Genomic DNA, 72,089 nt, shown 5'->3' with positions numbered 1-72,089 from the left:
AAAAAACCATAGGTTTCGCACATGTTATAGTTAGCTGGACATTTCACTCGTAAAAAACCATTGAAATTCCCCCGTTATAGTTAGTTCAGCTAACTATAACTCACGTGACCGCAGTCCACTGCTCCACCCATGCAGTCCTGATTCTCATCCAGCATGAACCAGCCAGGTGCTCAGTGCTCTCTTGGGCTGATTTAAGAAGTAATGCTGACTCCTTCCGTCCTGTCACTATTAAGACAGTAGTACATCAGGGTTCTTCCCGGTGCTTTTATGTAGCTCATACAGTCTCAGTCTTCCTTATGTGTAGTATGCATTGCAAAGGGAGACTCACTTGGCACATCAAAGGGGGCAGAGAAGCAAAGATCATTTATTGCAATGCATCAGTAGTTCAAAATGTAATTTTAGCTTTAGGAAACTAGGAATAGGGCAATAGGCTATCTCATCTAGAAAGTACAATGCTGCTGTGTGTGCCTGTCAAAATATTTTTTAGGAGAGTAACTGTATCACTAATCATTTTCTTTCAAATCGTCTTTATTTCTTACTCTTACATCAACACCCAAGGGCAAGAGGGCATCGGAGGATGAAGGGTCTGCCACCACCAACCTTCGTGCTCAATCGATGACTATCTGTGACTCTCTTCCTGCCCCTTGCAAGCACTGTGTATAGAACTCTTTGGACTTTGAAGGTAACTCTTTCAGCAGGACTAACCTGGTCCGTGGAACCAGCCAGCACCCCATCGTGGTCAGCCTGAACATCTGACTTTCACCAAGTCTTGCACGACCAGATAGCAGTGAGTGGTGTTTTGGGCTTAGAGGCACTATTTTCACTGAAATCTTTGAACCTGCATATCTCTGGATCTACTGATTGGATTTCTGTTGTTTGAGTTTTGTTTTATTTATTAACAGTTACTCTATTTGTCTAAAACTGTTTTGGGATCCTTTTGAGGTGTGTTTTCACAGTGTCACTGTTTGAAGTGTTGCACAAATATTTTACACTTTGCAGGACAGGATAACCCCATTGTTGTTTTTTGGTGCTGTACCTACCTCAAATCTTTGAAAGTGCATATATCCAGTTCTGCTGATTGAATTTAGTCGTTTTAGTCACAACTGATTTAATAAATGTTACTCTATTTTTCTAAATTAGTGTGGGATTGTTCTTGTGTTGTGTTTTCACTTTATTGCTGTTTGAAGTGCTGCATAAATACTTTACACATTGCCTCTAAGTTAAGCCTGGCTGCTTTTGTGCCAAGCTACCCGAGGGTTAAGAACAGGTTAATTTGGGGTTTGCTGGTGTTTCACCCTGACAGAAATCGCGGTTGCTGCTTGAGAAGGGTTTCACCACCTTTAACTAGTAACCCAATTTCCAACACCAAAGTTCCCTGAGTGTGCAGAAAGATGTCATACGTGCCCTCTGTGGGCCTGAAACACTTTACATAATATGTCCAGTAGCACTGTTGGCAGTAGGAGTGGGCAAAATATTTGGGCTGATTTGAAACCATATGAAATCTGCTAATCGTTTCATGCCTGCAGAGCAGAATATGCATAGCTTCTATTCTCCACAGGTGGAATAAAAAATCCCCAAAACAGTGCTTTTAGGAGCACTGTGAACGGTTAGCCAATGAACTTAACTTAATGATATCTGCATTAAAGTAAATGCTGTGCCCAGACCACTGACAGTGCTCTTGAAAGCAACTTCCCCAGCAGGGAAGCCTTGTGTAATGCACATGCCTTCAAGACCCTCCTATGCTCAAGCAGGCAGGTGCCATGCTCAAGCTTCCCTGCTGGGAAATTTGCGTTTGTAGATTGAGGGGGCCGGGAAATGTAAGTATCTTAACGCAGTTACCATTAGGGTAATAATATATACTGACCTATAGCACTTCTGGACAACACAAAAACTCCTTCTTCCATGATTCCCTCAGTGATCAGAATAGGGGATTCACGTGCTGCAGGGCACTTTTACCAGTATAATACCAGTGGGCCTCTGCAATATTCACTATTGGGATAAAGCATAAATCCTTCAAATTTTCCAAACAAGATCAACATTTGTCACTGTCACCCTGGAACAGTTTGTATGTTTCAGCACTTTGTGAGAGCACTTACATTAAGAAACAAAACATGCCTTTTGTATTAATTTGATACCACCACTAGGTGGTGATGAAGCATGCGGATGCTCAGGTATACCTTCCAGGGCCATGCTTTGGCTGGACACTTTTTACATTCCCTCAAGACCGCCCAGGGACAAATACAGCTGAGGAAGTGGAGGGGAGAGGCTATTCCTGTTCTCTGTGGGTAGCATCCACGCTCCATCAAGCATTCCCAATTGTAACTAATTAATAAGTGTTTGCAAACAGATATGGCTAACCCTAATACACAAAGCGTTTACCTTGTGCACTTGTACTAGTGATCGCGATTAATATTTAAACCCTTATGCACATAATGCCTACAAGCATATCAAACACTCACAATTCATACAAATGACGAGCCTCCATAAGCCCCCAAGCATCTGGACTTTATTTACAGAGGAGACCATTAGCAACTCCCTGCATGTAATTCCTCCACCCCAAAAAACTGTACTGTGCTTCCACCAGCCAGGGCTAGTGCAGCAGAGCCTAAGGCGGACTAAACCAATACAGAGAGGGTAAGGGAGACCAACAAAAGGTCATTGGTCAATCAATGGTAGAGCAATGAAAGATCATTGGTCTATCAGTGAAAAGTAGACTAATGAAAGGTAATTGGTCTACCAAGGAAAGGTAGACCAATGAAAGGCTATTGGTCTACCAATGAAAAGTAGACCAATGAAAGGTAATTGGTCTATCAATGAAATGCTAATGGTCTACCAATGAAAAGTAGACCAATGAAAGGTTCTTGGTCCAGTGGCGGCTGGCATTTAAGGAGGGTGGGGTGACAGTGGAAAAAAAAAATATGTAGAAAACATTTAAAAAATAATAATACCACTTATCTTCCTGGTGCGACGTCCTCCTTCATGCTCAGGTCTTCCCTCGGCAGGCTCCAGGAAACTGCAGTAACCAATCCTGGCGCTGCTCTCTTGCTGCATGAGAGCAGCATCAGGATTGGAGGGAGCGGCCTCTCTCGCCACTCCTGAGGACACTGGAGCCCTATGCTGTCTCTAACCCAGCTGGGTAGGAGAAGTTTGAAACGTGCATGCATGGCTGGCCTTCACAAGACGGCCGGCCAAAAAGACATGCACACTTTAAGTCTAAGTGCCCTGCCTATCACTGCTTTCTGCTGTTGCCTGACTTGGAAGCAACAGAAATCAGAAAGCCCCACACCCCGTCCTGACGCTCGGCTCAGGATGGGGTTTTTAAAAATAAAATGATATTAAATTTACTTTTATTACCATTTTATTTTTCCATCTCTAGGGGAAATTTTTTAGAGGGGCGACGCTCCTCTGCCTTAACGGAGAAGGTGCCCCTGGCTTGGTCTACTAATAAAAAGTAAACCAATGAAAGTTCACTGGTCTATTAATGAAAGGTAGACCAATGAAAGGTCTCCCAGCCCAGGGTGCCCCAAAGGAAGTCACTGAGGAGAACCAATTGGTTGTTTAATGGGTCCTTTGTGACCAGATGCCCCAAAAACTGTTTCCGAACAGCAAAAACAGAAAGAATAAAGAGCAAGACAGGACTGCTAGACAAGATTTTGGGGACTTGGTCCCATGGTTTTATTTCTTACGTACCTCTATTTTATACTGATTGTTTCAGAAGGAAAGTTTCATCTTAGGTCTAAAATGGGCCTTTGTGGCTTTAAAACATTATTGTTCTGTCGATGCTTGATTCTGGACAAAGTTCTGATTCAAGTACCTTCTACGTGCCTTTCTCGAAAAACTCAATTCTAATGCAACGCACACCTCAATCTTGGTGTGAAAAATCCTCACACCTACTATAGGTTAGAAGGCAGTATTCAAAATTCCTCACCTCATGGCTATTGAATGCAGACGTGATGAATGCACTAGAAGTTTTCATACCAAATTCCTGAGATCTGTAAAATTGGAAAAAACCTAAATATTTATCCGCTGTTGTAATTATTACAAATCTGCTCAGAAGACCCCTGTGTTTCAAGGGTACACTTCAGGAGCAGACAATACAGGAACCCCACAACCACATTCCAGCTTACCATCCATAAATGAGAAGAAAGGGCGGGGAGCAAAGAAAAAGAAAAAACTGCAACTTAAAAAGAAAATGAAGCAGGGAGCTTGGAAGCTGCCCAAGAAAGCTGTTCAATTGAAATGATATAAGAACGAAATTTAATTCCAGCCGCGCGACATAATATCTCTCATTTGGACTTATTATCCGCAGAGCAGCCCTGTAGCCCGGGACATTCCTGGGATAGGCATTTTGTCATTAGTTGAAATTGTCTGAATGTGCCAGAACTGAAGGCCATTATAAGCCTGGCCCAGATGGGAAAGATGGAGCAATTGAGAATAGGTCACACAATCTATTAAGCAATGAAAATGGATTCTCCCTGTCCTCCGTTGAATAAGCAGCCGGGCTCCGCTCCCTGTGATCCATGAAATAAGCTGTCAGGGAAGCAGGGAAGAGCCAGCGCATTGCATTCTGATAGGACTCCAAACTGTGGGATTTAAACTGATTGGGGTATCATGTGCACTGCTGTTAGCTTGGGTGTTTATTGTTCAATGAATCAATGCTTTGCTCTCTCTAAACCAATATCTTGATGGAGCAGTTTCAAAAAGATGACGGAACATATCAAAATTCAGGGGCAATCTGGTAAAAAATGCCTGAGGAGGGAAAGAGTGAGAGAGAAATGGGTGAGAGAGAGTGAGAGAGAGAAATGGGAGGGAGAGAGTGAGAGAGAGAGTGAGAGAGAAATGGGCGAGAGAGAGAGACACTGGCAGTGACAGCTGGTGCCAGGGAAAAGTTGTGGGGCAGCACCGGGGGTTGTGGGGGGGATGATAATAAGAACAGAAAAAAAACAGAAAAAGAACTTACCTGTCTCCCGCCGCATTGCCGCTCTTCTGCTCCTTTGGCTCCACTGCACCACAGGCTGTGCCTCCCTGACTCCCCTACGGCCAATCCAGACGCTGCTCTTATGCTGCTAGCATGACAGAAGCACAACGATTGGCCTCAGCAGGGTGGATTTGCGCTTCCATGGGGCCTGGGAGCCTCTGCCTGCTGTCTCGAGCCTGGCAATGCAGCTCAGGTTGCAGACATCTCAGTGCGCATGTTGGTTTGGCCGTCCAAAGACGGCTGGCCAAACCCACATGCGCACTTTCAGCAGTGCCCAACACTCCCCCTCATACTTGCCATCACGATGACCCCGCCCCCAAGACTTGGCTCTGCAAAGAAAAATAAAATGATAATAAAGCCTGGATGTTACACCGAAACCAGTCCCAGGATGCTTGTTTCCGGTCCAGGGAAGACCTGGCTTGGCAGTTCGGGCTGGACTGTTCCCATGAGGAAAAGGGTCAAGAATGATTTGCATATGGCTGGGTCTGAACTGGGGTGGCAAAGTGAGCTAAAGAATGATGATGGATTCAACCCAGATCTGTGACTGGGGGTGAGTGGCTGAAAAGTTTCAGCGTTCCGGCCATCATCTCCTTGTGTTTGCTTTGCTCGCCTTAATTTGGCAGGGGATGCCCAGACGTGGGTCCCTTGCTCACTTTGCCACTGGATTCAAGCTAGCCTGGCTGATGAGTGGTGTTACCCCAAAACCGGTCCCAGGATGCTTGTTTCCGGTCCAGGGAAGACCTGGCTTGTCAGGTCGGGCTGGACTGTTCCCATTAGGAACAGGGTCAAGGCTGATTTGCCTGTGGCTGGGTCTGAACTGCGGTGAACTAAAGATCGATGATGGATTCAACCCAGATCTGTGACTGGGGGTGAGTGTCTGAAAAGTTTCAGCTCTCCATCCATCATTCATCTCCTTGTGTTTGCTTTGTATGCCAATGTGACCAGGCAAGGCATAGTGGTGTCACTGACCATGTCATGAGTGATGTAATATGTGACGTCATCACCAGTGCATTGCGGGCGCGCGAGTCATAGTTAGCTCAACTAACTATAACGGGGGAATTTCTCTGGTTTTATATGAATCAAATGTCCAACTAACTATAACATCTGTAAAACCTATGGTTTTTTAAGTGAATTTCAAAGGTTTTTTAAATGTTAATTTCATATTTTAATATTTATAAAACCTATATTTTTTCAAATTTTTTTTTGTAATATTTTGCAACTCTATTATCCTTTTTTTTAAGATGTGAAAAATTATGTAATTTTTTGTATCTTCCCAAAAAAGTATGCATATATTTATAGATATTTTTTAGAAAACTAGACTCCCGTACCGGTAGTGTACCAAGCTCCATCACCGCGCGAATCCTAGCCGTGATATTGCGAAACTCGTTAAGGAATGAGCATTTCGTATCCAACGGCTTCTTAGCACCGTGTCCCGCCTAACATCATATACGTATAAGGTCGCGCCAGCTCCTAGTTTGGTATGCGACGGGTGTGCGCTACCAATACGCGTGTTACGTCATCTACGTATAGGGTCGCACTGGCTGCGCGTTCCGTATGAGACAAGTGCACGCTGCCAGGACCTGTGTTATGTCATAGACGTATGGTATCGCGCCAGGTACGCCATTCCCATATTTATTTTTTTATGTCTCAAAACTATATCTAAATAAGTTTAAAGTGTATACGAGAGCAAGCAATAATCTAAAATATTTTCCACATTTATATATTTCTAACTGTAATAAACTTATATTATGGTAAATATATTTTCTCAAAATCGCGTCGGGTGCGGCCTCCTTGCGCGCTCGGTGCGAGCTTGCCATGTGACCTTAAAAAAAAAGCTTTTGATTGGTTCATAACATTTCCCATTGTAACAGTTGGAGGACCCACCCATTATAGTCATTCTCTCTACACCATTTGATGAGAGACACCTCTTCTGCTTACAGAGCTTTTTTGAAACCTTTTTTGCTGTGTACACATATCTTATAGTCCACACAACATGCAACGATCATCTTGATCAATAATCATGCTCTGTACAGTAGCCTTCCACGTGTGATAGCCATGCATCTGAAACGTTACATCAAGAAACAAATGTGTGTTACACGATGCCCCTGGTGTGTGTGTGCGTGCATTATTGTGCTGCCTTTCGGCCTGGGTATTGGTGGCTCGAAGGGGTATCATCAGCCACGGGCAGAGTGCACATCATAGATCACATGTGACAAACAGTAAAGAGTAATGTGTAGATTTGTGTTGCAGTATGCTCTGTTGTCAAGCTTTACCAGTATAGTAGTGTGTCATATGTGAAACTTTCAGATTCACATATGACATGCATTGCTTGACTGTAATGAGCGTTATCACTGTGTATGACGTAGCCTCACTGCTGATCCTCCCTCCATCCGAGCACATTCACATGTGTGCACTTCCCAATAGCAACAATTTCAATAATACCGCACACCATTGATATGCGTGTCTGCGCATATCCACAAGCTTGAGAACGACATGTGTCAATGTTTTCGGACAGCATCTCATTAGCGATAGTTGCCGCCCTCCCGGTACATGCTACATTAATGTAAATTGCGGATTGTGCAATGTCAAAACTGCAACAGTGACACACACATAAGTACACTTCCTGCCCAGGCAGGAACTGAACAACGCGCAGGCCCCCGGAATAATTATTCACACCCCTACGCTGGCCTGGCGTACGCAAGCCCAGCCCACTTTGCGTACGTATAAATAGGATAACGACGACGCCACATGTCCCAGTTCTTCCACACTGCTTCAGGTGATATGGCCGCATCCACCTCGCATATCACAATGCGCAACAAAACAAAGGGATCCATGAGGTGTACATCATCCTGGCAGTCAAAACTACATCTGAATTGTGAACCCTGCTGGTAGTCGTGTTTGGACACAAACCAATGACAGCAGGTGAGCAGTGGGGCCTGCGTGCACAGGGGCTGCAATTGAGTGCGTTGAGGCGTAAGGGATGGGGTGCATCAGCCTGGGTGCACAGGTGCAAACAAGCGATGTTGCCATGCGTAATTATGTTATCTCTGACCTCATTCAGTCACATCTCTCTCTCATTTTAAGGACCTGCTGGACCGTACTGTAGGCCTGAGCCAGCGGGCAGCGCTGCCCTACAGACACGTGGCGGTGGCTTTTGGGGCACTGTAGTCAGCTGATTACTAAGTGTACATGCACACAGACGTGCCCAACTGCATTGCAAGCGTACATTATCCTTCTAGCATGCGCTCTGTTCCTTTGTATGTGAACGTTGGCATAATATATTATTATTTACCCTAGTGTATTCTCGTGCACTCCAACTCCTCTTTGAACCACGATTACCACTAACAGTTGGTAGATCGGATGTACTCAAAAGGTGTTCTCTCTTAAGCTTGAAATAAAACTTCATTTACCTTAAGACGTTTCCACCATTATATTATTTCTCCCTTTTCAGACACTGAGTTAGTTGCACGAAAATGCATGCAGCAGGTGCTCAACCAGTGCCGATGCTCTGGCCTTTCTGATGCCTTCCATTGTGGTATCAAGACACCGTCCCCGACCGGAGACATGCTGTGCCACCATGAGAGGCACCCCGGAGTCGGAGCTCGCACCGGCACACCGTTGGACACACCGGTTGTGGCAGGTGAGCAGTGAAGCCTCGGTGCGCAGGAGCTGCAATTGAGCACAGTGCGGGGGAAGGGGCTGGGGTGCAGCAGCCTGGGTGCACAAGTGCAGACAAGCGATGTTACCATAGATAATAATATAATCTCTGGCCTCATTGATATCTCTGTTTCATTTGTAAGACTTGCTGGACTGCACTCTTTCTCGCGGACCCCAGCGTCCCAGACACACGGGTGACGGAAGGTGAACAGTGAGGGCTGGGTGCAGTAGGCCGACACTCTGTCTCCTCCTCCCTCTGTTCTTTTGACTCTCCCTCCCCTTCTCCCTTCCACCCACTCGCTCTCTGTCCCATTCTCACTTTCTTCCTTTCATTCTGACTACCTTTCTTTTTAGGTCTTGCCTACGCAGTGGGCATGTACTGCATAGGAGACCTTTAGTTGTCGTGCAGCTCTTTTTACAAAGCACATACTCATGCTTGTGGCAGCATTCGGCTTGCGGGAGTGTGCAGCCACGTGCCACAAGCACGAGTATGTGCTTTGAAAAAGAGCAGGATGCGCGATCGCGTACCCGCTCATCACCAGCGCACTCACTCAAGCGCCTCTGAGCACCATTCGCGTGCTTTTTGAAATTATCTTTTAGCGCGCGCGCGCGCACACAACTCCCGGGCTTGTTATTTCATTGTATTTATTTTGACGTTTTTAGAGCGCCTAAGTGGCACCTTACGAGAACTTCAGGGCACATGCTGGTATTGCCTCTTTTCTGATGCCAGCTCATGAGCGCGGCTTAAGGCTGCCTCTGGTCTCATGCGGTGAGCCAATGGTGGTGAGTTTTAGGGATAGGAACATCATACTGTGAGCAGGAGCCAGTGTCACTGGGCAGGGTGTCTTAGGTCAAAGGGCAAGGAGCCTTTAGTCTCATGCAGAGGGCGCTTGCTTGAAACGTACAGTGCGCAGCGCTTTAAGTGGGCCGGGTCCCTCCTGGTCGTTCTTGTTTGTTGTAACGCTTTTCGCCCTAAGTGGGATGGGCATTCCCAGACGTGGGACCCGTGCTCACTACGCCACTGGAGTCAAGCTATCCTGGCTGATGACGGCTGATAGCCAGAAACCGGTCCTAGGATGCTTGATTCCGGTCCAGGGAAGACATGGCTTGGCAGTTCGGGCTGGACTGTTCCCATGAGGCACAGGGTCAAGACTGATTTGCATATGGCCATGTCTAAACTGGGGTGGTGTAGTGGGCAAAAGAACGATGGATTTAACCCAGATCTCTTGACTGGGGGAGAATGTATGCATTGTCAGCATTCCGTCCATCATTTGTTTGTTGTAACGCTTTTCGCCCTAAGTGGGATGGGCATTCCCAGACGTGGGACCCGTGCTCACTACGCCACTGGAGTCAAGCTATCCTGGCTGATGACGGCTGATAGCCAGAAACCGGTCCTAGGATGCTTGATTCCGGTCCAGGGAAGACATGGCTTGGCAGTTCGGGCTGGACTGTTCCCATGAGGCACAGGGTCAAGACTGATTTGCATATGGCCATGTCTAAACTGGGGTGGTGTAGTGGGCAAAAGAACGATGGATTTAACCCAGATCTCTTGACTGGGGGAGAATGTATGCATTGTCAGCATTCCGTCCATCATCTGTTTGTTGTAACGCTTTTCGCCCTAAGTGGGATGGGCATTCCCAGACGTGGGACCCGTGCTCACTACGCCACTGGAGTCAAGCTATCCTGGCTGATGACGGCTGATAGCCAGAAACCGGTCCTAGGATGCTTGATTCCGGTCCAGGGAAGACATGGCTTGGCAGTTCGGGCTGGACTGTTCCCATGAGGCACAGGGTCAAGACTGATTTGCATATGGCCATGTCTAAACTGGGGTGGTGTAGTGGGCAAAAGAACGATGGATTTAACCCAGATCTCTTGACTGGGGGAGAATGTATGCATTGTCAGCATTCTGTCCATCATTTGTTTGTTGTAACGCTTTTCGCCCTAAGTGGGATGGGCATTCCCAGACGTGGGACCCGTGCTCACTACGCCACTGGAGTCAAGCTATCCTGGCTGATGACGGCTGATAGCCAGAAACCGGTCCTAGGATGCTTGATTCCGGTCCAGGGAAGACATGGCTTGGCAGTTCGGGCTGGACTGTTCCCATGAGGCACAGGGTCAAGACTGATTTGCATATGGCCATGTCTAAACTGGGGTGGTGTAGTGGGCAAAAGAACGATGGATTTAACCCAGATCTCTTGACTGGGGGAGAATGTATGCATTGTCAGCATTCCGTCCATCATTTGTTTGTTGTAACGCTTTTCGCCCTAAGTGGGATGGGCATTCCCAGACGTGGGACCCGTGCTCACTACGCCACTGGAGTCAAGCTATCCTGGCTGATGACGGCTGATAGCCAGAAACCGGTCCTAGGATGCTTGATTCCGGTCCAGGGAAGACATGGCTTTGCAGTTCGGGCTGGACTGTTCCCATGAGGTACAGGGTCAAGACTGATTTGCATATGGCCATGTCTAAACTGGGGTGGTGTAGTGGGCAAAAGAACAATGGATTTAACCCAGATCTCTTGACTGGGGGAGAATGTATGCATTGTCAGCATTCCGTCCATCATTTGTTTGTTGTAACGCTTTTCGCCCTAAGTGGGATGGGCATTCCCAGACGTGGGACCCGTGCTCACTACGCCACTGGAGTCAAGCTATCCTGGCTGATGACGGCTGATAGCCAGAAACCGGTCCTAGGATGCTTGATTCCGGTCCAGGGAAGACATGGCTTGGCAGTTCGGGCTGGACTGTTCCTATGAGGCACAGGGTCAAGACTGATTTGCATATGGCCATGTCTAAACTGGGGTGGTGTAGTGGGCAAAAGAATGATGGATTTAACCCAGATCTCTTGATTGGGGGAGAATGTATGCATTGTCAGCATTCCGTCCATCATTTGTTTGTTGTAACGCTTTTCGCCCTAAGTGGGATGGGCATTCCCAGACGTGGGACCCGTGCTCACTACGCCACTGGAGTCAAGCTATCCTGGCTGATGACGGCTGATAGCCAGAAACCGGTCCTAGGATGCTTGATTCCGGTCCAGGGAAGACATGGCTTGGCAGTTCGGGCTGGACTGTTCCCATGAGGCACAGGGTCAAGACTGATTTGAAAATGGCCATGTCTAAACTGGGGTGGTGCAGTGGGCAAAAGAACGATGGATTTAACCCAGATCTCTTGACTGGGGGAGAATGTATGCATTGTCAGCATTCCGTCCATCATTTGTTTGTTGTAACGCTTTTCGCCCTAAGTGGGATGGGCATTCCCAGACGTGGGACCCGTGCTCACTACGCCACTGGAGTCAAGCTATCCTGGCTGATGACGGCTGATAGCCAGAAACCGGTCCTAGGATGCTTGATTCCGGTCCAGGGAAGACATGGCTTGGCAGTTCGGGCTGGACTGTTCCCATGAGGCACAGGGTCAAGACTGATTTGCATATGGCCATGTCTAAACTGGGGTGGTGTAGTGGGCAAAAGAACGATGGATTTAACCCAGATCTCTTGACTGGGGGAGAATGTATGCATTGTCAGCATTCCGTCCATCATTTGTTTGTTGTAACGCTGTTCTCTTGGACATGGCACACATACTTATGTTTTTTTTCTCTCTTGCAGGTTTTGTATGCTGCTTCCGGAGGAGTCCCACCCACTTCTTTCATGTTTTACTGTTGTTCGAATAAAGTTACGTTTCCATTTATTTGTGTTGCTTTAATAAAAGTTTGTTTTTTTACCAATAAATAAGTGAGTGTATGGGTCTTCTTTTTCTGACAACACTTGTCTGTAGTTTATTGTGAAAATCGGCGGTTGATAGTAGGTTATGAGGGAAAATATTTTTAATTTTGCGGTGCACCTACCAAATATAAACCAACAGACTATTACATAAATGAAGCCTGGGTAATTCTACAACGGCAAGGGTTCTATGAGTGTATCACTTTATAACACCATGAGTACTGCCCGTGTGATTTCAGAACCAATAAGGCACTGCCTAGGGCCACCGAGGCTTCAAGGACTGGCGAGGCCCATCCTGCATATTTAAGTAAAGCCCCGGAAGTTGCCGATCCCCGGTCTTGAGTTGGCCTCGAAGCCCCCCAAACAATTCGTGAACAATACCCGGGGAGGTGTCGATCCCCTAGTCTGCGAAACGTCTCTGTGTCCTCCCGTGCCTAATTTACATGTGAGACTAAGGTCCCCAGTGCTGCAGAGACCCTGCAATATAATAAAAGGATTGGCCCCGGAACATTACCCACCAGTGGGCTCATTTAAATGAACGGGTGAGAACCCGCTTAATTTTTTTTCTCCATTTTTACCATCCGGATCCGCTTTATTGAAGCGATACAAGGTTTTCCTCCTCTCGCTTCAACGAGGCAAACGAGAATTTACCATCACAGGGTGGAAGCAATGCTCCCGCCCTGTAATAGCAAACATAAATGTCCCGCGGATGCACACTCCGGGACATTCTATGAAAAGAAGACAGCTCAAACAGCCACCAACAGGACCAGACAGCAAGGCAACTGTCTTCTCCAGCACCGTGTACAAACTCCCCTAGATTCCCCTCATGACAGCCCTACATTCTAACATTACATACTTACATTATAGTAGCATTACATACTAACATTCTACTATGACTTTCATTGGAATACTACACAGAGCACATGACTTTACAGCAATGAGCTCATGGTTTCATCCACAAGTCTTGAGACTGGTAGGAGTGAGTAGTTTGCTTCCCACTCGCTGTATTGTATAAACGCAAACTAACACTACTTTCACAGGTATGCTACAGCGCCCATAGCACATCACTTTACAACAATGAGCTCACGATTTAATCCCCGAGTCTTCAGACCAGTAGGGGTGAGTAGTTCGCTTCCCACTCCCTGTATAGTATAAACGCATACTAACACTACTTACACAGTTATACTACAGCAGCCAGTATGCTACAGCACCCACAGCCCATCACTTTACAACAATCAGCTCGGTTTGATCCCCGAGTCTTCACACCGATAAGCGCGAGTGCTTCGCTTCCCACTTCTGGTATAGTATAAACGCACGGTAGAGGTCAGTAGTTCGCTTCCCACTCCCTGTATAGTATAAACGCCTACTAACACTACTTCCACAGGTATGCTACAAAGACCAGATCACATCAGTTTACAGCAATGACCTCACGGTTTAGGCTCTCGGTTTCGTACCCGAGTGTGGCAGCATCTCATCTCAGCACCATGTCACTCTGAGCAACACCGCACTTTCAGTCCGGTAGGAGTGACTCCTTCACTTCGCACTCCCCCACAGAGGTTACAGTGCTCCTATATTCCTGTTTCCTACTCTTATCGCCCTTTTCCCCCCTTACTCGTTTCAACAGAATCACAAAATGGCTGCCAACTCTTCCTAGTTGCAACCGTTCGCAGCCAATAAGCAGCAAGCTCGTGCTCGTAACACCTCAGCCAATCAGATGGCAGAATTCCCAAATATCGATATCTGTAAATTTCAATATTTCTCCAAAACTAATGAACGGATTTACACCAAATAAACAAAAGCGTGCTTTCTAGACCAAGACCCTTCACCCTGCCAAATTTGGGGTAATTCTGTTCACCCGTTCGACCTGTAGCTTTGTCTAAAGTTTCCTATGGAAATTAACATGGAGAAAACACGTTTTGGGACCCCTCTTTTTTTTCGGCCCCCCCTTGACGAATCACCCTCAAACTTTCAAAATAGGAGCTGTAGGTAATGTATATATATATATATATATGTATATATATATATATATATACATATATATATATATATATATATATATATATATATATATATATATATATATGCGAATATGAATTCTGCAAATCGTGCTGAAAAGACGAGCCACACCAGTTCTTCGTTCCTTAATAATGCGGGTTTATTTAGGCAGACAAAACGACACGTATCGATCTCAGCCGAGATCTTGGTATATATACACACACACACTTAAATTGAAATATGCATTTGTATATCCATATATGTGTACGTTTAAAAACTGAAAATATTTATTAAATAATTAATTAATATAAAGTGTAGTATTACACTATATTTATATTAAAATTTAAATACAACTTTTAAACTGTTAAAAAATGACAATTAAATAAAAAGTATTAAACCCAGAACGAACTTGTAATGAAATCTAATACATATTTAAGAAAAAGAAGAAATGTTGATGTGAGTTTTATTTAAGCATTTTTGTTTAAGAAATATGATCTATAAATTAAATACGTGTATTTTACTAAATGAGTAATTTACAACACTTTTAATATGAGCTGATGTGCTGTAACATTTTATTTTATTTGTTTAAGGTTGTTTATAAATATCTTTAATTAGGTTACATTTATATTTTATATAAACAATATTCTATTTTGTTATAAGATTCATAAACTTTCACATTTTCCATTTGCTTTCCCATAGGTAGATTTCTGCTGCAGTGCGTAGATTGCTACTAAAAATGAAAAGTTACTAGCAGTAATTCCATACTCATAAATCCTGCTATAGGAGACCCTGCCTGAGGTAAGTGACATGTAAGTCTACACATAGGTATAACTCTCCTCTCGGAAATGGTGAATATCAAAAAGTGTAGACTTACATCGAGGTGTAGTAGTAAATATACCCTTGAGTAAATCTGCATTTATATATTTAACTATGTGAATTAGGCCCATTGTTTTTACACCTACCCTTCTATGCTCTTCAAGGACAAGGAGATTACTTATTGAGCAGTGCACCCAGGTGACTGCATGTTTGGGTCAGGTTGAGGAAGGTTAATAGTGGCACAAAACAACTCCCCATACATTTTAGTTTCAATGGTAAGCATTAACTGCTTCATGCACATATGGCAGATACCCATACATTATCACTTCATCTAGCCTTACAACCCTTGGCTTTTTTCCACAACTTTCCTCACCTTGATTGAAATTCCCGGTTGACTGACCTGTCTAACTAGCCAAGCTGTCTTCTGTCACTATGTGGAACTACCTCTCTTGTGAAATGAATGAGCGTGTGGTGCAGTGATAAACTAGTCCTCAGGCAAGAGCAGTTCTTGGCCAGAGATACTGATAGCTACCCGATTTGGGGTATGATTTAGACAGCCGCAGCCTGTTCACATGGGCTGAGGGGCCACGCAGTAATGCCTCTAAACAAAGGGGGGTGGGGTCAGCAGTCTCACAGACCCCATCCCACTTTGTGACATATTATAGACTGCTGCCTTCCCTCATTGGCTGACCTTAGGAGCAGCAGTTCCAACCCTCCAGGGACTTCCAATGTTCCCCTCCCACAGAGCTGCAGTGAAGGTAAACTTTGTTTTTCTGATGTTTGGTGCATGTGTGAGTGTATACTTGAATGTATGTATGTGTTTCCAAGTGAGTGAGTGTTGTGAATGTGTGTGTGCATATGTGACTACAAAAGTGTGAGTGAAGGTGTGAAAATGTGTGGCCCCCTGCCCGCTCCTTGCTAAAATTACTGGCTGCCACTGGATTTAGAGATTAAGGGCCAGGATACTGTGCCACAAATGTGGCGGAGTACCTTATCTGCCAAGCTGATGATCTGTTTGCTCTATTTACAGTTGAGTGGACCTGTCATGTTTCCGCCAGCACTCCCCACTTTGGAAGTTTGTTTTTGTGAAACAAAAAAGTTTGCTGAGCAGCCGCATGAAACATGGCAGTCATTTAGCAAACATTCAGTGCCGTCAGAAGAGCCACTGTGGTGATAGCTCCTCTGAAGGAGAACTCCAATAAGACCCTCCTCCGGGGTATAGCCCTCTTGCTCCTCTCATGCTTAGGGTAGCTATCCAGGTCCAGAGTTTGAGGATGAAGATGGAGGTCATCTCCAGACTCCTTCACCAGACATTTGTAATCTCTCTGCAATTCGTCTTCTTGTCTCTTCTTCTTTCCCAAGCAAATCTCTAACTGAAACATGGCTGACCATCTTTTATCAAGGGACCCCTTAGCTGTGATTGCCAATGACCTCTTATCAAATCTGACTGAAAGTCTCATACTATTGTTCCCTTGGTTTTTCCAGTGACAATTCCTACCACATGATGTCAAAAGGCATTGTGGGGTTCACAGTAGTTCTGCCTGGTTTATTGGTTGTAGTGGTTGATGTTGTGGTTCTCTCTGCACCTCTTTTTCCCACAAAGAACCAAACAAATGTCAATTTGAGCAAAATCTGTCCATTTCTGGGGTTCATCTAAAAAGCAAATATGTGCAGTTCAGGTAGCCCAGTTCTGCTGTGATGGTGAATTAGACAAACAGGATTTTACCTGCTTCAGGGAATATTTTAGCTCTCCCCTAGTCTTCCTTCCAAAGCCATGCCATGTACTTTCTGTTGTTTGCTCTTCTTTCCTGCTTTCGCACAACTTTTAGGACTTGAAAACTGATTGTTTGAGCCTTTCCGTATCCTAATCCTGAGAGTGATATCCATGTTTTGGAGCGCACTGAAAAACCATATTATCTTCTCAATTATGAGACTGAGATTAATATTAATAATGTGGAATTTGTGGCATATTTGGGTTTTCATTTTACAATATTGTCATATGAGTATTTTTTGAATATTAGAAACACAACAAATTATAAAAAATGTTTTTAGGGATTAGGACTATGGCAGAACAAAAATAGAGACGATTGGGGATTTAGGCATTGATAATATCCCACTACTTTCAGGGACTGTAGAATGTGGAATGGCGTAATAACCACACAAACTGGTCATTTGGAAAAGATTCAGGGGCATATTCAGAAACACAGGGCTGCACCACATTTGCAACAATATAGTGCAGATTAGCGTTTCACCCTGCGCTGGCTCTAAATTTAGCAGCCTAGCGCTAAAGGAGGCACCCTTGCACCACAGTGCAAGGGTGTCTGTGTTGAAGGGAAGAATGTTTATTTGCTGGAAGGTGTCCTTTCCTGCACAGAAACAATCTTTAAGTGGCGTTTTGTCACTTCTATGTGTGCAGCTGAATAGTTAGAAGTTACAAAATATCATTGTTTTAAAACACTGTTTATGTGCAGGAAGGGACAACTTCCTGCACATAAACAATCAATGTTTCTATGTGTGCTGCAATACGCAGCACACATAGAAACAGGACAAACGAGGAGAAATAAAGCATTTCTCCTCGTATCGCCTGTTTTTGGCACTGCCTCCTCTATACGCTGCCCTTGCAAATAGGGGCAGTGTCACAATTATTGGGTGTTAGGGTGGAACGTCCAATGCAACACCCATTGCCCTCCCTTTTCACGCTAAGTATAGTGTGAAAGGGTGCCTTATTTACAATGCAGCATTAAGCCACATTAAGTGGCTTAACCCTGCCTTGTAAATAAGGCAAAGCTAAAAGTGACATTCCTGTGGCGATAGGGGCTCGTAAATATGCCCCTCAATTTGATAATATTGTTGCTCCAGACTTTTCTATTATTCCTGGAGAAACATGGCTAAGACGACACAATTGAACATTTGAGGGCATATTTACAAGGGCATTGCGCCACCGAAACGTCACTTTATCTTGACGTTCTGGTGGCGCAATGCCCTGCTCCATATCTACAAAGCAGCGTTAAGCCACTTTGAGTGGCTTAACGCCGCTTTGTAAATATCACCCTCTTTCACTCAGGCATCTATTTGTGAAAGGGGTGTGCAATGGGTGTTGCTGTGAGCGTTCCCCCGCAACACCTGTTGCTTTTTTAATCTGCCGCAGATTTACAAGGATCTGTAAATCTGAGGCAGCACCAAAAAGTAACACCACTGAATATTAGAGGTTAGATGGTGCAATGAGGAGAAATACTTTTATTTCTCCACATTTTTGCCTTTCTTTTGCTGCAGAATGCAAATCACCTTTAAAGAGTGTTTGTGTGCAGGAAGGAGCACATAAACAATAATCTCTGCAACCCAGATACCCTTGGTGCAAGGGTGCCTACGTTGCACGGAATCGTCTCTGCAACGCAGGCACCCTTGCTCTATGGCACAAGGGTGTCTGTGTTGGCACTAGGCAGCTTTTGTTTGTTAGCGCCAGTGCAAGGGAAAACACAGGAGTGTCCATTTTCTTGTAAATACGGTACATCCCTGCATTTTTTAAATGACGCAGAGTAGCTAAATTACTCACAGCGCCGCGCCATTTCCTAGTAAATATATGCCTTAGTTGTGCCTTTCCACCCCTTACATTCAGCTCCACCTACTATATGCCGCTATAGAAATGTATTTGTAAGAGAGCGAGATTAGGTAGAGAGAGTTAAGGGAGTAAGTGGTAGGTACACATAGATGTAGAGAGAGGGACAGAGAGGCGAGGAAGAAGAGGTGTGTTGAAGTAAGAGAGGCATGAGACAGAAAGAATGGTGAGGCAGAGAAAGAGGAGAGGCTGATACAGAGAACTGATAGATAAGTGGTTAGCGGAAGGGATAGGCAGAGAAATAAGGTAGAGAGAAGGGCAGGTGTGTAGTGATGATGGGGTAGATAGAGCTATGGTACAACAAAATCGAGAGGCAGAGAGCAAAGTGGAGTGGATCAAGGTGGGGTAGAAAGGGGAGGAAGAGGCAAGGTAGGCAGAGGGAGGGGATTTGGAGAGTAATTTGAGGGAGATGGATGGAGAAGAAGAGAGAGAAGTAAGGAAGAGAGACTTGATAGAGTAAGAAATAGGTGAGGAGAGAAAGAAGTATGTAGTAATGGAAAGAGTGTTGAGGTAGGGAGAAAGGCACATCAATAGAAGTCGGGAAAGAGAGGGACGAAGTTTGAGAGAAAGATATATATAGCTGTAAGATAGAGAACACACACTTACCAGGGGGCTAGAATTCTGCTGATTCTTACACTAAATGATGATGAGTAAAAAGGTTAAACCATTGTATGGCTTCTCTGTGGAATTATGTTTCAGCTCATCTAATGCTTTTGTGAAGTAATTGTGATCCCTCACACCAATAACTTCCATATTTTGTGTGAACCAAAAGAGTCAGCATCAGTTGCCAGTATGTAATTTAAAAAAACATAAACCATACTGATGGAGCAAGGATTCGTATAAAAGAGACTTGTTCAGAAGCTAAACTCTCAAATAACTTGTAATACTGTAATAATTGTGTTCGTAAATACTAGTAATGCATCATAAATTTCGTACACTTTAGTTTAAGGGAAGCTTGCCTATATGTATTACTGACAAGTAACCCGTGTGTCTTTAAAATGGCTGCTAAACGCGGTATTCTGCATTGCGCATGCGTCTATTGCATCTACGTAGTATGAGGTACTATCACTTGGAGGGAAATCTTTGCAGCTGCGCAGTTGCTCTTAAAATGGCCGCTTGGAACTCACATGATAATGCGCATGTTTTGCTGAAACTAAACCATGTAAGTTTACTAAAATGCTAATGCGAAAGATTTATATAAATAAATGGGAATAGAGTAGAGATAAGTGGTATACAGTGAAATCATTTATTTTTTATTTTAATACTCTCTTTCCTTGACCTCTCTATTAGTTTGTATTTGGGCCTCCGTGCGGTACTGAAGCTTGTGCATCATGTGACCATTTCACATGCGCAGTTGTAACGACCCAGGAGCCGCGATGCAAAGCCTTGAATGTCATCCAAAAGAAAACAGTAACATACCCTGGGAACCAGCATGATGTCTTGAGAACGGAAAGGATTTTAAATAAAATTGCATACATTGTATTGATTAACTTGTGAATACGGGTGGGAAATAAAGCATGGGAAAGTAAATTATGGGGAGGGAACATAGAACAATGAGCTTAAAGAAAAGTATTAAACTTTACATGGTGTGATGATCATCTCCCCTTTCCTTGTCCAATCAGTTAGGAGTTTCGGAAATTCGAAACATTTAGGGGTGGTACATGCCATTGGAAAGGTATAATAGAGGTAGTTTAGTTAGATTATACCCACAGAGAGATGGAGAATGCTGAGAGACCGAGATGCTGTCCGAAAATTAAGAAAATACTGAAGAAGATCCAAATCCAGACTTAGAACTTTTGAGCCAATTAATTAGAAGAACATCGCGGAAGAATCGAGGAGGCACATAATAGAAGAACATTGTGGAAGAATCGAGGAGGCACATAATAGAAGGAGATCGCGGAAGAATCGAGGAGGAAGATAGTGTCAGAGAGGGGTGCGGCGCAGGCGTCGTATCTAGAAGAGGTCATCTATCCTGTCCTGAATCCTGTCCTGAGTCTTTGTCACCTGATCTGTCCTAGGGGACCCTTTCCAATTCCTTGGCCAAGGGGTTGGTTTCCACACCATACTAGGTAAATATAATTCTGTGCAGTATGTCAATGTACTGCCCTCTCTTTTTCCTCCCTACTCAGGTTCTGTCATCGTAATACTTTTGTTTAACGATTATTCTGATTGAATTACTTTCTTTTCCTCCCCTTGTCAAAGACGGTGTTCTAACTGTATTTTGGTTCTTGGCTCACATGAATTTACTAGATAAACATTTTAAACTCTCCAGAGTCTGTGGTTATTTAATAAAGGTTTATTATATGTAATTTGTCATCTATTTAGTTAACTAAAAGGTCCATTGACCAGAGAAAAATACATTGGATCAAGAGGTTTGGTAAGAAATAATTAGATAAAAATCATCATACAGGTATTAGCACAATAAATTGACCCCAGCGGTATCTACTAGCCTATATGAATGAGTGTGTGTTTATGGGCCCAAGTAAACATATAGTGAGTGAGTATCGGAGGATGGTAACCCGCTGGATCAATAGCCACTTTTCACTGTGCACATTAATTGACCAGGTTAAGTCAGAGAGAGTAGTGGTTGATTGCCCCCTGCATGATTCTGCAACAGACATTAGAACATTGGAATGTGGAGCACTCCATTGAATACAATGGGGTGCTCCGAGCTTCTACGGGCCGGTAAAAGCCCGCAAAGCAACATTCCAATGTTGTTTTACAAATGCCTCTCAGAACCCGAGGAGATTTGGCCTTTGTTTTATTTGTTAGAACATTCTGCCCTCTACTTGCAGAATGTTCTAATGGCCGTATAGCCCTATGTAGCTCGGCTATACCAGCTATTAAAGTCCTGCTCCCTTATTAAAGTTTCCTCACCTTCAGCTCGGGCCTTTATTAGCCGGTATAGCCCACTACGGTGGGCTATAAGTCTATATTAGAACATTGGAATGTTCGGAGCTCCATTGAAGACAATTGAGTGCTCTGGGCTTCTAATGGCTGGTAGAAGCCCGGAGAGCAACATTCCAATGTTTGTCGTTCACAGGAGTTGCTGTGAACAAAGGCCTCATGGAGACCAAGTGGATTTAAATCCCCTCGGGCTCATTGAGTACTTTGTTTTATAAGCTGGAACATTTTGCCCTCTAGTGGTGGAATGCTCCTATAGCCTTATAGCCCGCCGTAGCTGTTCCTGGCCTGTGACTCTAGCCTATAACTCGGGTTTCAGGGCCTTTGACAAGTGCTATAGCCCTCAACAGCAGTTTAAAGGCTCTAATATCAAATTGCCAACAATTAAACTTGAGTAGTCTGAGGAGGCAAAAGAATGCAGTAAGGGCTCAAGTGAAAATACATCAGTCCCTCAGTTCAAGTGATATCAAAAATATGACTGTGTATTTGCAACCTGTGATCCTACTAGCTGACAGTTCGGATTGCAAAACAAATGTGTATGCATTAGCGATTTGTGCTGCACCTATGCCAGATGCACTGCACGGGTGTATGAAGGGAAAGAAGAAAAGCGATCGTGGGCTAAACCACTCTGCGATAAGTCACACGGCACCCACTGTGTGGAAACTGTCAGCAAGGAGAGGAAGACAGAGAAGATGGACACCACGCAGACTGCTCACCTGCCCATCTGCACTTGGTGGATGTGGGTGTTTGCAGCAATGACAGAAGCCGCACTGTTGGTTGACAGGATCTTCAAACAAAGAGTCCTGTAGACAAAAACAATGTCCCACCAAGAAATAACAGGCTGGAAGCAGTCTGAATGTGATCAGCGTATCCTCCAATGACAGGCTGGTTGACAGCATAGAGCCAGGGCAAAGCTTGCATGTGCTTCAGCAAACTGTGTCCAACATAGGGCTCAATGAAATGTAGTGAGCAGGGGTGAAGCTTCAATTGGTGAAGCAGGTGCAGTGGCAGCAGGGCCCAGAGACCTGTAGGGCCCACTGAACCCAGAGTATTGGTGTATTTTATAATTCAGAAATCAGTTATGGGGTCCATTTTCCTTGCACTCAGGTCCACAAACATTGACCGCGCTGCTGACAGTGATCGGCATGCAGGCAATCAACCTACCTGTGGAATACATAAACTAAGAATGTAACACAGGAAAATAAGGATGTGGATATTTCTTAACCCCTTCGCCGCGGCAGGAATTACGCCGCGGCGCTGGGGGGGTTTGGGGGCAGTTGCAGTGGCGCTGTGCTCGTGACGGAACCACTCCGTCACGAGTCACGGGTGAGCTGTGCTCATGACGGAGTGGTTCCGTCACGTCTCCGCCCACTGCGCTAATCGCCCGCACAGGCGGGGAATTAGCGCCGCGTGGGCGGAGCGGCCGCCAACAGCCGCAGCATGACGGAACCACTCCGTCATGAGCACACGGCACCCGTGGCTCATGACGGAGTGGTTCCGTCATGAGCACGGAAAAGGTTAAAGATCATATCAGACGTACAACTAAGAATCCCACATATATCTTTTGGTGTATACCTCATTACTACTGGACGCATGCTTCCACTTCCCCCTGAGTTGCCGGCTTGGAGCACATCCTAATGAGATACGCATTGACAGATATCTACCAGCAACAAAAAGGGGAGCTGATGGTGTGTGGGCAGCATGCAAACATGCTTGGGTGAGAAGGTGAGTGACCAGATAGATGGATAAGTGAGCCTGAGTTAGTGGGTTCTTCCAAAGGCTGGACAGAACCTAAAGATGAGCAGGTGGGCTCGAGGCCAACCTTCAGCTACCAGAGGGAGATCCATACTGCTTATCTGGACCCTTCCGGAGAACTATATTGCTATTATTCACTTGCTTACGGGTCAGTGTAGATAAGGAAATGACCTGGACTGGCGTCAGTGTCTTATGATGTGCTCCCACTTGTGTCTGTGGATGACCAGCCTGGGCCACACAGTAGCAGTGTAACACAGCGCCCTGCAGCTCCTGCTGTGCAAGGGTGGGTCCCACAATTACTCTGGGACTGGACTGTTTCGGGGTTGTCCTGAGCCTCATTTCTGCCCACCTTCTGTTGCTGTTGTGAGTGCTTTACTTCCCTGAATCAAAACTTTGTATTTCAGTTTTGTGATCCTTTAGGTTACTGGAAACCTAATACAGATATATGCCTTGTTTCAAAACTGCCCAATGTAATTCTGGCAAACCTTAAGAGCGAGATGTTCTCCTGCTCTTCATCCTTTTCGAAGTGTCTGTTGCTTTTTTGCCTTGAAGGAGACTTTGAATAATGACCTGCTCATCCCCTAGGTACCTAAGTATACTGACGTGGTTTTAGTCCTAGAGTTGGGTGTTGAAAGCAGTCCGTTCCCTGGGCCAATCACCAGGATAGAATATTGCATTTGCCATGGCTCACATATCTACACCCTCTTGTCCATTAAGCTAGTCCTTATTCCTGTAGCTGCTGGGTGCATTCAGAGCATTACAGTGCTGCAGGGTCTAAGTGGGATCTTTGAGCCTGATTATGAGTTTGATGGACTGTAAGTAAATACTTCCTTTTTATGATCACCCCCAAAGTTTTGGACTGATGTGGCTGGTTTTGCTACTCTGAGAGTCCTCTGAGACCTGGTAACCAGACTCAGTGCCATTTTTCTAACCCCTTACAAGATATTTGCTGAATTGGTTACCCTAATAAGCATCAGTTAACTTGTAAGTCTCTAGTATATGGTACTAGGGGTACCCAGGGCATGTAAGTTAAAGTGTTTCCCCAGCGCTGCAGCACTGATTCTGCCTCCCTGTGTGTGACATAGCCCAACATGGCTCCTAGCTTGCCACTGCAAACCGGAAGAGCAGTTTTAAAACTGCTAGTATGACTTTGCCGTTTAAACCTATGGCAAAGCCCAAACCCCCTTAATGATATATCTAAGTCACACCTGAGGAAGGCATATTGAGTGCTAAATTATTAAGTAGGACATGTATTTTCATATGTCCTAATGGTAAAAACTCCCAATATGTCATTTTTACTGTGGAAAGGCTAGTAGCCCCATTAGCAAGTACCGAGTTACAACCTTCCATCTCAGACCTGCTAACTTCTGAATAGGACAAATAAAGTTGGTATTTCAAGGTATCAAATTAATCGTGACATTCAACCTGACTTGATTCCCAAGTCGAATTTATTGTCACTTTTAAGGAAAAGCAAATTTTTGAAAGTTGGCACTCTGATTCCCTATTAATATTAAAGTCACTTTTAAGGAAAAGCAAATTTTTGAAAGTTGTCACTCTGATTCCCTATTAATATTAATGTCACTTTTAAGGAAAAGCAACTTTTTGAAAGTTGGCACTCTGTTGCCCTGTTAATATGGTGGGCATTTGCAGATCCTGGCCACCAGACAGCCTTCTGCTCTCCTGTGAAGTAGTGCAAATGAATTCCCTAGCCCCAGGAACAATAGAGGCATGCCGCAGAGGGAAGTGTGACCTCCCCCTCGCAGGAAGCCACACACGGTATTGGCCCAGAAAGCAAGCTTCAAAGGAAAATCGCTTTTGATGGGCAAATGGCAACTACACTTGAGAGGGGCTACCCCTATTTTCACTTAGACGGGCTGGCAGCAGGAACAGAGAGGGGAAGCTAGTTGCCAAATAGTTTTTTTCCATGGGCATGTAGCCCACAGGTACCCACATATCTAGGGCAGGCTACTAAGCTCCCCACACCAAGAGAAGGGCTCACACATCTTGGGAGTAGGCAGAGTAGTACACTCGTGGATACCTAGATTCCACACAGAGCCGGAAGTCGTCACAAGACTGGAGGGATCCTGGAAGCCCACTAGCTAGTGACTGCATCATCCCCCTGGATACTCTCTGGGCTTAAATATGGCACCTTTGGCACCCTGAACCTCAGATCACATCTGACCAGATAAAAGACCTGGTGGACCTGGTCATCCCCAACATTTTTACCTTCCTCCTACATTTTCTTTATTTTCTGATTTTGTTTTTGTTGGCCTTAAGACTCTGCGCACCTTACCACTGTTAACCAGTGCTGCAGTGATTCTTCTCTCTCCTCTAAGCATGGTAGAATTTGCTTATCCCCCAATTGGCCTATTTAATTTACTTGAAAGTCCTAGTAAAGTGGTACCACATGTACCCAGGGCCTGTAAATTAAATGCTTCTAGTGGACCCGCATCACTGATTGTGCCACCCACTTAGGTAGCCCTTTTAAACATGTCACAGGCCTGGCATTGCAGCCTGCGTGTGCAGTTTTTAAATTGCCATTTCGACCTAGCAAGATAAATCTTTTGCCAGGCCCAAACCTTCCTTTTTAATACATATAAGTAACTCCTATGGTAGGCCATGGACAGTCCAAAGGGCAGGGCGCATTGTACGTAAAAGGTAGGACATGCACATTTAAGTTTTCATGACCTGGTAATGAAAAACTTTTAAATTCGTTTTTCACTACTGCACAGCCTACCTCTCCCATAGACTAACATTGGAGTTACCTTATTACATTTTATAAGCTTTAATTTCCAAATGGGAACAAGAAAGCAGCCCATGTTTAGTGTCTTTGGAATTGCAATGAAAAATCCTAACTTGTGGCAAAGTCCTTTTTTAAATTACAATTTTGAAAGTGCCTGTTTTAGAAAGTTGTAAAAAGGAGGGGGAGTAAGCCTGTACCTCACGTTCCTTTTGAAAAATAAAAGGAATAAATAAAATACCGGTACAAACAAAAAGAGATTGTGAATGATTTAAAAGAACGTGAGGTACAGACTTACTCCCCTTCCTTTTTACAATAATACGGCCCTGCCTAGTCCTCGTCCCTTGGGCCTAACTCCTCTTTTATCTCAATTTTAGAAAGTTGGCATTTCCCTGCTTTAACCATGTAGTGCCTGTAGCCAGTCCTTGGGTCACATGGCTGGGTTTAGCTGACAGTTGGGCTTTGTGTTTTCCTTCTAGACAACCACACACACATAAATAGAGAGCGTAGGTGGGCCTGAATGGACCATCACTGGCAGGATTGGAGGGCGGAGCTGGACCTAGCCCTGCTTACAATTGAGTAGGCGGTATCCCTCCGCTACACAAAGGGCTGCACACCCCCTGTAGTTAGTCGGAAGCAGGACATGAAAGACAGGATGCCTGGGGACTTCAAAGGAAAACCTATAGAAGTTTCTCCCACCTTCCAGAAGGGAGGTACCAGGCATAAATATTGGACCTCAGACACCACCTCTTCAGTACACTCCTGTACCTCTAGATACTCTGCCAAGAAAAAAGAACTGCTGCCCTGCTGGACTACTGCCTTCCTGGACTGCTGCCTTGTTGGATCCCTGCCCTGATGCCCATGCTGCCCGCCTGCCTGAGTCAGGGGGATTAGACCTACACTTGAACCTAGGACTCCCAGAGTGACTCCAAGCAGTAGTTTGCTGGCCTCCTGTTCAGAGCCACAGAAACATAAGAGGCTCACAATCACATGAAACAGAAACCAGATCCACCTGGAGCAAGCTCCTGACACCAAGTGGTGCCCCTTGGGTCCTGGATCTTTGATGTTGCCTCATAGACACTGAATTTAAGTGTTTGGGATCTTTGTGACTGCGAATATGCCTGTTGGTGCTGAAACCTTGTCACTCGCAAAGCCTGCAAATGCGAATTTCTATCAGCCTGACCCTTCGCGCTACAGCATCAGATGCTCGTAGGGAGCGCCATCGTGAAGCACTGGCCCGACCGCTCGTGACGACAACAGGATCTTCACGCTACAGCAATTCCCGGCGGCGAGGCCAGGCCTGCTGTTTGTGCTACATCAGTGACCATCCGCAACACTTCCCTGCATTTCGCTGCTCCCTACTCTGCTAATGGGACTCTTTGCATTGGACTGAGAAGGTAATTTTAAGGGGGATTAACCTGTTCATTGTATCCAACCTGCGCTCCATCATGGTCGGCCTGAACGTGTGACTTTCTTCCATTCTCACATGACCAGATAGCTGCAAGTAGTGCTTTAGGCTTTTAGGCACTATTTTCACTGAAATCTTTAAACCTGCATATCTCTGACTCTACTAATTGGATTTTTGTTGTTTGGGTCTGGTTTTATTTATCACAAATTACTCTATTTTTCTAAATCTGTTGTGGGAACCTTTTGGGGTGTATTTTCACTGTGTTACTGTTTGAAGTGTTGCACAAATACTTTACACATTGCCTCTGAATTAAGCCTGACTGCTTTGTGCCAAGCTACCCAAGGGTTGAGCACAGGTAAATGTAGGGCTTGCTTGGAACTTCACCCTGAGAAGAATTGCAGTTGCTGCTTGAGAAGTGATTCACCCTTTCAACCAGTCACCCAGTTTTTTACACAACTGAAGAACGACTGCCCTGCTGACCCCTGGATGTGGCAAGATAGGCTGCACCAACCACTGGACTGCACCTGCTGCCACTTGGGCGAGGGAAAAAAGGGACTGTGCCTGTGCTGCCGAGCTCCTGGAAAACCCACTTTAGAGCCCCAGACAGAAACAGTGAACTTCAAGAGTCAGTCGACTGAGTCCCTGTTTTAGCACCAGGGCCATAAAAGGTGAATTAGCCCATTCTGGCCAGCCAGTAACCACTTTCAAAAAACGCTGCTGACCGCCGTCATGCACCCAAGAAGACCACCCCTCAGTGCTCAAAAGCTGCAACCATGTCTAACAGATCTAGGAGAGTCATCAGAGCGTTGATTGCCCACCAATGACAGACATTAGCACTCACCAAAGGAAACCACTGGACCTGCTGTGACCGGAGACTGGTAGCCCAGTCACAACTGAGAATCTGCTGGCTTCAAGAGGGACTCCGACTCCTGTGGCCAAAGGCACCCCATCTCAACCATGATCATCGGAATAATCACAGGAAGAACCCCATCGATTGCACAGCACCCAGAGCATCTTCGAACATCCTCATCAAACGGACCACTCCTTTGAAGTCCATGGCAGTTCTGGGATAAAGTATGAAACTGGATGTGAGACTGCTTTGGGGACCAGGTAACTGTCCAAATACTCCTTAGTGGCCCCCACACCCACTCTGGCCTTCACCCTATCAGAACTGATTGCCCCGTCTGGGCTGGAGTAGTTAAACATATCTCCATAAAACTTTTCAAAAGTTCCAAACTTTACAGTTACCAACGCTTAGTTGCACTTTGGACTAAAAAGCTGAGATTTACGTTTTACTTTAACCCTTTCGATGCGCATGACGGAGCGGTTCCGTCATGCGCATCGGTCGCGCTGTGCAGATGACGGAACCGCTCTGTCACGGCCCCGCCCGCGCAACGAACGTTCAGCACGGCGCGGTAATCCGCGCCGCGCTGAAGGGGTTAACATTTATATCTCCGGAACCCTTCAGTGGATTTTGCTCATCTTGGTGTCTAAAAACTCACAGAAATATAATCCATTTTTATAAATTGGTGTTGGATTTATTTCCTATTGTGTGACTATCTTATTCTGTTGTTTGGTGTGTGTAAATGCTTCATTCTAGTTCCTTAGTTTAAGCCTTGCTGCTCGATGCCACAGCTACTCAGGGTTGAGCTAAAGGTTTTACAAACAAGCTTGATTGGACCCAAGAAGGTTTCCTGAGTGCATCGCATGGGGAGGTCACACAGCCACACTATGTAATACATCACAATCCTCACATGGACAGCATTCCATCGGTCACGGTGGTAGAGGATATTACCTCTGCCATCCTGACATATTACTGCCCGTCATATTTAGATATGACTTCCAGCATACTGGGCATCTCTACATTGAGAGGAACTGGAACCATGGCGGTTCCTTTCAATGTAAAAAGATGTTTGTAGACAAATGCGGTCAATTTGATTGCTGTTCAACAAACATTTATTTATTATTTTAGTTTTTCCGAAACAAACTCCCAAAGCAAGAGTTTGTTTCAGAAAAACTAAACAGCAAATGACCCCCCCCCCCCCCCCCCCACCCTAGAAATGTTCTCACAGGGTGTGGAGTCATTATCTTTTATTTCTGCTGCTCAAGTTTCTCCTGTCAGTGACGGACAGGGAAAAATAAGATATTACACATTCCATCCTAAATACATCAAGCGGTGTAACGTCTGTCCTCCGCCCGCCCCTACTCTGTCAAGCCTTTGTTGGAAGTCTTGAGGTACACCCGTCTCTTAGTGAAGCAATCGGACTGAGGGTCTGGTGGGCTGGGCACTCCCTTGCATATGTGACAGAGTACCCTATCCACCAAACTCTAAATCGGGCCTTATTCTAGAGATCCCAATGAGACAAATAAAGTGAGGGATGTGTCTTCCCTCTGTGGGAGTGCCACTTCCTGTGAGTTCTCATTGTAAGGAGTGCTGACAATTACTTGTTGAGTCTGTGTTATGGATGCCACACATTAATTAATAGCTCCTAAACTGCCTAAATGTGAATGCACTTTATACACAGGACTATGCAGATGGAACCATACACTGGCAGCGTTATAATGCAAACATTCATGCTTGGGGTATTAACACGCTGCTCACCACCACAGGTTGAGCCACTCTGCATCCTATCCTAGTGGTGCGAAAGAACTACACCCAGCTTCAGCCTGTCTTTGCACACAGTAGGCCTGGGATGTCCCAGGAGCTATTCAAGGAAAAGAAATACAATTTCATTGGACCTCAAAAGAGTTGTATGTGCCTTTCATGCACTGCCATTAGAGGTGGGCAAGGCAGGGAATGCAAACCAGAGTTTTTATTTCCACTTTCTATCTCTACCTCTTTCTCTTCAACTCTGCCATCTTTTTGATTCTGGCTCTCCTTTCTTTTTGCTCCTTTGCTTTCTCCGTCCTCTTGCTCTCCCTTTTCATTTTTTCTCTTCTGATATGCCTCACTTTCTTTCGCTCTCTATGCTACCACCTCTCTCTTGTCCTCTGCCTTTATCCTCCTCACTCTCTCTTTTTGTCTCTCCTTTTGTCTTTCTTGCTCACTTTCTTCTTCCTTCCTGTTTATCAACTCCCTTTTGTACTAAATCCCTCCCGTTGCGCACTGCACACCTGCCAACTCACATGGTACCACCGGGTGACACACAATATCGGGTGCCATCATACGGTCTCTCGGCGAGGAGCCGATATCACACGGTGACAGGGAAAACGAGCTGAAACCACTGTAAATAGTGGTTTTCCAGATCGTTTTCGGAGGCTTTGAACTGCCGACATCCGTTAAGGAGTACGAAAACACCACAGGACATCAGCAATAGCCTCAGAAAACTTTTATTTTTTAGGAGGAGGGGGCTTGGTGGCTGGGTGGGATTCAAAAGTGCCTTGTAGGCACCTCTGGCACGAAGCCCTGTCTCTTTCAAGGCCCCTCCCCCTCCTCACACGGTGAGATTGTTCTTCAAGTTGGCAGGTATGGCACTGCCAAATCATTCTACAAGCCCCCCTACTCTCTCCCCTATCTCCCCAGGGAGCAGCAGAGGAGGGGCTGGCCAGTGTCACAACCTTTTTGAATTTTGAGTTTGTCAGCGGTGTTGACCAGCCCCTCCTATGCAGCATGCAGTGGGGTCTTGGAGAGTTATGTGCACTGAGGAGTGCACTGGGGCCAAAGGTAAGGCTTCTACGCTTATCCCTTTTGGCTTGAGGTTCCCAGACAGGCCTTAATTTGAGCTGGTGCTTGCCAGTGCTCAGCAGTTATGTAGATCCATACTATGGTGGTGCTGTTTGTCTATTTCTGAGGTGGGCACATCATTGTGTCTGTCATTTCAAAACATAAAACATAATAAAAATCAGTGGCTTTGGTTGGCATGGAATAGTCAAAAGTGGAGGAGTGTGACCAGTGGCTACCAGCATGGCTCGCGGGTGGCGGGATGGGTGCGGGGAGTTACGGGGAGGGGTGTCACAGTGGGGGTTACGCTGAGGGAAATAAAAACATAAACTTACCTTTCCGCCGGGTCCCCTGTCTCTGCTTCTGCTCTTCTGTCTCCGACTCCAGGAACACGAAGCAGGCAGCCAGGCTCCCTCCCCTAAGCCAATCACAACGCTGTAATGTAGCACTGTGATTGGTCTGAGCACCATGACATGGCGCAGCCTGCATGGAGAACTGGGAAAGTGCGCATGACTGGTTTGGGCGGCCCGGTCACTGCGCACTTAGGAGTGGGCAAACCACTCCTGCCCCTACCCTGCTCTGAGAGCAGTGCAGCCCCGATCACCCGTCCGCCGTCCAAGCAGCAGTTCACAAAGCATAAAATGATAATAACTCTAAGTTATTATTATTTTTATGTTTCTACTTGACACTGCTTAAAAGCAGTGGGCGACGCTCCTCCTCCATAGCGGAGGAGCCGCCACTGTTGTGACGATTCGAAGTTGAGTTGATACTGACATTTGGCATTGCTACCTGGGACAATGGGTGGTGCAAACTGTGACTGCCTCCTTAAAAATACCTTCGGCCCTGCGTCTTAAAATTTTTAACACATTAAGCACTGTTCACAGAGGACTCGAGCCGAACCTGAGCCAGAGAGATATCTGTCACAAGCCAGGTCCGATTTTCTCAGTCTCGCGCCCGCCTCTAACTGCCATTATGCAAAATACACGAAACCGGCCAGTGTGCCAGCTGCTGTGACATCACACCCCTGTTCACTGAAGCAACAATCAGCTTGTTTGTACTCCGGTGTGAGGTTGCAACACCTGCTGCCGCTTGCCACCCCTTTCCTTCAAAATTGCAGATCTGAGGGATGTGGGAAGTGGGAAAATGGAGGCTGACGCTGTGGAAACTCCCCCACCTCCCATGACAACATCTATGGCAGGGCACAAGTCCTAAAAAACAGAAGTGGGAAGACTCTCCAAATTAGGTAGTATCACAGGAAGTGACATCACGGCACGTGGCATTACAGGAAGTGACATCACAGGAAGTGACAACACGGCGCGTGACAGATTCCTTTACCCAAGGATTGACAAACAAATTCTGCTGCCAGCCTACCGCACCAGGCGTAATATTCCATGTGCAGCACATTTCCATGTAGATGTGATTGCTTTAGCTACCTGGTGGTTAACACATTTGATGGAAAGATCTGTTTTTGTCTAGTCCTAGTTTTGACTTAAAGTAGCATACAGGGTCAATGCACCTCCTGCAAAGCAGTTGCATTGTAATCCTTCTAGTATAGCACAGTGAGCTATGAAGAACTATATGTGCCTCCTATACCCAGTAACCCTCACTGTCTTATGTAACACATCCTGGTCAATGATTTACAAACTTGTGTGATTTATTGACAATATAATATGTATGTTTTCTGTAAAGTGGTCTAGCACCCTACATTGGGATGAATAGCGCTGTAAAACAAATAAAAAATACTGGTATTTAAATTTTTATTTTGCACTGGGACAGTAACACAACTGACATTCTTACAGTGCATGAATATCTATTATGTATGGGGGTCCGAACAAAGTCAAAATCGCGCCTCTCTTATGCGCCTTTGAAGTGTTAACAAGCTGCTGCTTTTGCCTTCCTCTGCATTTACATCTAGGTGTGAGGCTACAGGCAGACCCCAGCCTGAATACTCCGACAAAGAGGGCCAGATGGGTCCTTAAGTTCGGCCTTTGTTATGGCCCAGCTGGAGTCTCTAATAAGAACCCCCCCCCCCCCTCCCCGCCTGCACGTTGCTTCTCAGAAGGAAAGCAGATAACGACCAATCCCGGTGTCTCACACCTACACTGGGACGAGTTCAGCATGTTTTAGAGTGGGGTTCAACTTCTTGGCAGGGTGGACAGCGTCCACCCTGTGAATAGAGTGGGTGGACACTGTCCACCCGCGTGGACCCCCGACTCGAGACCTGATCTATGGCCTTGTGTTATATTGGATACCCTTGACCCCCTCACCTCTCTTCGTTTCCGTGAGGGGAGAGGGTGTGGACTAACGGCCTGGGTGGTCAACCTCAAATCTGTGGAACCAGGTTCGACTCTCGGCAATGACGCTCAACAGCCTGTGATTCTGGGCAAATCACTTAATCTCCCTGTGCCAAACAAAAATGAATGTTTCCTTGTCTACCGCAACTGGTGCTCACGTAAAGAAAAAAAGAGAGGGGGCTCAGTGAATGAGAACGATGGACGCATGATGCGCTTCTGAGCCAAACAAAAAGTATGAGTTGTCCTCTTTGCCACTCGAATTCTTTCCACCTTGTTGACACTGTGGCATGCACAATTCTAACTTTCTCGCCCCCATTCCCACTGATGAGGTCACTTACCCTGCCCACTGTCCCCTTAAGTGCCTGCAGTCTCTGTATTGCACATCCTAGAATATGTTCCGGGTGTAGGCTTCAGTCCTCTGCGGCCTGGCGCACGAGGCGGGGTCCTCGGGGCACGCGCCTCTGCTCTTTTGGTGTGAAAAGGGAAATAAAGCGCTCGGCGCTTGTGCGGCGCGCTATAATTTTAAAGAGCTTTGTTTAGCCCTCACATAAAACGCGCGCTCCCTGTAAATGGCGGGGAGTAAATCCTGGCCGGAGCACAAAGGCCGCTCGGGGAGCCTCGTAGGCTGCGGCAGTCGGCGGGCTCCTGCAGCGCGCGGCCGCTGGGGCGGGTTTTAATGCGTATAATTGAACAATGCTGAGGTGGTTAATCAGAGGAGGCCCGCTGAGATTAAAAGGCCGAAATAAATTCGATAAAAACCTGAATGCAATTATTATTATTTCAAAACAAAGAGGAGAGGTGGTTTTGCAACAGAAAATGCAGAGAAATTAACCGTGTCTTCGTCGGTATGACGAGCCCTGGCTGCAGTTTCTCCATGATAGGCGGCTCCTTGGCTGTGTGCCTGTCCTGTCACAGAGTGTCTCTCCCCGCTGCCTGTCTTTTAGAGTGTCTCTTAATAGCTGTCGGCTATCCTGATGCAGTGTAGCTCTAAATGCCCCCTCTATTTCATGGGGAGGGTATTTTCAATGCAGGGTTGGGGTGTCACTGGGTAATTATGTATGGGAAAAGTAGCCTGTGCTGTATAAATTATAATATAGGAATATTGCAAGTCACCGAGGAGTTCAGTGAGCTTAAAGGCACGGTTCCATTATTAGGTCAAGGAAGTCCGTCCGACATGACTTGCAATAGACCTTTATTAAAGGGCAGAGGTTATTTTATTCCTTATAATACACGGTCACACAATCACTCTTCCCATAAACCGCTTAAATCCTTGGTATCTTGCTCTTTCGTGTTCATTGCAGATAAAAAGAATAAAGTTAGAATTTATACTGCGAAATCAAACACACCAAAAATATTTTTTTGTAAATAGGTAGAATCAGTAATATGTAAGTCAGCTTGGAAGACTACTGCGGCTCTGATTGGGCAGAAACATGCCGTGATTCTAAATTCCTGCAATGACCTATGGAATGGGTAAAAAGGCATCTTCCCATCAATATCTCCTTTTGCGGATCACTTTTTTCTTTTTAGAGAAATATATCGCTGCTCCTTCCGCCCCTGATGTTATTCATCTGTGGTTAATATTCATGATGGACCTTAGAAGGAGCGGCCATGTTATGGCATGTTTGGCTGCTGATTCGTCAGGTACACATTTTCCTCCTTGCACAGTCCCCTTTCATTGCAACTGCTGCCAGGAGAACCTCCGACTAGGGGTGTCCTTGGATACCAGCTTCTCTTCCTCACGTCCCCCTTGGTACTCCTTCCTGGACTGTCCTCGTTCCCTGTTGCGTCCACCCTCACTCCTGTCCATTTCTCTTTCACTTCGCTGTAAACAGGAGGCTGCTGACCGACTAAGGGCTGGTTAAAGGTTACACCCTGAGATGTATTTATGTTTTATTGTATATAGCGCCACTCTATAATAGATTTCTCAGTGCAGTTTATAGTGAACCAAACTGAGAAAAACTAGGGGGCATATCAGCAAGGCGATGCGATAAAATTATCACCGCTTTAGCGTCCGTTTTCGGACGAAAAGCGGCGATAATTTTATCGCCCTATCAGCATGTACACGCTGACGCGTGAATCCATGCAATAGCGCCTGTTTCCTGAACGCCCAGCTTTGCATCGCTAATGAGATGCAAAGTGGGCGTTCCTCCCCAAAATACCTGGAGAAATGTCGCTAACCGACATTTCTCCAATTATCAAGGTGTACGCTAACATGCAGAGCGATAAGAAAAGTAGCGCTAACCGCGGTTATTGCTACTAACCTTATGCCTGCTTTTATTCTGATTTAGCCATGTAATCCAATGGGAGGTGGATTACATGGCTAAATCCACCCTGCCCTATCAGCAAGGTATCGCCGGTCGCAGTGCGATTATCGCTGGATTTCCAGTGATAATCGCACTGTTTTGTGGCTAACGCACGGATTTCTATCGCATGGGAGATAAGCGTTGCTGATAGCACGCTATCTCCGCGATAGAATCCAGCATTAGCCTGCGATAATTATCCTCGAGCTAAGAGCGCTGAGCGATAATTATCGCAGGCCCTTGCTGACATGCCCCAAAGTTTCAGGTTCTATAGAAGCAAACTGTAGGAGGGAGGTAACAAGTTGACAATTAAATATGCATTGAGCATCATTAGTAGCATAATGCTTGCTCTTTATCAAAAAACGAAGTGCAACAGGAGATCACAAGATATGGCGGTGAGATGGTGGGCAGAGAATCGAAGCGTGTGCGAGGTAGAGGAAGAATATGGAAGCAGTGCATAGGGACAGGGCCGAAAGAAAGGGGAGGCCATGGGCAGGAGGATGGGCATGCAGCATAGAAGGTCTAGGAACAAGTGATTCCCAATGCAAGTGGCACTTACATATTTGTACATTTTTGGGGGGGGGAAAACAAAAAGGTCTTCCTGACCTCCTATGTTAGTTGGCAGCAAGTTGGGTTCTAGAGGGATAATGCAACTCCTGATAAGGGTTGGGAGACAGCAGCAGGTGTTTCAGTGTTATCTACCCAGGTCTCAGTGTGCCTTTGCTAACGGGTCTTATGCGCTCAAGGTCATTTTAAGGTGAATTGTAGACACTCATGCTGGGCAGGGAATGCTTTTAATGTGATGTCGGCTAGTTTGGATTTGATTCTGGCCTCCAGGAGGAGCCAAAGGGATTCTTTTAGTGCTGCAATGATCACATTTCTCGGGGAAACGCCCGATGCACGGTACGGCCAGTCCAGTACACCGTTGTGATTGGCTTAGGGGAGGAATCCTGGCTGTCTGCTTCCTGTTCCTTGAGTCGGAGACAGAAGAGCAGAAGCAGAGACACGGGACCCGGCGGCAAGGTAAGTTTATGTTTTTTCCTGCCCCGGCGTGACCCCTCTGTGACACCCCCACTGTGACACTCCTCCCCGTAACTCCCCGCGCCCATCCCGCCACCCGCGAGCCTCACGGTGTCGTGAAGGTAGGATAGCGGAGGACATAAAGTGACATTGCTTTAATATTGAGGTCCAGGATTATTAAAACTGGGAGACCAAGTTATAAACTCCCATCAAAATAATATTTAAGGGCCTTGGCAAGCAAAGGAGGTGGTTTTGGGGCTAACCACTAGATGCATTATACAAAGCAACGGGCAACAAAGCAAAAGGCCTTTTTTGAGAGTAGGGCACACTGAATCAACACCAAACCACATTATAGTCAAGAAATCTAACAATAGGATGCCGTGCCAATCGTGTAAAAAGGAGAACACATTACACACAAAAATTGTAAAAGTTTTAAAATCAAAATGCCACGAAGCAACACACCATGAATGTTAATCTGTGTGTTTAGGTGACCAGGTCTTCTGCACCCTTTCAGACTGACAACAACAGATCATGTGTGGAGAAGTGTGGCTCATTGGTTAGAGCGGCAGACCTCGATGCAGAGCACTGGTCCGGGACCAGGGTTCGATTCCCGTCTCAGGCTATAAATTCCGCCGACTGGATATTCTCGCCTCAGTGCCTATTCTAATCATGGGTCCCACGCTGCAACTCTGGGCAATAGCTTGCTTAATCTCCACAACGGCCCCAACAGCGCTGGGATGCCTGGCCTCACCGTGGGGGTGCCCAGGAGTGGACATCTCACATGGAAAGCCAGGAAGGGTTCCTTCAGCAGTATGAGTACAGCGCTGTGATACCTGTAGTGGTGATCGGTGCTATATAAATACCTATACATTTACATACATGGGCCGGGTAAGCTTAGCATGTAACCCAGTCGACAGTTTTGCCTTTTTAATTCGTTTTTAAAGGGGAGGTTGTAATTCTCCAGTGGAGCAAGGCAGAGCACTGTTGTCCAGCAAGAGCTCCACCGGGCTACACGCAACGAAGTCGCGGTCTCACACCTCAGTTTTGCCATCAAATGGTCTGAGTGAGACCAACTGGGAATTGTAGCGGATGAAGATGCTTTACTGCTGGGACCAAGATCGGACTGGCCGTACTGTGCATCGGGCGTTTCCCCGGGAGGCTGGAAGGATGGGGGCCGGTTTTACAGCAGTGGGGTCAGTTTTGTTACTGGAAGCCGGTTTTGCAGCAGTGCTTGCAACATCGTCCCCCAGTAACAAAAGCAGCAAGCAAGCGTTTCCAGCCTCCCAGGGCCAGGCAGCAGCTGATCTGAGAACATTTCCAGGGCTGCTTTGGCTTCCCAGTCCGGCCCTGGCTGGGTCCACCTTGCCCACTGGCTTCATGCACGTTGGGACTAGCAGAATAATTTAAACCATGGTGTGTGATCCGTCATCCTGCCAGGGCCCAATACAAGTTCTGGACACTGTTCCCTCTGATAAAAGACCACCACCATATTTGGAGATTGTGTGTCTGCCTTCCTGGCTGGGATCTCTTTTTCACCAACGTGGGGCCATACTATCAAGGAACGGCGATAACATTATCCCCTCTTTAGCAGCAGGAAACTGCCGTAAAAGCGGCGATAATGGGCTTGATATTATGCCCTTGATAATTCCCATAGAAGCCCAGGTTCACACCAGAACCTGGGCTTCTATGGGAATTCACAAGGGCATATTATCAAGCCCATTATCGCCACTTTAGAGGCAGTTTCCTGCCACTAAAGAGGCGATAATGTTATCGCCGTTCCTTGATAATATGGCCCTAACTTTCTAAGCTGGAATTTGTGGGAAAAAATCAATGCCCTGCAGGAAACATTGCACCATCAATCCAGGACCATTATTTCTGTTAGCTGCTTGGGACTCACAGGGCGAACTTTGATGTGGAAAATGCAATCGGAGTGCCACCCTGAAAAGGGCAGACCTCATGATACATGAAATGTGGCAAATCCATGATGGACAGTTCTCTGCCATTGACTAAGCACCAGCAAAAGCTGGTGGTGGCTCCACTGGCGGTCACTTTGCAGTTGTTCCAATGCCCTAAATTAACCCATTAGTCTTTTTCCTGGAGCTCAAATTCTCTGGGTGTGTCAAGGTAGGATGCTGCTGCTGGTGGGGGCTCTAAGATACCAGATTAACCGTTTTCAGTTCCCTCTGAAGCCCTGGATTTTGATGCCATAATGTCTGGGAAGGGCAAACCTGGAAAACTGAAGCAAGCAAAGTCATCTCATCAACAAAGGTTGTTTTACTGCATTCACCTCCACAAGTTCTCTACGTTGGGACTTTGACACTTTTTTGGACCTCAAAATATTCTAGCTGTCCATGCCTGAGAACTGCAGCTGGACAGGGCTCCACAAGGCCAGATACCTGGACTCTGTTGTCGCGATAAAGCCTCAAATGTTTCTGCAGAAAGCTCAGAGTGGGTGAACCAAGAAACTTTGACCCTATAGTTTGTGCCTTGGTTCAATGCCCTCCACCCAGACCTCTCAAGTGCCAACTCCTTTCTTTGAAGTCCTTCCTCATGGCCACTCGTAAAACTCACAAACTGCATGGACAGCACTGCAAGGAACATATTCTGGGGTACCAAGGCACAGAGAGCAGTGGAAGGCAAGTTCAGTCACTCTCTTCAGCCAGGGCCCTCGAGATATGGAAAATGGCAAATGACTATTATAAAACAGAATCAGCATCCCATGAAAGTTTGTGCTTAGAAAAATTTGTCCTCCGGAGGGTGTGAACAAGTTTTTGAGGGTACACAAGAGCAACGTGACCTCTGTAGTCAAGATTTCCTGGTTTGTCCCGCAAGGTCTTTTTTGCTCCAATTTAGGATGCTTCACCGGGACCTCTGGTGAAGGAATCTGGCATCGTGCAACAGTTCCCATGCACTGCTTTGGACCATGGCACATAGGAAGTGTCTGAGCTCCTTAACTTCTATGTCCAAAGGTAAAACCCAATATGGTGGGAAAGGCAGTAAAGTCATACCAGTGGCGAAGTGATCTTGGTGCTATGATTTTTAAGTTTGTTTCACTGGGAGATTTTGGAGCCAAAACTCAATGTTCCACCGAGATCATGCAACCAATATATCTAACTTTGTGGGACCCTTGCCGACTAGAGCATATCACATTGCTTCAACGGGCCATCTGAACTGCTCTCAAATCTTCTAGTCAACAAGGTAAAACTGTTATTGGCATGAAAAGAGATGTATGGCCCATTCACCAGTGCCCATTAACTTACATTGGCATGTTGTATTTTCTCGGTCCATTTTGACTTTAAAACTTTCAAAATAGTTTCTGTGGTTTCTTTAATCTGATTTTTACTTCTTTGTTTAATCAGCTTTTCATAATTTTCTAAATTAGTTTGGATACTTTATTTATTGTTTTCTTGACTTTATTGTTATGTTGGTGCTGCTGACATACTTTACAGGCGTGGGGAAACACCTGTGACTTGATGGTACTGTTACTATGGGCTAAGCCCAGCTTTCCTCGTTGAAGATGTGTTTTATCTCATACGGCACTGGATTCCAAGTCCCAGGGATCTCTGCCTCCGGGATCTCTGCCTCCGGGATCTTCTGCTTGCTAAAAGAGATAGGATGTTATCCAGTTTTGTTTTTGTCGTTGCAAGGATAGACCATCCCAGAACCTTGAATCTGCTGAGGAAAAATTCTTGGATTTCTGCATGCTTGTTTTGGGCTTGGAATTGGATAGAATGATCTGAAGAGTGCTATCAAGTTCTAAAATTTAAATTTTGCTTTGAGAAGTGAATTGTTTGATTTCGTTTTGACAATAAAGAGGTTGGGAGTTTATGCTGTAATGCATTCACTTTTTTGAGGACTTGTGGGCACTTTTGAGTGTTGTAGAATCTCCATTGTCTTTATATTTTCCATAGTGTTTTTATTCTTATGAGTGGCTTCTTGCCATTGCTTTCAAGATCCAAGTCAAATGTGTTACTCCTTGTAAGGTGCTTTTGTTGTCAATTACCTTATCCTATTTGGAGTAGGAGGAGTTGATTTGCGGAAATGCATCAGATACATGCATGACAGAACCTTTTGGGATTCATTAGGTGATGGTTTGTGTGTTTTTTGAGGAGTGTAGAGATATGAAGGTCAACATGATGATGTGATCAGACCATTCCGATTGTAGTGGATTCATGCACTATACTTTGTCGCTGCCTGTAATTGCTAGATCTAGAATAAATGATTACAGGCAACAAGTGTTGTCATTTTTTTTTACTGGCACATTTTGACATGGGAGCGCACATATAATATAGAATAAAGTCCCCTAAAATATATTATGAATATGTTGAGAGTCACTGAGGAGTTTTTGACCTTTTAGTGCATGGGTACTCACAAACTTTCTCTCGGGGGCCAAATTTACAGTGTGGTTTGTGGCCGAGGGCCGCACCGGTGGGGGCGGGGCTAGTGCACAAAAAAAAACTGTGACCATGAGGTTGAACACAGGTTCCTGCAGTGGACACATTCGTCCACTGAGCCACCAGACCCCTCTGTCTCCCTCTGTTTATCTCCCTCTGTCTCCCTCCCTCTGTCTCCTTCTGTCTGTCTCCCTCCCTCCCTCTGTCTCCCTCTGTGTCCCTCTGTCTGTCTCCCTCTCTCTCCCTCTCTCTGTCTGCCTCTGTCTCCCTCTCTCTGTTTCCCTCCCTTAGTCTCCCTCTCTCTCTCTCTCTCCCTCTGTCTCCCTTTCCCTCTCCCTCTCTCTCTCCCTCTCTCTCTGTCTCTCTCCCCCCCCTCTCTCTCTCCCTCTCTCTGTCGCCCGCCCTCCCTCTCTCTCTCTATCTCCCTCCGTCGCTCTCCCTCCCTCTCTCTCTCTCCCTCTTTCTCTCTCTCCCTCTCTCTCTCGCTCTCCCTCTGTCTCCCTCTGTCTCCTTCTGTCTGTCTCCCTCTGTCTCCCTCTGTCTGTCTGCCCGTGTCTCCCTCTGTCTGTCTCCCACCCTCTCTCTTCCTCTGTCTCCCTCCCTCCCTCTCTCTCCCTCTGTCTCCCTCCCCTCTCTCTCCCTATCTCTCTCCCTCTGTCTCCCTCTCTGTCTCCCTCTGTCTCCCTCTGTCTCCGTCTCTATCTCCCTCCCTCTGTCTCCCTCTGTCTCCCTCCCTCCCTCTGTCTCCCTCCCTTTGTCTGTCTCTCTTTCTCCCTCTCTCTCTCTGTCTCCCCTCCTCTCTCTATCTGTCTCCCTCTCTCTCTCTGTCTCTCTCTGTCTCCTCCCTCTGTGTCCCTCTCTCTCTCTCTCCCCCCCTCTGTCTTTCTCCCTCTCTCTCCGTCTCTCACCCCCTCTCTCTCTCTCCCTCTGTCACCCTCTGTCTCCCTCCCTCTGTCTTCCTCCGTCTATCTCCCTCCGTCTCCATTTGTCTCCCACAGTCTGTCTGACTCTGTCTCCCTCTGTCTGTCTCCCTCTGTCTCCCTCTCTCTGTCTCCCTCCCTCTGTCTGTCTCCCTCCCTCTGTCTCCCTCTCTCCCTCTGTCTCCCTCTGTCTCCCTCTGTCTGTCTCTCTCTCTCCCTCTCTCTGTCTGCCTCTGTCTCCCTCTCTCTGTTTCCCTCCCTTAGTCTCCCTCTCTCTCTCCCTCTGTCTCCCTTTCCCTCTCCCTCTCTCTCTGTCTCTCTCTCTCTCTCCCCCCCTCTCTCTCTCCCTCTCCCTGTCGCCCGCCCTCCCTCTCTCTCCCTATCTCCCTCCGTCGCCCTCCTTCCCTCTCTCTCCCTCTTCCTCTATCTCCCTCTCTCTCTCGCTCTCCCTCTGTCTCCCTCTGCCTGTCTCCCTCTGTCTCCCTCTGTCTGTCTGCCCGTGTCTCCCTCTGTCGGTCTCCCTCCCTCTGCCTCCCTCTCTCCCTCTGTCCCCCTCTCTCTGTCTCCCACCCTCTCTCTTCCTCTGTCTCCCTCCCTCCCTCTCTCTCCCTCTGTCTCCCTCCCCTCTGTCTCCCTATCTCTCTCCCTCTGTCTCCCTCTCTGTCTCCCTCTGTCTCCCTCTGCCTCCGTCTCTATCTCCCTCCCTCTGTCTCCCTCTGTCTCCCTCCCTCCCTCTGTCTCCCTCGTCCCTCTGTCTGTCTCCCTCTGCCTTCCTCTCTGTCTGTCTCCCTCTATCTCCCTCTCTCTCTCCCTCTGTCTCCCTCCCTTTGTCTTTTTCTCTGTCTCCCTCTCTCTCTCTGTCTCCCCTCCTCTCTCTATCTGTCTCCCTCTCTCTCTCTGTCTCTCTCTGTCTGCTCCCTCTGTGTCCCTCTCTCTCTCTCTCCCTCCCTCTGTCTTTCTCCCTCTCTCTCTCTCCCTCTGTCACCCTCTGTCTCCCTCCCTCTGTCTTCCTCCGTCTATCTCCCTCCGTCTCCATTTGTCTCCCACAGTCTGTCTGACTCTGTCTCCCTCTGTCTGTCTCTCTCTGTCTCCCTCTCTCTGTCTCCCTCCCTCTGTCTGTCTCCCTCCCTCTGTCTCCCTCTGTCTTCCTCTCTCCCTCTGCTCCACCCCTCTCTCTCCCTCTGTGTCTCCCTTGTCTCCATCTCTCTGTCTATCTCCCTCTGTCTCCCTCAGTCTGTCTCCCTCTCTCTGTCTGCCTCCCTCTGTCTCCCTCCCTCTGTCTCCCTCCCTCTCTCTTCCTCTGTCTCTCTACCTCTGTCTCTCTCCCTCGGTCTTCTTCTCTCTCTCTCTCTCCTTCTCTCTCTGTGTCTCCCTCTCTCTCTGTCTCCCTGCCTCTCACTCTCTCTCCGTCTCTCTCTCTCTCTGTCTCCCTCTGTCTCCCTCTCTTACTCTGTCTCCCTCCCTCTCTCTGTCTCCCTCCCTCTCGCTCTCTCTGTCTCCCTCCCTCTGTCTCCCTCTCTCTCTGACTCTCTCCCTCTCTCTCCCTCTGTCGCCCTCTGTCTTCCTCCCTCTTTCTCCCTCCATCTCCCTCTGTCTGTCTCCCTGTGTCTGTCTCCCTGTGTCTCCCTCTGTCTGTCTGCCTCCCTCTGTCTCCCTCTCTCCCTCTGTCTCCCTCTCTCCCTCTGTCTCCCTCTCTCTCTCTGTCTCCCTCCCTCTCTCTCCCCATTTCTCTCTCTCCCTGTCTCAGTCTCCCTCTGTCACCGTCTCTCTGCCTCTCGGTCTCTCTGTCTTTACCTCTATCTTTCTCTGTCCAAACAGGAAGCTTCCCAAAACGCCCTTTTAACCTCTTCAATGCCCATGACGAGCTGGTCTCGTCATGGGCCGCGGTTGCGCTGTGCCCATGACGAGACCAGCTCGTCATAAACCCCGCCCGCTAATACAACGGCCGGCACAGGGCGGGGAAAGGGGCGGGCACTGAAGGGGTTAAAAGTCTGCTGTGAAAGCGCTTACAGCTGACTTATAAAGGGCCTTTTGGGATGCTTTCTGAAGGTGCCCTGATGTCACCGAGGCCGGCAGTAAACACAGAAGATGGCGGCAGGAGCATAGGTAGTGAATACCTATTTAATACGTATTCACTACGTATGCTCCTGTAGTCATCTTCTGTGTTTACTGCCGGCCGTGGAAACTGCAAGACAAGGTCCATGGGCTGCCAATGAAGGCCTGCCGGGCCGCTGGCGGCCCACGGGCCGTGCTAAGAGTACCACGGATTTAGAGGAACAAGGCCAAAGAGTAAAGCTCTTTATAAAGCCCCGTTATCGAGTGACGGAACTCAGTGGTGACTTGCAATATCCTTTTAACCTAGAGTAGTGGGTATTTTATTCCGTATAATACATTGTTACATAACGCATCTTCCACTAATCCTTTTTTGAATCCTTGCTACTTTTAATGAAAGAAATGCAATGGTTGCAGATAGTCAGACCATTCACTTGGCCTAACCTTGTGTATTGGGAACCATGCCAGATCAATGAAGATTTTGCTCCACCCCCACTTGTAGATGAAAATATTCTGAATGTGAGCACAGGAGGCTGTACCACTGAGTGGAGGTTTGGGGTGGGAAGCAGGGATAGAAGTCTGGTTCTGGAGAGGTTCTCATGGCTGTGGGCCTGTCCTCTCAAGCTTCCAGCCTGTCACTGGAGTTCTGTTAAACAGTCTCTCTGAACCTCTGTATTATATCTATTATTACATCTGGAGCCTGCTGTACTGGTCTAGCAAACAGGTATACAAAGAACATTACACAGAAGCCCATCAGTACTTTAATTTTCTAGATTACGACAATTTGTGGTCCTGGCTGTGTTGACTCTGTATCCCTCTCTGGAAGGTTTAGTGACTCACCAGTGATGGCGCTTCTTCCAAGAATTTCTTATTACAGGTTGGTTACTACAGGTTATTACAGGCACAGGATGTCACAACTATGCAGTAATAATGTTAAAGAAATGTTTTAATATATATATCTCTGATTTCTGTGTATTATAAACTAATTACCAGAAACAACCAGCATTCACACTGTCCATTTACCATTTGCCCTCAGTCGGCTGTAAAACATGTCCCGTCGGTGTATAAATAAACTCGTCTGTACCTCAGGGGAGCATTGTTAGGATCTGGCCGCGCGTGACTGCTGCAGACCTGAGAACGGGCACCCGCAGAATGCCGAGCTCTGCTCATTTCATGCCGCAAATATGATTTGTAGATATTGCGCGGCATGTAAAGAAGGCCCCCTCCTGCGGATTAATTACACGCTTGTGCAGCCCAGCACAGCCCCTCTGTTAGTGACGGTACAGACAGTGTGCTGCTGAAACGTTCCGCCACGTTATCTCGCCGCTCCATCCCAGACATGGCACGCCGGCGGAATACCAATGCGGCCCCCTCCTTACGTCAAAGAAGGGGCGATGCTTAGTCAACACCTGGAATTATTGGGGTGTCGCTGCCCTGGCTTCTGGTCACTCTGGGAGCGATATCTTGCGATGCCTTCGTCTTGTTTTTTTTTTTGGAAGAGTGATTTACTTCATAGTTTATAGACTGCATACCTGCTAACTCACACGGTGACACACGATAGCGGCACCGATCACACGGTCACCTGGTGAGGAGCCAATATCACACTGTGGCAGGGCGTACGAGCTGAAAACCACTGTAAATAGCGGTTTTCCAAGGGTTTGAGCTGCCGATGTCCATTTAGGCGTATATAAACACCCCAGGACATCGGCAAAAGCCTCATCAAGCTTTTTTTTGGGGGGGAGGTGGGGGCTTGGGGGTGGGGTCCAAAAGTGCCTCCTGGGTATTTCTCAGCACGAGGAGGCCCCGCCCCCTCCAAGGCTCCGCCTGCTCCTCACACTGTGACATTGTTCTTTAAGTTGGCAGGTATGAGACTGTGTGACCCATGTTTTTTTTTTTTGCAGGTTTATATAGGTCAAATTCGACTTGAAGGTATTGGAGCGCTTCACAAGAGCACCAGCCACGTTACAGAGGGACACATTCATTTTTGGTAGGAACGGGGAGATTAAAGGATTTGCCCAGAATCACAGTATGTTGAGCTTACGCTGCGACTCGAACCCGGTTCCCCCGCTCCAAAGTTGGCAGTTCTGGCCGTTATCGAGATGATAAAATGACAATAAGGGATTTCTTTGTTGCGCGTGGCTTCCATACGGAGTTACTCTGCCGCTGACCGCGGCCCCCGCAGGGGGCCAATCGGCGGTCGGCGCCTTAGTGGCCCCGGGGCACCGGTCACCCCTCACCACCCCCTCCCTTCGGGGGGGGGCGGGGACGAAGACCGGAGCCCCCCTCCGTTGTTGGCAGGGCCGGAAGTGACGCGCAATGCGTGTCACTTCCTGGCCCAGGTGTGAGGGGGAGGCTATTTAGCCTTCCCCCACCCCCACTGGCGACCTCTTTGTCGCCCACCTCTCCTTTTCCCTCCCTACCGCTTACCCGGCGTAGGCGTGGGTGGGGGGGGGGTTTTCTGAGCGTTGTAATGTTTTCTTTTTCGTTGCAGGCGGAGTTACAGGGCGATCTGGAAGCAGGCCGGTACAAAGAGTACCTCTGCGCGGCACCAGAGGGGGTGCCTGAGCCAAAACAAGGAGCCTCCAGAGAGGTCCCGGAAGCCGTGTCAGCGCCCTGCTAGTCCTGCGGGCGGTTGTGGGCCTGAACAACCGGGGGCTTGCTATGCGACGCTCCGCCCCGAGAGGGGGGGCGTGAGTAGAATTACCAACAGCACGTGATCGTAGAAAGAATCACTTGGAGGGCAGCACCGGCGGGCATCGCTCCCGCGCTGCCCGGCTCATCAGGCGGGCAGGCGACCCAGTTGGTTGCTTGCCCTTGGATCGCCCGTAAGATAACCCACCCATTACATATATTGGAATTATGTAATAAACCTGCAGCATTGTTACCCAACACCAACTGTCTCGTGTGTGTCTTTGGGTAACCTAATTTGGGGGAGGGGGGACAGCGGGGTGCCCCTGGGGGTACTATGCAGACAGCACCCCACTAACCCCCACTTACGCCACCCTGTGCCACATCCAGAGTCCGCACTTTTAGCTAGGCATGGGTGAAACTGAAATGATGCCTGCAATATGTGCGCAATTTATGAATTTCGCATGACATGATATTTATCATATTTCTAGAAATTTCACAGTATGCAACTTGAGGAATGTATTTTTAGCACACATATGCTTGAACCAACCCACTTCCGGTATCTTGCAATCTTGCATGAAAAAAGTTATGCAGGATCATGGCAAACCACATTTCGCTTTAAAAATGCTTACTCAGTGGCATTGCTAGCTGTTGTGTCGCCCGTGGTGGGCACAGCGTTTGCCACCTGCCGGCCACATGAAGAACAGGTGGGGGGGGGGCACGCGACGGCCGCAGGCAGGTAAGAGCGGGTGGGTGGGAGGGATGGTTGGAGGCCCAGCAATGAAAATTAAATGCCAGTATTTGTAAAGCGCACAGCTACCTCAGAAGTGGTGTCCCAGCGCCGGGGGCCCTCGGGAAGATTAAGCAAGATATTGCCCAGAGTCACATGGTGCTGGGCTAAGCTGCCGCCGGCACCAGGGATCGAGCCGTAAACCCCGCAGTCCGGAGTCAGGCACCCTGGCCGCTGCGCCACACCTCTTCCACCTAGAAGTAGGTGAATTTACACATCCCTACTGTTAGTCCCATTATTTCCCTTGCACGAGAACTCACTCCCTGATGAAGTCAAAGCAACCACTGCCCTTTCCCAGACCACCCAAAAAAGACAACCCCTAATGGAGAAACATAACAGCTGATGACCTCCACCTTTGCACGAAACCACCTCCAGCCAAGTGGTACCACCTAGGCCTGGCTCATCCACCCTCTTTTTATTGTCTACTTTCTGCATGTCATTCACTCACACGCAGATATGTACATCACCTCTAAACGTGAGTACCCAGGGTCCAGGCACCTTCTCTGTAACTTCTCTGGTAGCTCCAACAAACAATTCTATATTGCAAGAGTTTCTGGAAACTCTTCTTAACTATGTTGACATCTTAGAGGCTTCACTGCCTTCACTTGCTTCCCCTGGGTGTCCTGAGAATCGAGGAAGGTGGGAGAAGCCTTCTGTTACCTGCAGTCCGCAGCCTTTCCAGACCTGTAACAGACCCCGTGGAGGCGTCGTGAAGGCAGCAGAGCTGGGTTGACTCTTACAACCATGGCCTGCACCCTCTTGGTCTCCAAAGACCCAATGATGCTGATGCGCTGCCTCCCCCACCTTCCTCTACCTCCTCTGGTTCTACACAAACCTGAGGGAAAGGGACAAGACACATGGATCCTGCACCATCTCCCGCTGTCTTCCTTGGTCCATGGAGACCCAAGGGGGACAGAGCAAAGTGTTACTGCTGTGCAGGAGTCTAGTCCCAGCTGCTGATGAGAGCAGGGGCAGTTCCTCTTCTTTCAGAGCCTTGTCGACAAACAAGGTGTAAATGACCAGATCCTTGTACACTGAAGCAAGATCTTCTGATATATGTTTATACGCACAGCTGGAATATAGGGCCTCGTTTAGACTACGGCAGACGGCCTGCTGTCCATCAGACTCGGGGAGATCATTTCTCACCCGGACTGGTTTCCTTGCTGGTCCCGAACTGAAAAAAAAACTACATTTGACTGGTGGAAGAGGTGTGGCACAATGGCCAGGGTGACTGACTCCGGAACCCGAGGGCTCACGGTTTGATCCCCGGCGCTGGCGGCAGGTCAGCCCAGCACCATGTGACTCTGGGCACTAGCTCACTTAATCTTCTCAACGGTGCACAGCGCCTTGACACCTTCGGGTCATTGTTTGCACTTTACAAATACTGGACATTTAACTCTAAATAAGGCCGATGGTCAGATGCACCTACACCGACTCCCCAGCTCCGTTGATCGATTGGTGGACGGTTTCTGATAGTAGAGCCAAGTGGGCGCACCACAGTCAGAATTATGACAGTCCGTCGACTCAAGATAGGGCAAATGTACCCCCAGTTTGGTGGGCAGAATACTCTGCCAAGTTTGTGCAAAGTAGTCTATCCTCCAATCGCCAAGTCATGTCCTTGGTACTGTGAGCAATATGCCAGCATGGTAGATTTTCATCCTTTTTAGTCAAACATAATCTTAAAAGTTGTCCAGGTGTTATTACTAAAATTCAGCAGAAACCTTCTCAACACTAAAAATCATGACTTAGACTGGTTGGGCTAAACACATTTGGGTGCTTTTTCAAAGCACCTCGTGCGAATGAATTTGGAGTTTATACCTGCTCATAGTTGCAGTGATATTCACAATCTGTCCAGGCCTAGCATCTTTATGCGGTGCATTACATACTGTATGCATATGGTTTTCATGCACATTGTCATTGTACAGCATTTGTTAACTATGCGTGTGTTTACTCTGTACAATGCTGGCAGTAAATATGCTCCTTATTAGGAAACTGTGAAATTTTGTGAAACATTTTTAGTGTTGTATTCTCCTTCAGTGCAAATGTTTGCAGTTAAATTTCCCTTTGAGATTTATAATGCTTCGTGCATTTGGTCACACTATCTGCATCCCCTACATCTGGTCGATTCAGGTGTAAGTCAAATTGCAAACGTGTGTGGGACATACTTGCAAAGTATTTGTGAGAACCAACAGAGTCACTACACTTACTTTCAGGGCATTGAAAACACCTCACATACTTCCCTGGGGAGGTTCACTAGTCTAATCCATGTACACAACTACTTGAGACAATAAGTGTGCATTATGCACTAGAGTCCCGCACTGCGCACATACACAGTAGGGTCAGATTTATGAAGGCTTTACACTGGTATAGTGTCACAAACCATGACACAAACCAGGGATTTACTTTCCAGTACAAATCTTGGTTTGCACTTGACGGTAGCTCTAAAGAAATGCAAAATTGTGCTTTCCCCGACTTTGCACCAATTTGCGTCAAGGTGGCATCCTATGGGTACTCAGTGGGCATTCCCAGGTAACCACCCATTCTTCTTGATGCAAAGTCCTTTCTAATAAAAAAGGCAGAGAGGGGTTTGCTTCAAAAATGTACATTTTTTTGAGGTAAGGGTGTGTGCGAGGTACAAGATCTCCCAAAAAGCACCAGAGCAGCGGAGGACAGCGGCAGCACTATATATGTGTAGATATGGGGCTTTCCTGCTCTCTCCCTTTCACATACCGTGTGATTTGCAGGTAAATCTGTCCCCGTTTGTAAATCAGGTGCCCTTTAAGTAGGCATCATTAGAAGCTTTTCCAGGAATAAGTCACAAATTTCCCAGGAAAAATCTGAAATAACCTTTAATCTTGACAAGAATAGCAAGAAAAAGATGTTTGTCACTGAGCCAAAGTTCTGCAGTGGTGGCATGGATGATACGGGATACTTGCAGGGTGGGTCTGACCACAGTCTGCCATTTTTGCTTGTGAGCTGAAATTATAAATGTGTTTCCATCTCACTTCTGAGACCTAGGCCACCTCAGCTCACCCACAAAGCCTACTGTCAAGAAATGGGGTCGAGGTCTGAGTCCTCGGTCTCTCTCTAGCCATCCGCCCTCCAGAACCTGAAGAAGACCCGGTTGGCTGGCACTTTACTAGTTAAAATGGCAGGCTCAGCGAAGGCCAGGACGCAGTAGGAGGCGCTGTACTATCAGAAGCTGCTCCCTCTGTCCAGGATCTCTCTATTTAGGTGGTCCCAGCCAGCCTTGAGAGTCAACCTCAAAGTGAGAGCCATTACAGTGGAGAAACAATACAACAAAGCCCTGTACACCAGCAGGTCTCCACTCCCTTCCTTAACTCCCTCCACAACACCATCTAAAGGCCTGATTGGTCCTCCTAATGTTTGTTATGATTCACAAGGTGAAAATCGGGAGTGGAAAACACCCACTGAAGGTTCAATTTACACCCGGTATGTGTTCACAAACATGATATTACATCTGAAGTGGAATGACTGGCCCACCTAAGGTGTGGACATTTTGTTGAAGGTTTTCAGCATTTGTTGACATTCTTCAATGCTGAGCACTTGATTTTGAGACTGGTCTTCAAATTGTGGAATTTTAGAAATGTTGTTTAGCATAGGTTTCAAAACTTCTGCCTCATTTTAATGTTTACAAAAATGACAGGGCATATTAAAAAGATAGCTTCTGTCATACTATTTTTAAAGTCAATTTATCTATTTCACAAAGGGATTCTTGGCAGACTTAAAACCATTTAGAGGCACAGAGATCTGCAGCGCGTTCAGACATCTCCTGCAGCCATAAATATCACTCATAGTTTGGAAGTGGCATTCCAAAGAGAGGTTATTTTTGGTAGTTTGGGGACACATAATCTCGCTGTGAGAAGCCCCAAACTCTGGTCCATCTCATTTCCTCCCTGGAAAGGAACTTAAATTTGCTTAAACACAATGATGGTCTAAATACCCTTCCAGGTCTGGAAGGGGAACGATCACTCCAGAGCTGCTGAGGTGTAGAGGAAGGGCTTGCTCACTGCTGAAAAATATTTCCCCTGTGAGGAATAAAAGCATGTTTGATCAAGAGATCTCCCTCCCGCTGTGTCAACTTCTCAAGTTTCAAGTTTATTTTTATTTATGGTAAGTAACTCAAAAGAGATCCACATACAATTCTCAAAATGCAAATGCTCACAAAATATATGATAAAAAGTAACAGGAGTGCGATTTAGTAGTCATAAATACATGAAAGTTCTCCAACATTGGATCCAATAAAAAATAAACAGAATTTAAAGTACATGTTAAACAATTTCATATTATACTGCGAGATATTGCACCAAGGAGTACATAAAGCAGCTCTTCTAGTGCAAGATGTGCAGAAAACTGCACACGAGGAAAGCTTCTCGGATTAACAGCAAGAAGACAAGATGTAGACAAGAAATAAAAAGGGAAATTCTAGCGTAGGTGACATTGTCGTCCTCCAGAGCATCATTAATTTAACACTTTTCAAATAAAAAAAAACAAGCAGCTAGGGACGATTAAAGCCGCACAGCCCAGATAGTCACTTGAGTTTACGTAGAAAAGAATGATTTGCATGTAACGCTGTTGCCCACCTCTGAGGTCTGCTGCTCCTAGACCATGCAATTAAGTTATACAAAACATATAGAAAAGAGAGGCTACAGAAATAGGCAGTTAAGTGACCAAATAAATGTTCTTGAGTCTTCAGATGATCGAAAGAATTCTTCTTTATTGGCTTCAACCAAGTGCACGTGCAGCCAACGTGTTTCTCCCTAAACAGGTCTTCATCAGGGCTGCAAATATAACATGTTTACATCAATGTATTGTACAGGTGAAAAAAGGTAATTGCCAATGTGAAAATATGTTCTTGAAGCATGGACACAGTGACAAAACACCATTGGTCCAGATGCAGGATGGATTAACCAGAACACAAGTCACACCTGCATCGAGGCCAGTGTGCTCAGCCAAAAAAACTGTATCTGAACACCAAGAGAAAAGACTCCAGAAAAAAAGAAGAAGAGACAAAAAGATACATCGAGAAGAGCTGTGGGTGTTTGTGAATTTAAGGATGGGGAAAGGCACAGGAGCCTGAAATAGTACACCGTGAAGTGAAAAAACTAAAGCACAAGGTATATACCTATGTCGACGAAAAACAACAGTTACAGTTAAAGACCGATGTGCAATTGCCCAGGTGCGTGGAATAAGCGTCAACTTTAAAAAGTTAAAAACTCTGTAGCAAAACGTTTCAGTCAGAGGTGCAAAAAGAGGCTTAAGGACGGTTGAGACCGAGAGAATAGACAACTTCAAACATATGGGGCAAATCCGCCAACATAATAATAAAGCAGGGCAGACAAATAAAACATGGTTAAGATCCTGAAGCCATTTTTACATAAATTACAGACCGCGAGGAGCCATACCATTTGGCCAAGAGGGGATTCAACGGGAGCAGATCCTGCCTCAGGAGTAGCCAAACGCGTCTCAGTCCATGGGGCAAATTCCAAAAGATGTAAGGCTGCACTCTATTTATCATATAGGAGTCTATAGAGGGATGACATCCCCTTTTTTGAGTCCAAGCCTCCCTATCAAGGCGAAAGCTCAAGGCCATGTAGCTTGTTTCAGACTGTGAACCTCTTGCTGGGTAGAACTCCACAGAGGAGCAGTAGATCCAGCTGTAAAGGTCACATGATCTTCCCAGGAATACACCTGGAAACCTGTGTGTGGCGTGATGCCGGGAATTGTTCTGAATTCCAGAAAGTACTTCTCCTTTTTTGTAAATTGGCCTGAAATGATTTTCTGTGTGCAGCTGATTAAGTTTTTATAATTGTGTGAATAATAGTGCCCGTTTTAAGCCTGTAGATGGGAGTTCAAACCATTATTTACCATCTATTTGCAGTACTCCCTGTAGTATTATCAAAGATAAGTCTTTTATCGTAGCGATAACTCAGCAGTGTTAAAAGTGGAGTAAATTTACTAAAGGTCACAGCATTGCATGAACCTGCCATCGTTTTTTTGTTATTGAGCAACAAATTAAAATAAAATGTGAAAAAAGGTTCCCTGTCGAGTTCCTGCAATAGCTGTGTGGGCAGATATTCTGCATAGTGGTGGAGCAGGTAAAAAAACATTTTGTATACCTTCTCTATTTTGCATGATAAACTACTAATTACGTAACTTTCTAATTGTTAACGTGTATTAATTCTTTTGCCGTGGTCTAATTAATCAACCTCACACCTTAATAAACACGAATTACATGCGGGACTAAATGCAAATTGCATGGCAAATAAACCTAATGAATAACTGTGGTGCGCATATTAACGGTAGATTGTGTTGAAATAGAAAAGTGCATGGTTTATATTGCTTTTGTAATGTTTTGCGTTCCTGATGGGACGAAATGGTGAGTATTATTGCTTTAAATGTTGCTATCAGCTAGGAATATACTAATATTTAAAGGGATTAGTGTGGGTTTAAACGTTAGAATCTTCATTTCCGTATATTCATTGTTCTTTATGTTTGTTTCGCCTAAGTTGGCATTCGGGTCTACTAGGCCGCAGTATCCAAAATGGAGTTCGGAAGTGGCCACCGTCGTGTGAGCGCGATGTCCACTGCGCAGACTCGAATGGCACTGAAGATCTCCAGTCGTCCTCTAACCGAGTCACAGTGTTCCTTGTCAAGGATAGGGACGTGGAGGACTGCCAAAACTCAACTGGTGTGACTGACAGCGAATACAAAGGACACCTGTCCCGAGCAGCCGCAATATTGATACTTCGGACTCTTTCGCATGAGAACTGTCCAAACCATGGATGCCATCTTCAGTAGAGCATGAGAAACAAGGAACTTTCGGAATATGGTCCGATGTTGTGAATCTTGATGGCTTAACCAATCAGAGCCGTTCCCAATCCAGCAAATGTAGTATGTTACCCAAAATTCATTATAAAAGGGGGGTTTAGTAGAAGGGTTGGGTGGCTTGCGTTCCAGGAGTGTGGTCCGAATCCCGTTGACCGATTTGCTTGCACGAGTACTGGGTCCCCGGAGATCTTTGGACTGTGTCGTGCTGAGCAAAAGGACTTTCTCCGAACTGATTGGGTTGTAGCCGCATTCGATTAGAGGATTACATTCGGAAGAGATTTGTTTATGCAGGGCTAATAGGTTGCGGGAGAATGGTCGCCAAAATCAGAGATTAGGTAAATATAACTGTCACACTGATTTAAGTAAATGTTATTAAAATTCTGATTGATTATAATGATGATTATGCCAATGAAGGTGAATTAATTAGATAAAACTAAACATTTATTAATGAAGGACGAGTTTTGTGATTCTTTAAAGGGTATGAAATGAAGATTCTGAGACTTTAAATGTGTTTTAGCTGGTTCTAAATCACCATCAACCAGTCCAACTAATTGGTCCATCGACCAAGTGGTGGAGTGCCTTGATGTTAAAGTTAGGATTCTATAAGTGCAGATGTATAATATGTAAATACTGGTAATATTTCTTCCTATAGGTAATAAGGTACCCCCCCCCCACTTGTCCAGCGCTCCTCTTCCTCCTGTGTACAGATTCGAGTGAGACGTACGAGTGTTGGTGTTATGGGCCCCACCAATGAATGTATGTGTGAATGAGTAAAAGTGATGACGAGTCTGTGACGCAAGTAGGATATGTAAATTTGCCCTTTCCCGCTGGAGCAATAGTATGAGAGCTGGAAGAAGAGGAGGCGCAACTTTAAAAAGGTGCGCCCAGTGCAATGAAGGAAAATGCGCTGCATTGTGGGGAATGCGATGCCCCAAGGGCAGCCGCAAACTTGTGCTGCCCCCAGGGCAGCTCACTCACATGAAATACGTAGGGGCGGCTTTAAAGCTGCTACGTGTTTCACTGTGCAGGCGATAACTCGCCTGCACTTTTAAAGAGGAATAGAGATCCCCCTTAAAGGCAGGTACAGTCAGTGACTGCACCTGCCTTCAAGGGGATCCATGGGACATAATTTCCCCCTTCCAGGGGCTGCTCTCAGGACGCGCACTGACAGTGCGTCTCCTGAGGGCTTTTTTGCCTCTGCGCCCATGTCCTTAATATGGCATGGGCACAGAGGCAAAGGGATTCCCTCATTTGCATGGGGCGTGAACGCCCCCTGAAAATAGCCCTGGCACTTTATGTGCGCCAGCGCTATTGGTATTACAGCAGGGCAGCACAAGCATCTGTGGCCCCTTCTGTAATACCAAAGTGCCCCGGGGGCACGTAAAATGGGCATAAACGCTTGTTGCGCCCCTGGGGCTCTTTATGTAGTATGGCCCCTAGAGGGAAGCAAATTCACACACCCGTTCTGCCGTGATCCATGCAGAATGCACTCGGATGTTTCACCATAGAGGGTAAACTAGGCAAGAATATGTGTTGGCAAAGCTAGTAGGTCTGATTTGCATTCTGAGTCCTGACTAAACATTTATAACTTAAAGAGAAAACAGGGGAACGCTACTCACTAAGGAACCAGGGTAATAGTTATATAGGAAAAACAATGGTTCCTGTGGAATTATATACACACCGATTCCAGTGTAGTATATTTTATGGTTTTTTTAAACAATAAAGTTAGGAGTAAACATTATACATCGAAACAACATTTTTGTCACGTGTGGCACATCACTTTCACAAGCATGCGCAATCATAAATTCAGATGTTCCTTCATCAATAGTCCTGAAGAGACCCCACATTGTTTTGAGGGTCGAAACGCCGTCGACAAACAGAAGAAGCGAACCATTTTCCCAGCACATATCACTGTATATAGCTGCTGTTCACATGGAATTATTTTGATAATGGTCGACTTGTACAAACTGTGGAAACCTTGTATATAATATTCACATTGTCACTTAGGTTTAGGTTCCCTTTGTCACTTGGGACACTATGCACAAATATTGTTTTGATGTAAAATGTTTACTCCTAACTTTGTTTAAAAAATCCATAAAGTTTACTACACTGGAATCGGTGTGTTAGTGGTTCCTTCGCGCTCTGCCATTATCTAACCCTCTATATTGCGATTGTGCTTAGGTATCATAACCTCATAGTATATAATTCCACAGGAATCATTGTTTTTCCTATATAAACATTTATAACAGCACTTTCAGTGGAAAATAAAATAAAAATCTGCTTTCTGTATTCAATGCAAGAATGTAATGTGTGATAATATAGAATAGTTTGGAGATATAAGATAGTGCCTCGTGCATAGCAATGAAGCACTCCATAGTAAAAACAATTCAGTTCTAAACTCCAAGTAACTTGCTTTGAGAGCTTTATTGAGCATACATGAGTGTGACTGGCATGGATCAGGTTAACCAACAAAACATCACATTCCGTACTTAGAAACTCCAGCCCACAATTCCATACCACCTCACATTTCTACAGAACACAGTAGACTCAACACGTAGGAGGAGGAATGATACACCTAAGCAGCCGATAGCATGAAGTGAGAGGGAGCAATACTTTTCTACATGGAGCCGAAGCCCAATCTGCATATATTTTAAAAAGGTAACAATAGGTTAAACTGCTGAACTCTCAGACCAGACCTAAAAGTCAGGTGCACACACCCTAAACAAACATAAAATCATGTGCACACTTGGGCCAAGAACTGCTAACAAGTAGTGTTGGCAAAAGGGTAGTGCGGCAAAACGCAAGTTACTCGCAACAGCACATGGAGGGGCCTATTAAAATGTTGGTCAAAAGTATCTATGGTTTCACTTCCGACTGCCTAATTACAATGTAGGCGGTTGAAAGTGAAACCGGCTGGTCATTCCGGCTGGATTCCGATGGGCTCAAGGAACCCGTCGGCCAGTGGTAACCAGCACGTATTCCCCATAGGACAGCGTTTCTGTCGTCTGGATTACGATGTTGGTTTCCCACAGGCTTTCCATGCCGGGCTTTCTGACATGGAAAGCCTGTAGAAAAAGCTAATTTGGGGGCCCCTAGCAGGGCCCCTCCTCCCTGCAGCCTATGGTTGAGGGCAGAGGCCCCCTGTTAATCCCTGTACCATGTGGCAGGCACCTAGAGGTGCCTGCTATGCGGTGCAGGGATTAACAAAATCTCCCATTTGTCTATGGGAGCTTGTGCTATAGCCAGTTTATGGCTGTAGCACAAGCTCCCATAGAGAAATGGGTGTATGCGACCCCACCATGAGTGGTCACATTGTAATTGCGGTGTCAGGACCGTCGACTGGAGGTCCGTCAGTCCCGAGAACGCGTTGGTGTCGGTCGTAGGCAACTCCTACCGACATCGTACTGAGGCCCTATGTGTGGATGGTCAAGGAAAATTATTCTTACATTTTCAGTTGACATATTTCAGCCTACAACAACAGCTGCAATGGGTCATGAGGCTTTCATCAGGTTTGCAAAATCCTGTGTAACATTTCACAGTAGATGTGTGATGGATGTTGGCTGTCCATTTGAAACTATAGCTTCTCAGCACACTTGACCCCTTCACCCCCTTTTCTGAGTATTCATTGCCCCTGATTAGTATTTGCATCATGCATACTCTATCTGCAGGGGTTAAGTTCTGCATGTGGCAGGAGAATTAGTTGGACATGGTCTCAAGAAATCATCTATATACGTAACCTTGTCAGTCCTTCATGTGTGTGAATGTGTATTCTTACCTGTGTCATCAGTTCTAATCAACACATTGGGTGTGATTGTATCTACTGTCCATACTTGCTCTGGGTCGTTCCTGTGTATGTGGCCCTCCACCTCTTCTCAAATTCAAAGTCAAAGGGTCTTATTATGAGTTTAGTGGTCCCTATAACTGCCAAACTCGCAGTAGAGGTGCGGTGGCGGTAGGGGACCACAGCACCAGTGGTCAGACCGCCGTATTACAACTATCACGGTTGGACCGCGTTAAGACCACCACAATCACCAGGGATCTGTGATCTCTGGCGCGGTTTTATCGGGCCACAGTAAGCTTGATGGTGCCTCTGCGGCACCGCCAAGCATATGACAAGTTGGCTGTCACCTACCCTTTTTATGGAAGTGAGACCGCAATGACAAGGATGGTGGAGATTCATCAAAGGGGGCACTACTACTCAAATTTGACTCATTATGTTATTTTATGTTAAATTGATTTCTAAAGCGCACGAGTACCCCGAGGTATCTTGGAGCTAGCTCGACAAAACCTGAAACTCAAAAGCTCAAAGAAGATCGCCTACTGTCAGAAATGAAGCAGAAAGGCTTTGACCGAAGTTCATAGGGAACTGAATAACCACGTTTTTAAGGCTTTCCTGAAGCCAAACAGATTGCTAATAGTTTTCACATGAGCGGTAAGGTATTCCAAGATTGTTCTGCGCCTTTCACAAAACGCCTTCCTCCACACGAGGCAAGTGTACATTTGGGGACTATTACCTTCTTGGCTGCGGTGGATCTCAGTGTTCTTGCTGGCCTGTACCAGTTGAATGTGTTCTTTAAGTAGTCAGGCCCAATGCAGTAAGTTGCGTGGCCCAATGGTACCATCTGAAGTTGAGAGAGCAGACATCTGAATGTATTGTTGCGCCACGGGGACGTGCGATTGGCGTAAGGTTTTCTAAAGTCAACAAAGTGGCCAGCTGTTGGACAGTGGATTATTAGTAGGTAGTCAGTCTGCACCTACCACTAGCAATAAGGCCACCAACGCAATAAAAGGTCCAAACAAGATCTCAATAAATTATTCCAATGCTCATCCCTTGGTAACTGGCAACGAGCAGGCAGGCTTAACTTAGGAGACAGCTGTGTAAATCATTTAAAAACACCAATACATTAAATGAGTAAGACACAATACAGAATTAAAATCCAACGCTGATTTACAAAAATAGGATCTTTGACATGACACCAAAATAACAAAAATCCAATTTCGGGAACCGGAGATATACATTTTTGAAGAATAAACACTTTCCAGTGCTTAAAAACCAATAGCACCAAATTGGGACATTTGGTCGCACTTAACCGAGACAAAGTCAAAGTTTAAGGCTTACCGCAATAGAGCCTTGGTCGGATACACTAAGCGGGAGGCTTTGGTCAAAATTCTACTTTCGCACTTCAAAACTTTTCTGGAGGATTTTCTCTCTATGTCAATTAGGCCTCTCCAGCAGGCCGGATTCGCAGCTGCTTAGTCGGCTTGGTTCAGTGGAAGCCCTTGGTTAACTCCTGTAATTCTTGAGGTCTGGAGCTTTCAGTGGGACGACCTGAAATCCAGGCTGTGTCGCGGTGCAAGGCAATTGGGTTGACTGTCAATTTCAGGTTGGTCACCTTATGGAACTTTTCCCCAAAAGTTCTCAAAACGTCAGGAGGCACATTCTGAAGTTCCGTTAGGGGGTTCAAAGTGTCCACAAACAAAATCCAAGGTTCCAGAATCTCTGAGTTGCTCCTTGGAAGTTGGGACTATAGTTCCCACAATGCCCCTGGTCAAATCCTTTAAAGTCCAGCTGAAGGCGGTCATCTGGGTTCTCTTGCTGGAGATGATGCAGGTAATGCTCTTTTAACCTGTTGCTTTCGAGGAGTAAACTCCTCTTTTGAAGCAAGGCAAATTCCTCAGGACTATAGTATCTTTGAGTGCAGCAGGTGCAGTGATTCAGAGTGCAGTCCTCTTGGTGCAGGCTAGGGTTCCAGCTGGACCGTCCTCCTTCTGAGCTACTATGCAACTCTCACATATTTATTCAATGTTCTGGGTCAACGAGCAGTGGGACGTCATGGACCAATGGGGTACAGGGTGCCACCCAGAAGCATGACAGCTTCCTCCAAAGTGTGGCATATGTTTGTCCCACAAAGCACTGCACATTAAAATTAAAAATTGAGAGTCTTTGTCCATGGAGTGAAGACCTGGCTAAGCCAACCTACTGGTGTGGCTCATTTCCCTTAACCCATACTTTTCCCTTTCCAGACCATCTGCAAATTCCATTCCTGGGGGTCCCATCTGGCTTGGGGGGGGGGGGTACAGGAAGAGGTGGTAGGCCTGGCCAGCATTCATTACTGTCCTTCTCTCTTTGAAGCCCATGTTGATTTACCCAGCCCCTGTCCTGGCCTGTTCTCTTCAGAGCTACCCCCATCAGATAACCTATGCATCTGAGCAGGCCACTTATCACCTCATCAAAGCAGTTTGGCTAAGCTTGTTAAGGCTGGCCAATCAGGTGAGGCTGCTAGAAGGCTGGATTTTGGTTCACAGAAAAAAAGTTCCATAATTTCTGTCCTGTATTAGTTATGACAAATTCAACAGTGGCAGGGCATATAAAACAACTTTTAAAATGTCCCTGCTTATGTTTACATGGCACTCTACTCTGGGGGCACCTAGGGTAGACCTTAGGGATGACATAATATAAGAATAAGGCAGCTTAATACTTTGGAACTACCTTTAAATCCAAAGTCAAATGTGCATGTAATTTCAATTTAAAAGAAGCTTGCAGAGCAGGGCTGACTTTTAAAATGACAGCAGGCAACACATGAGTGCACACTTAAGTGCCTCAAAGATTCTGGGCTTCTACACCTACATGCCTTACCATATACTAGGCACTTGCAGGTAGGTTGTCAGTGCCAACTGTTATTACATCCTAATTACCATCTACATTTTTAATCAGCGCACCACCCCAGGTCCTAGTTAGCAGAGCCCAGGGTGCAGTCAGAGTCAGTTACCACCAGTATCAGTCAGAAAATAGAGGTGATGAGGGCAAAAAGGATGACTTTCTCGCAGCGGGCGAGTCCGGGTTGGTCTTGGTCTGTCCATGCACACATACTGGAAGGTAAGCACTTGTTGGCATGTATTAGCTCTATAAGTACCACAGTTATCCAACCAAGAGATGGGGTGATCAAAGGAACCATAACTGATTTAATGAGCCATTCACACTTTCACTGTACTGACCGTGTGAACTTCCACATGCATGGCTTAATCCTTGAGGAAAGCATATGCTACTGGCAAGATCAACCAGGTAACCTGAGTAGCAATGGTGCCCACCTAAGAACATGATCTAAGGTGAAGGATAAAAACCTCTGTTGGTGTACATCATCTATGGTAGCCAGCAATGAGGTATATACTTTTAAATTCATGCAATAACCAATGCAGTCAGGTGACTTAATCTTGAAATATAATTTTTTTTAAAGATTTTAATTTGAGCAGGATTCCAAGCACATAAATATTCCATCTTGCATTCCAATTTTTTTAAAAACCAGTTTTAAATTTCCATGAAAAGTCTGATCTTTTTATAGTGTTACAAGATCTTCCTGCCTAAAAGCATCTCTAAGAGTACCTTCTGTTGCAAATACAATGTAGGCCAAGTGCACTATATTTGCCATTGCAGTGGTAAATGGACTTGTAACTTCAAATTTTAATTGCAGTGTATGCACAGGGACTGCTTGACTTATTGTGGCCAATTTACATCGAATTTTCCTTCAGATTGATTCAAAGGCGACCATTGCCTAATAGGTAGGTACCACAGTGCATATGTCAGAGTTGAAGGGATTTTTACTCTGTAAATTTCTAATGAATATATTTAAAATGTCTTTTCCCCGAAGAGTTATAAAACTGATTTAGGACACCCGCATGCCTTAATGCCTTATTTCCTAAATGCAGGAAGAGAGGTTTATTATCAAGATTCTGGGACAACACTTTTCCTAAATATGTATGCGATGTTACCATTTGAATGGCGCTCCACCTATATGCCAACTTAAAGGGTGACAATGTTTTCTTCCTTTAAAAGACACTACTTTAGTCTTAGAGATGTAATTTTTTTTAAACAAAACTGTTTCTGCATACATATTCAAGGCTTTCAAATTGCGTTGTAAATTAACAGTGTAAGATCGAATAAAACCATATCATTGGCATACATTAAAACATGTAGATTGTAAAATGCAACATATGGAGGAAAATTCCTAGGGGCAGATTTACAAGCCCCTTGCGCCACTTTTGCGTCACTTTTCCCATGTTAAAAATGACGCAAAAGTGGCGCAAGGGCCTTGTAAATAAACCCCCTAATATTTACAAATTGAGCGAGGAGATCATAAAGGTATTATGAAGAAAGAATGGGGGCCAACAGAGAGCCCTGTTTTAGGCCATTCTTTGTTTGAACCTTTGGTGGTAGGCCCTTACTACTTCCCATTAATACTCTACACAATGTAGAAGAGTGTAGTGCTATAAATAATCTCAATAGGTTTTAGGGAATGCCTAGTGTTGTAATTAGTTTCTTCCAAAGTGTTGGCATATCCACTTTATCAATTGCCGACGAGAAGCCAGTAATGGCATCTAAAGCCAACCTGTTCTTGTGGAATAATTCCCATAGAAAATGCCCAATCCTGTAGGTGTTCTATACTAGCCGCAAAGGTCTTTTCTGTTGAATCCAGGGGAGAAATCTAGTGATAATAGGCTGTAGATGTACACAAGCCTTTCTTAAGGAAAGGTATTACAATACGCCCTTTCCTGTTGAAGGGAATTTGACCCGTTCAATAGCAATATTCAAAGTGTGGGAATAGAAATTTTCCCCATTCCTCAGGATCCTTTTTCAGGACTTTTCTAGGAATTTTGTCTAGACCCATCATTGCAGAGGTTCTTGAGCCTCTTATGTATGCTGCAGTTTGTTTTCTTGAAAGGGGCATTGTAGCTTCAGCTGGGTTCACTGGAATATTTAACAGCCATTCATTTGGCTCTGAAGATACAGTCTCCATATATAACTTGGATATATACTCCAGTGCTGATACCGGCCTAGAGATTTTTTGGCCCCACTGTGAGAGGCTATAAGACTCCAGAATCGCATTGAATTTTTAATCTGTGCTGCCCGGAAGAGGTCAATCCGCGCTGTTTTTTGCTTATTATCCTTTTTTCCCTTGGTCAATTACAGATGTTAGACGTTGGATTGGCGGCTTCCAAGATGATATTCTCATAGGCAGTTATTGATTTAGTCTTTTAATTTCTGTGCAAATTTCAGTAATCGTTTATAAGGATATTCGGTTGTTCGATTGACCGCAAATTCCATAATATCTTGCCCCAAATTGGGTCGTCTTGTACTTTAACATTCCCACCTCCAGGACCACTTTGCAGTTTGTTGCACCTGCAGAACAGGTACCATTGTTAACATTGTGTGGTCACTGCCTTGACAGAAATTAACACAAACCTCTGCAAAAACACTGTATAGGTCGTAAGTAGCTATTATAGACCATGTCGTATTGGGCTCTACCAGCCGTTAAAGGCCCACTCCAGCATTTCGGCTCCGGCCTCTCACAAGGGAGTGGGCCATTAATGTTCTAAGGCTATTAGAACATTCCACCCCTAGAGGGCAGAGTGTTCTAAATAGTAAACTAAAGGTCTCACAAAGCCTGATGGGGGTTGAAATCTCCTCGTGTTCCGTGAGGCCTTTGTTTGTAGCAACAGCTGTGAACAAACATTGGAAACATTAGAAGCCCAAAGCACTCCATGGTCTTCAATGGAGCGCTCAACATCCCAATGTTCTAGTGCATAATAAATGAGGAGAAGATGCTGTACTGCCTTTTCTTGTCAGCACAGCTGGTATATCCGGGTCCACACTGCCATTTATCTTTGCTCCATTATTACAATTAAGGGATTCCAATAGCACTCTTCGGTTTGTTTTTTGTTAACTAGGAAATGAAGATTTGCGTATATTCAGCCGTGGCCCGTGGAGGGAGTTCTGTGGGGCGGAAAGGCGGTGCGGGGGAGGAGCAGGGGGGCGCTACTAAAAACCGGAATATGGATAATTGGAGGTAAGTAAACAATTAAATAAATAAAACGAATTTCGGAGCGCACTGCATCGCATTTTGCGATGCAGGGCGCGGTACGAAATTCGATTTCCACGGGCCGCGGCTGCGTATATTCAAACATCTTCCAGAGTTTTATTGCTACACAGAGATAATGTAGCATTTGCGATTTTGGCATTGAATCACTCATTAAGAGCATGCTACCAGAGTTTCTGTGCTCCATACCAGTTGCAATAAATTCAAATATTTGATTTAAATAAAATTATGTTGGTGTCCGGGGGTGCATATATATTGAATAGGAGAAGACAATGTCTTAGTGGATTTTCTGTTATATAGAGATTACTCTGAACGCCTTGTGCATTTTGATGGGAGAGAGGAAGGCTCACAAAGTCCCATAGGATATTTGTTGCTACCTATTGTCTCTGCTGACTTTCTGTTTTTTGTTAGTTTTTCTTTAGTTCAGTGCTTTAAGTCATGCCATCTTATTTTTGTTTCTTCGATAGTCATTTTGGTAGACTGTCCCCTGCATTGATATTTTTAGAATTTTATTCCAAAATGCAGTTTCCTTCATTGGTGGAATTTGTAGACTCACATCGAGTTTTCTTTTTTGTTTGTTCTCTTTAGCAGTGAGGATTTTTGTGCGGTGTCTTTGTCCTCCCATTACTCCATTTTGGTTCTTGCATTCCAGGTTTGTTCTTGCACTCCTGGCTCCCACACTGTGCCAGTTTTGGCCCTTCACACGTCTCTGGGTTCATTTACAATACGTTTTGTGGATTCCTGCTGTCATTTTATTGTTTGCACCATGACACAGCACTATTTACATGTCATATCTGTCAGATGCTGAATCACGTTGTTTGCATATGTCATTTGTGCGGACCTCATGTTTTCATGTTGGCACAGGGCGACACAACTGGTCTTTGTTCGCATTGCCCAAACTGTTCTAAAGCAGGTATTTACTCGGGTATCACATGACATCTGCAGCCCAAACAAATTGACCCACGAGAATGCGGGCCCAAAGATGCTGCAGAATTTCGCAGGTTTTGTACGCTTCAAAATCAAATTTATTTTCTTATTCTGATGTTGTCGGGTTGTATAATATCAGTAATTTGAAAGACTGTATCAGAATGAGGTGCAGCGTGCAAGGGAGGTAGTGGTGTGCAAATCTGTTGCACACACGGGGCCTCATTGACCATCTTTTGACGTAGGGAAGAGCTGCCAGCCTTCCTGCTGTGCTGCCATAGGGCAAAATAGGAGGGCAGGAATGCACCGACGCACCGTAGCTATCAGATATGGCACATTCCTGTCTTCTTTGCTGGTGCGCAATTGGTTGTCATGCGCCAACGAAGGAACCCTTGCGCCATGGTGCAAAGGTGTCTGCGTTGAAGGGATGATTGTTTTTGTGAGTGCAGCACACATAGTAAGAGGAAAAAACAAGGAGAAATAATGTTATTTCACCTCGTTGCACCTCCCCTTCGCCTCACCTGGGAAGGTGTAAGCCTTTAACACATTCCCAGGTTGACAACTCGCTGGGAATGTGTCAAATGCAATGGCTGTTACGTTGGAACACCCACTGTAACGTCCATGCAACGCCTCCCCAGCGTAGTGTGAGGCAATGCAGTGACTTGAACTGCTTTGCATCACTCCATTTCTACAAGGCCTTAAAAACCATGCAGGCTGGCTTTGTGTGGCCTTGTAGCTATGGCTAAGCCCTGTACGCCACAGGAACATCACAAAAATTGTCATTTCGGCGGCACACAGGTCTTGTAAATGAGCCCCTAGACACTTACGCAGTGTCACTCGGCCCTGTGATAATCGTGTTCTCTGTGTGTTGGGTTCAATTCGGACGATGACAGTTGAGGCCTGCCTTTGTGCGGCGAAAGCCCCCGCTGCAGTATTTCAGCTTTCGTTTTCCAATATTCGGTCAGTTTCTCCTGGCGAGAGACATCTGGCTGTAATGGCCAGCTATAAAAGAGTGATGTAAACATGTCTGCTCAGCTCTCTATCTCTTTAGCATCATCTTGTAGGCAATGTTTAAAAATGACACTACAGGCTGCATTTAAGGAGAGATGGTAAACGCTCCACGGTTTACTTCCATCTGGGCTGCAAGAAATGGAATCTGTCACTTGACTGCTTCTGCGCGTTGCCAGTCACTGTTCACTGGGAAACTCTTATGTCACATTTGCAAGTCCAATTGGCAAGCAGCAGCTCTCTGTGAAAACATGCCTTCCATCCAAATTCACTTCCTATGAATTCTGGAATTGTAAAAGTGGTTGCTCTTCCACACAGCTTAATCTGTAGTAAAATAGGTTCCAGGGCCCTTGTCAGGAGGCTATTGCTGCTTGAACTACCCAATGCCCCTGACTGAGCTGCAAATGAGAGTACCAACACAACTAGTGACCATTACACTCCTACATGTGTGTCAATTCAGACTATTCCAGGCCTCCAAAGCCAATGTCTTAGGCAGTCATTGTTAATTTATATTGAATGAACACACAACTTTTTTTGTGCTCATCTCTAAATTAAATAGACAGGGCCACCATGTGGCAGACTGTCATAAGTGCTGGTGTTGACAATTAAGTGCTGATGGTGAGCACCGGCTCACATTAAGCACTGCTCTTTCACTTAATACTCCCTTATAAGCGCCCCCATTTTTTCTGATCCCTGTGCAAACTCCTGATCGCAATTACAGGCTGTGAAAAGTTTACTGAACAGAGGTTTTACCAGATGTGATCAACTGTGTGGCCCCTGGGCATTGTTCAGCAGGGCAAATCTACTTAAATTTGATGAAGGAAAAAGTCCCAGAATGTACCAAGATGTGGATTTTGGTCTGGAAAATGTTCCATTTTTAGTAGAGATCTTGTAATAGGTGCTGTTTATCACACCTGATATATTCCATACCCCGAGGTGTCAGATTACTCAGGTGTTCTAAATATCACATACCTCACGCGGGAGTCCTTATTTTGAGATTTAGAGGCATTCTTAAAATTTGCCTCATCATCTTTGAGTAACAGGAAGCAGTAGAAACACCACAAGGAGCTTATCTGATTGCAAGGGATTCTGGAAGACACTGGTACAAATATTGTAGCACACGTTGCTCTGAGAAGAAGCTGAAGAGGGGGAGTGTTGGGGCGATTGGCATTCTGTGGGTGTTCAATGTACCATTGATTGTCTATTCTGGTGATTTTAAATGAGGAGTTTGATTTGACAATATCTGAGTTTAGTGTGAGGGTATCACGGGAAGGAAACCCACCATGGTGGAGTTTACTCCAGTGGTCCTCGCTAGGTTAATGCATCCTGGTAGGGTGTGTACCATTTGAGCTGATGTAAATGAAATCTTTGCTGCCAAGTGGTACTATGTCATTTATGACCCATTCAGCCAGTCCTGGAGTTTTAACCACCTCCACTTCTCATTGTGGATTTGATGATTCAGACATGACACTATACAAAAAAGAGAAATTACAACTCCCTAAATGAAATGTGCTGACGGTCACAAAGTCAGGGCTGACTGTGGGTCTTACATATGACAAGGAGCTTCTGGCAGCAATGCTGCGAGCTGCTGCTGTTGTGGAGAAATTGATATCCACATTTTCACAGCCAGAAGTTGCTCTTCTTAAATAATTGTAGACAGGTACAAGTAGTGCCACAAGACTTCTAACTCTATATGAGGTCTGCCAAGAGCAACTTGTCTTCCTTGCTCAGCCCATCTTTGTCCTCTCTTTGAAATGTCCCCTAGTGGACCACTCTCAAGCATGGACACTTCCTGAGCATATATTTCACCAGTTAGAGCTCCACACACAACATACATATCAGACTCAGATATCTGACACTCCCCTTTGCACCTATTGAAATAAAAACATCCAAACATTTCAAGGTACCCCACACTTCCCTACGCATCGAAAAACAATGCACTATACATTCAGTACCTACTATGCCCAAGTTAGGAATTGTTCACTTACCACCAATCAATGATCAGCTAACCACTAGGCCTGGGCGGTAAATTCCGTTCCGCTCGCGGAATTTGCGGAATTTGGGTAATTTCGCGTTCCGCGGAGAACGCGAAATTGGCCAAAAATCTGCATTCCGCAACTTCGCGAAATTTTTTGCTTGTTCGCGTTCTCAATATGCGTGTTCGCGAGATATTTCACCCCGAGCACGCAAACAGCGATCGCGAACAGGAAAAAAGTATCGCGAACAAGCAATTCCGCATGTTCGCGGAATTTCTGCGTGTTCGCGGAGATTTTTTACCGTTTCGCGGAGATTTGGGTAACGCGATTCCGCAAATTCCGCCCACCCCTACTAACCACCATTCACATATACAATAAATAACCTCTACCAGCAGTCTGCAACACAACTCCACAGCACTGTGCAACCAATACACTGAAAACGTATGGTTCCTGCAAAAATGCAAACCTTCTTCATTGTGCAGCAGTAATGGCATGGGCCAGTAACCCCTACTTGTCTCACTCAATAACTTCAAATAAAAACTGCCAAAGGCCCTCATACCATGCAATCAGTCAACCACCACTGCACAGTATTTTCTCACCTAAGCATGTCTGACTAAAAGCAACAAAAACCCAATGACTGCTGTATACACACTATTCAACCATACAAGTCTCCTTCAATTTACAACCCTAAAACCTGCCACTGTCATCGAAAACAAAAGCCATTAACATCAAAACACACATAAGGCATCATATTTTTCAAGTGAGCAAGGCACGATTACCCTGCAGCCACAAATGGCATTGGACGCACACCACCACACACTTGACAAACTCGAAAGCAGCTAGAAATCAGTAATTGGACAAGGCACAGTCATGTTGTTATGTTATGTCATGTTAGCTGGTTTTATAGAGCGCAACAGCTACCCCAAATCAGGCTTACCGTCGCTGACAGGAGGATAGGCAACAGAATGACTAAGAATAAACTGAAACTTTATCCAAAAAGGTGAGTTTTTAGTTGTTTCCTGAAATTTAGCAGATTAGTGTTGTTGCAGGGATTCTGCTTATGCACAGAACTATGCACAGGAAACCAGGACCTCAGTGAATTGTGGTGTACCAAAAACTCACCTCATAACCCAGAACCCCTTATCTGTGTCCCATTCGTTATCCCAATGTATAGACAACCCAGAACAAGCGACTTAGGGTATTCTCAGGAATGGTGGGAATCAGAAAGACCTGTTCGTAATTATTCTCATATCAGTCCACAGTAGAATAAACAGAGACACAGTAAAGTTTAAAGAGTTTATTTTATAAACCTAGTGTCCTAAGATGCAGTACTTTGGCTAACATAAGCAGACAAATGATTAAGATCAAAACCATCAGCATAGTTACAATACCATAGGAAATGAAAGGAGTAATCATAATAAAATGACAGTGGATATCAGCCACCTTCCTTTCGCTAGTAAACTAATATTATTATTATTAGACTAATAAAAGGTCTCTAGGCTTGAATGGGGAACCCCATACCGTAAAGATCAGCTTAGTGGAATCACATCCCAGTATCAGCTAGACTCTGCTCCTGGGAAAGCTCTTCTTCCGAATGAATAAAAACATGCAGCACTACAATATTAAAAGCACCCGACTTTCAGGTATTTGCAGCTGCGTGCGTGTTATGGCTAAATAGTGGGCCGATCAACCTGAACCCAACAACATGCACCGTCTAGCGACCCAGACTGTTTCTTTACACAATGTTCAGACCAAGGTCGCTACTCACTGTGAACAACAGACAGTTCTCATGTGAAGCAAAATCAAGCAAGCATTTCTCAATTAATAACATGTAACTACAGTGTCGTGTGCAAAAGCAGCAAAAGCGGCAAGATGGCTCTCTAACATCTAACGCGGTTGTGCTAACTTAGCATTGTACGTATATAGATAGCAATCTTCACTACACCCCCCCCTTGATCGGACCACTAACCAGTAGGGGCGCACTTGCAAGAACGCAGAGTTCAAGTTTGATAGAACGGAACCAAGGGCATGAATTGTAAGTCCATATAAGGTAAGTGAAAAGTTCGAAGAGAAAAAAGAAAAAATTAAAACGAATTTAAAAAAACCATTTAAAAGGGAAAAAAAATATATCATCGATGGATGTACAACGAAATGAAGGTGGAAAAAGTCAATCCATCAAGGTATAAGCACAATAAGTTGCAACAGCTTCCAAGAGGAAATCATTGGAACGTTCTGCAAAATGATCTGCCATCCAGTTCAGCAAGGGGAATGAACATACATGTTCTTCGACAACCGGAGCCTCTAGTACCATTCGAGGACAACTGGTGTGTTCTTCAAGATAACTTCTCGCTAAGAATTCAGCTGCAGCCGTTCCGATGTCCCAATTCCCTAGGACTCCATGTGCTGCTCCACAGGCCATAATCCTGATGCCAGAACAGCCCAACTCATGAACCACTAAGGGGCTCATTAGCCAATCATAATCCGGGGCAGGAGACACCGAGTTCGACAGGCACAAATCCAGAGCCCATTGGAATGGACAATCTAGGCAATGAAAGACAGGTTGCACACAAGTAAAGTAGGGAAACCGGAAGGACAATCCATAGGCTATGCTTAAAGTTGCCAGTGGTAAAGTGGCAAAGTATTCAAGCATCCGGTTACGAAGATGGAGCAGCCGGGACATGCTGTCGTGTGACGCAAGTTGTGCATCCATAGCGTAGTACGCAGATCAACAAAAGCACCCCAGCTACGAGGGCGAGAAGCAAAGGGAGACCTCCGAAGATGCTGGAAAAAAAAGAATGAAAAAATGCCAGGATCACACCAAAAATAGTTTGAAAAGAGGTCACGAGGCCGGAGCCCACAATTGTAAAAAAAAATGAGCCAGGCCACTTGTTGACGAGGCATTAAAGATAGTCTGAATCAGGGCCCCAAAATGAAGTGGGAGATCAGTATTCAAAAGCGCTTGCACCTCAGTGCGCGTATTTGCTACGTGAAGGACAAATGTTTCCCGGGACGAAGTCAACGCGACTTCTTTTTGAGACAATAGAGCCCTTATTCTGCTCATCATATTGAACTCTGCTTTCAAGGTTGGGATGGAAGGCCAGATGGATACATCGAGCCGTCCATGCGGGGGTGGGAAAAGGACGTTATTACAGCAGACTACTCTCTGTGATACAGTCACTATGTAGGGAATTCCCACTAACATCCCACAGCAAGCTTCATTATTTGATAGCAAATAACTACCGTTAGCAAGCAGCGTAAAAGACGGTGTTATAACTGGCACCGGGATCCCTTTCAGGACGCAAGCTAAATTAGGAGCGTGCACATTACATGCACCATGCAATGGAATGTGCCGACACACCACAGAGTGATCTGGAGTGGAAGTGCACTCTTCACCTTTTAAGTAAACCTCTTTTCCGTCCCTCACACATCTATACGTGAATGGGAGTGACCAAACTTCGTGCAGGAATGCAGTACCAAGTTTTTCATACCTGCCAAGGGCATAATGTTTCATGCACGAACTGAACTTAAACAGGGGGAATGGTAATGTGATCAACCCGTGGATAAGCCACACAGCGGAGTTTAATTTGGCAACAGAGAAAGGTAAAGGTTCTAACTTTTCAATGTGGAGTAATGAATATGTTGCATCTTTCATGGACATGAACTGTTGTTTCCCAGTTAAATTAAAAGGGAGGAACAAAGATGAAGTATTCATGTAATCCCAAGGGACTTTCCCAGCCTTTAACATTTGCAAAGTCCATGCAAACTGCATAATGGAACGCAATTGATTCTGACCATGATACAATACAGACAAATCTCC

This window comes from Triturus cristatus, chromosome 10, assembly GCF_964204655.1.
Source record: "Triturus cristatus chromosome 10, aTriCri1.1, whole genome shotgun sequence".
Taxonomy (NCBI): Eukaryota; Metazoa; Chordata; class Amphibia; order Caudata; family Salamandridae; genus Triturus; species Triturus cristatus.
This window is presented reverse-complemented; position numbering follows the sequence as displayed.